This window comes from Salvia splendens, chromosome 15, assembly GCF_004379255.2.
Source record: "Salvia splendens isolate huo1 chromosome 15, SspV2, whole genome shotgun sequence".
Taxonomy (NCBI): Eukaryota; Viridiplantae; Streptophyta; class Magnoliopsida; order Lamiales; family Lamiaceae; genus Salvia; species Salvia splendens.
In genome coordinates, this window is record NC_056046.1 from 30,034,336 (window position 1) to 30,106,424 (window position 72,089).

At 36.7% G+C, this 72,089-nt stretch overlaps 4 protein-coding genes, 2 long non-coding RNA genes and 2 pseudogenes across 6 annotated transcripts; 4 read left to right on the top strand and 4 right to left on the bottom strand.

Moving 5' to 3' along the window:
• Positions 1 to 4,942: 4,942 nt before the first annotated feature.
• On the top strand, positions 4,943 to 5,551 carry LOC121766999 (phenylalanine N-monooxygenase-like). Its single transcript, XM_042163217.1, has one exon. It carries the CDS (start codon positions 4,943 to 4,945, stop codon positions 5,549 to 5,551), a length of 609 nt encoding a protein of 202 aa, XP_042019151.1.
• Positions 5,552 to 14,822: 9,271 nt separating this feature from the next.
• On the bottom strand, positions 14,823 to 15,137 carry LOC121767000 (phenylalanine N-monooxygenase-like). The gene has a single exon (XM_042163218.1). It carries the CDS (start codon positions 15,135 to 15,137, stop codon positions 14,823 to 14,825), a length of 315 nt encoding a protein of 104 aa, XP_042019152.1.
• Positions 15,138 to 16,054: 917 nt separating this feature from the next.
• Positions 16,055 to 17,678, top strand: LOC121768193. The gene is made up of 3 exons (XR_006043305.1): positions 16,055 to 16,211; positions 17,080 to 17,144; positions 17,644 to 17,678. It is a non-coding gene; the product is annotated as an uncharacterized LOC121768193 (long non-coding RNA).
• Positions 17,679 to 25,886: 8,208 nt separating this feature from the next.
• On the top strand, positions 25,887 to 27,528 carry LOC121768191 (annotated as a pseudogene).
• A 9,025-nt stretch (positions 27,529 to 36,553) lies between these two features.
• On the bottom strand, positions 36,554 to 47,467 carry LOC121767001 (annotated as a pseudogene).
• LOC121767823 lies at positions 44,594 to 46,057 on the top strand. The gene is made up of 3 exons (XR_006043211.1): positions 44,594 to 44,733; positions 45,454 to 45,518; positions 46,018 to 46,057. It is a non-coding gene; the product is annotated as an uncharacterized LOC121767823 (long non-coding RNA).
• Positions 47,468 to 59,963: 12,496 nt separating the features above from the next.
• LOC121767151 ((+)-pulegone reductase-like) lies at positions 59,964 to 62,334 on the bottom strand. The gene is made up of 5 exons (XM_042163355.1): positions 62,018 to 62,334; positions 61,440 to 61,617; positions 60,986 to 61,152; positions 60,769 to 60,851; positions 59,964 to 60,454 (listed from the first exon to the last, which is right to left on the bottom strand). Exons 1-5 carry the CDS (start codon positions 62,240 to 62,242, stop codon positions 60,151 to 60,153), a joined length of 957 nt encoding a protein of 318 aa, XP_042019289.1. The 5' UTR covers positions 62,243 to 62,334; the 3' UTR covers positions 59,964 to 60,150.
• A 7,955-nt stretch (positions 62,335 to 70,289) lies between these two features.
• On the bottom strand, positions 70,290 to 71,021 carry LOC121767873 (norbelladine synthase-like). Its single transcript, XM_042164205.1, has 2 exons — positions 70,780 to 71,021; positions 70,290 to 70,706 (listed from the first exon to the last, which is right to left on the bottom strand). Exons 1-2 carry the CDS (start codon positions 70,961 to 70,963, stop codon positions 70,408 to 70,410), a joined length of 483 nt encoding a protein of 160 aa, XP_042020139.1. The 5' UTR covers positions 70,964 to 71,021; the 3' UTR covers positions 70,290 to 70,407.
• Between the last annotated feature and the right edge of the window lie 1,068 nt (positions 71,022 to 72,089).

Consider the following 72,089-nt stretch of genomic DNA (forward strand, 5'->3'; position numbering starts at 1 on the left):
GAAAGTAGTCAATCCTTCTCCCGGATGTTGTGGCAAAATTCGTCGTTCCTTGCAGAGTATCGCCGTATAGTTCTTTTCGAGCCAATCCATTCCCAATATTATGTCGATATTCATCATCGCAATAACATACAAATCATGAGCTACTAGCTTAAGTTCTCCCATCACAAACTCCGCGTTCGAGCAAGTTCGTGAAATATCTATGAGGCCTCATACTAGTGATGATACATTCATTCTAGGTTCAATCGCATCAGTAGGGAGTTATAGGGTCTCTACACATGACACTAATATAAAAGAGTGCGATGCACCCGTATGAAATAAAATGTCGATAGGTATATTATGAAGTGTTCTCATACCTGCCAAATTATCTTGCCCGTGGTTCCCTTGCCCCATTTTTGGCTGCCTTGGTCGCAGTGCATACGCCCTTGCCTGCAGGGACTGTCGGCTTTTCCGTGGTTGTGCCTGCGGCTGCTGCGGAGGGTAGAACTTAATCTCCCCTCGGTTCAGCATGAAGTGCCCGCAGTTGCGGCTGTTGTCCCTATGGGTTTGGCCGAAGAGTCACCCCAGTCTTCGTACTTGGGCACTCACGGGAGAAATGTCCGTTTGATGCACTATTTATTAGCACTAAAACTACTTGCAAGTATACAAGGTAGAAATAGTATAGCTAAAGGTCAGTATTGGGATATCGAACACGGGGAATATAATTGCAACTGACTATTATATACTAAGCGTCAAATACTATCTAGAGAAACAAGAGTTTTGGGAAATTTTGAGAATGAAAACAATTAAAAACAAGTAAACACCTAATTGCAAATAAATCACAAAGATAAAAGATAAGAGATAAGAGAATTCCGGGGATGTGCTTTCACACTTATGGTTATACAAATTCCAACTACAACACCCTAGCACAGTTTATACTTCGATAGAACGAGTCACACAAGTTTTGCCCATGCGGCACAAGCGTAGATTACTAACACTAGGGTTGTCAATCCTAGTCCGTAACTCCTAAAAGCTCCTAAGACCCTTGAAAAGTCTTCACTCTCAATTAACAGTGTCGTTTTAAGGGAAGCTAATTGTAGTGTCTATTAAGTGGATCTAACTCGCCAACCTCCTCTCACGATTATGTAGCAAGTTATATTGAATCAACACCGAATGTGTCACTCAAACATGTAGTATTACGGAACAACTTAAGGAAGAAACGAAATAAAAACAAAACGGATATTAAATAGCAAAAGGAATTGTATAAACCAAAAAGAGTTACTAACACATCCCTAGAATCCTATGAGTTTAGTTACACATGATAGAATAAACTAAAAACATAGATTGAAGGGAAGACAATGAAAACATAAGAACTAAAGCAAATAAAACCCGGAGGTTGAATCCTTGTAGCTTTAATGATCTTCTTGAATCCTTCTCCATCCCCTTGCACAATGAAGCACTCTTAACTTTTGAACCTTGGATGAAAGATGAAAGATTAGGGTTGGAGGAGGAGCCTTGAGGGCTCCCCAATTTTGGAGGCTATGAGTTGGTGAATATTATGAATGAGGTTATGGGGTATATATAGGCTTGAAAAAGGTTTAAACATGGTAAAAGGTGTCCCCCAAGCAATAGGAAATATGTAATTTTTGTGCCCCGTAGTAGAAGGAAAAGATTTGGCTTAACAAGGCAAAAGGTTCTTTCCTTCCTTAAATTTCCGCCTAAGTATGGCAGCTTTGCGCGACTTTGGTAGAAATGCCATAACTTTCTCCACAGAACTCCGATTGAAGTGATCTTGGTACCATCTTGAAACTATTTTCAAGATGAAGAGAATGGTTTGTAGAACGCTCTGATCGGACTTCAGGAACGCCGGAAAATCGAGTTTGAAGTGACGCTGTCGCGCGTGAATAGGTCCAGCGGCCACGGGAAAGAGTCAGACCTCTTTGGAGTGCTTGAAGCGACCGCTGCGTTGAGTGCAGCGGCCCGCTGGGCGTCCCTTCAGTTCCAGCTTCTGGAAATTCACCTTTTTATGCCCTTTTTCTGCTCTATTTTGCACATTTCTCACAAAACACTTCAATATACCAAAATAGATAAAATATACAAAATATGGACATGTAATGCAACTTTGACACTCAAAACGAACCAAATAATGACCTTAAAATAGTGCAAAATCCGAGCGTATCAACTCCCCCAAACTTACATTTTTGTTTGTCCTCGAACAAAACAATAAAGACACGAGAATAGACGCACGGAATGCACAAGGACTAGACGTCATAATTGCCTCAAATTTTGGAAAAGGTAGATTAAGCATGTATTAACGCAATCAAATCAAGTAGGGTTTATTAGTGCACTTTCATTACTAGCTCGTGGAACACCTTGAATTTAAGCACTCACATGTGGCAAACTTCCAAAGATGGGAAGTGTTCTCTCACTCTCAAAGTGTATAAGGTAAAGTATTTAAAAGCACTGAAATCATGCATCATGCAAAGTATACCATAGGCTTGCTCAAAGTCTAATCCCTCCGTTACTAGATCTTATTAAGCATCAAAAGTCCGAAAGGTCTTTATTTTTGGTTGTAATGTGAGGAATATTTGGCGAAAAAGTGACTAAACCCAATTGAAGGGAAGGGTCGTGATTATCGATCTCGGAGTAAGCAAGTGTGCATAGAGAAAATTAATGCAAGTGCTTGGTCAAGACACCACGCTCCTTAAATCCACTGGATCACCAGGTCTAGGAACTCAAGAGAACATAGAGTGTTTGTGTCGTTGAACACACTCGACTCCCCTTCAAAAATAAATCCCTCAACCCATAAATTAGTATAGGGAAGTGGGGTCGATCCCACGAAGATGGATTCGTGAAGTAGTGCTAAGAGACTCTGGAAACAAGCGGCTGCTGCCACGCAAAAAGGGTTGAGAATTTTAACTACCTCTAGACCTAGGACACAGAGAATGTAATAGAATCAGACTTCAATACTGAGAGACACATTTTACTTCCTAGATTGAGTAAACGACTAACTAATTAAGACTAGACAAGGAGAATAAAACAGCGGGGACCATGATTCCAAATATAGCAAGTACGGCTAAAGCTGCAAGTAACAAACTCATGCTCCAACTAACAACGACATGCAATTTTCTAACCAGTTCAAACACGCAAATGGAGAAAACAGAGCATATATCTAGATTCGAGCATAATATAGAGATTGGAATACCGGAAACTTAAATTGTTTCTTCACCCCACAGAAGGGCGGTGTTACCCTTCAACTCCGAGGCTTCCTCCGTCAAGCAATTTTCCGCATAATGTCCACTCATTCGCCTATTTCCTAGGTCCACGCAACTGTCCTCCTCCTTTCCCGGACCTGGCAAAAATCTTCACACACCTGGCTTAAAACGTGCGTTAGACCCAGAAATTTCACAAATTAAAACCCTAGACCTATGCATGAAATTAGCCTTATCAAACTGCTCACACTTAAACCATGCTTGTCCTCAAGTATGAAAGACAAGAAAAAGAAATAAGGCAAATTTCAATGCACGGTTCCCAAGAACGACTCTACAAACAAGACACTAACACAAAACAGACTCCTAAACCTAGACAACTACAGACTCAGAAAAGAAAATAACACATAAAGAACACAAAACACAACAAATAAGCATGCACTAGTTTCAACTTTTAGGCGACTGTCCCCACAAGCTTAAGTTCTCTCTGATCGTCTACAGTCTTCAAATCCTCCTTCTTCCTTCGTCGACCTAAACGGTCCGTCAGTTTGTCAAGAAGCCTATGGATTTCCTAGCGGTTAGGTTCGCTCGATCACTCATTCCTCACCAGGGATGTTAGGATCAAAACGCTCCAAAGTTAAAGTTACACCACTGATGCGTTGGGTTATGAGAGTTTCTCCTTTCTATCATCCCCCTTTTTTTTATTCCTGGGTCAGGTAATTTTTACTTCCTGCCCTTAGGTAATTAAATTTTTTTTATTTTTTTTCCCTTTTCCCCTGGACTTCGTCCAGCTTGAAGTCAGCTTATACCTCCGAATTTTATTTTATTTCTCCTCTGGACTTCGTCCAGCTTATACCTCCTTTTTCTGGACTTCGTCCAGCTTATACCACCAGTTCCTGGACTTCGTCCAGCTTATACCTCCATAACCCATTTTTTCTCCTTTATACTCTACTCCCTAAGCATCAAGTGGTTGCCCATTTTTCACATGTTAGCTCAAAGCGTTTAGGCTTATAACTCACTTTTATAGTAGGGCTACACAGCTAGGTTATCTAAGGCATTTTCCATCGTCCTTACTTCATTCAGACCGCTTTTAGTTTATTAAGGAAAAATACATCAAAGTTGACGTGTATCCTTTCTTCAATTGCTCTTACTAAGTGAATTTTTGCCTTATTGTATCCACTAGCTCATGCAACACGCAACACACAAAATAAAAAAAAACGGAAGACTCTAAGACTCTCATTCATAGAAAAAGAAAAAAAAAAAAAAACAAATACTCCACCTATTCCCTCCCCCTCCCACTTCACTCAAGCTTTTCCCCAAGCTATCCTAGTGAAGAGGGGAAATAGGGAAGTATAAACAACACAAAACAGACCATAAAACAAACAACATGGTAAAACCAAAACAAACTTCTCACACTTAGACCGTACACCGGGCTAAGTGGGAGAAATCTCAACAACCAAAACCGAACATGCAAAAACAGCACAACCCCTTCTCACGAATGCGATTAAGAATGTGAGAAGGTATCAAGATCCGGAAATCAAAAAGAGAATAGAGATGTGGGAGAAGGGCCTCAAGAGTGAGGAAGATGATATTCTTGATCTTTTGATTAACCTCAAGAAGTCAGGAAATGAGTCGCTTCTGTCCATTTGAGAGATCAAAGCATTAATTGTTGTAAGTTTTTAGTATCTAAAAGATTGTGTACTCAACCATTTTTATAAAAGCATAATAATCAGGAACGATTGATTTTACAGGAAATAATGATTGAGACGGTTGATAATCCATCAAATGCAGTTGAGTGGGCGTTGGCAGAAATCGATATTCTTGCTAAGGCATCTGAAGAATTGGATCGAGTGGTAGGTAAAGATAGGCTTGTTCAAGAATTTGATTTGCCTAAATTAAATTATGTGATGACTTGTTTGAAAGAGTCATTTCGGATACATCCATTAGCACCTTTCAATGTCCCACATGTTTCAAGCAAAGATACAGTGGTGTGTGGGTACTTTATCCCAAAGGGGAGCCAAGTGTTGCTTAGTCGTCCTGGCCTAGGGCGGAACCCTAGGGTTTGGGATGAGCCTCTCCGCTTTAGGCCTGAGAGACACGTTCATGATGAAGACTCAGTAGACGTGCTTACGGATCCGGAGTTGCACATGTTGTCGTTTAGTACTGGAAGACGAGGATGCCCTGGAGTCGTTCTTGGTTCTACCCTGAGCACGATGCTTTTGGCTAGACTTATTCAATGTTTTGCATGGAGACCCCCACTTTCTACGAATACTATTGACTTGGCTGAGTCAGAAAATGACTTGGCATTGGCTAAGCCTCTAATTGCTCATGCAGTGCCGCGCTTGAACTCACAAATTTACCTTTAACTCAAACAAAATTAGGATCATATATTTGTATTGCATCATATTTATAAGTGTGTGTTATCAATTGTTGTCTTTTCATATTAACTTGTATTTTATCATCTCATGTACTTATCAGCTGTGTGCTGGAAAGTTGAAAGTTTAGTAAGACTACGTTAATTATTGGAAAAATAATTTTGTCATTGCCAATGTAGAAGGTTTCAACTCTTTAAGAAATTTGTAAAAATAAAGTTAATTGGAACATACTACTAAATTAGCTGATTTGTTTTCGTATAGTATGCACCTTCCATAATGCAAATTAGCATTTCTAACAGATTTATATTTATATATCAATCCAAATTTAAGTTGACATGGCAACATAGGTACAAGGCTTAGAAAATTCTCATCGTAGTCATTGCCATTCTAGATGAAATTGGTCGAATTTTAAAGCTTAGCAAAACAAAATGTCATAAACCAAATGCCTCATCAATGAGTCATTCTAGCAATTTATTCACATAATGCGCAATACCAGTAACATTATATTTCATCTTCTCATTTAAGTAACATATTTTTTAGAATGTCTAACTATAAATGATACAATTTTTTCATATAAAAACATAACTCTCTCCATTCTCTCTCCACTTTAACTCACAATGCAAAACTACGAAAAATTTTGTGCCGAATGAAAAATACTCAACTTAGAATGAAACAAATACTTTATAGGACAGGTTTGAGACGCAATTAGTTACTATGGAAACTTAAATGATTTAATTTTAATTGTGAGACCAAGATTGAAGACATTTTGTATAGTATAGGTGATGTCTGTAGAAACATTTATTAACGTCAATAATTGACTAAAAATGTGTAATTAGACAATATCTTTTGTGGTGTCTAAATTTATTTTATTTACTCTATTTATTACTACTATAATTTAAGAATTATTACCATGAATTCTACGAGGGGCGAATCTAATTAGCGCTAATTTTGCAACCTAGCAACTGATTAGGCTAGACTTCCCAGTATTGATTTTGTAGCAGTCATTCATTTCTTTTGTTTGCTCGATTCTAATAAAAGAAATAGTACTTTCACTCATTTTTGTGTGTGTACACAACCACACACAATTGTTCTATCTAATAATATGTGGTGTGAATGGTTAACCTTGGTTGAACTGTCTTATTCGTTCACGAGAAACCATGCACAATTGTTCTAAATGAAAAACGTTACACATGCATCTTCCACAAAATGATCATATTTCTTTTATTTTAGATCGACCATCAAAATTATTCTCATATTCATTTTTTTCCTTTTCCTCTTCTAATTTATCTGTAGATTCTCTTTTTCTTCTACTTTTAAATCACTCTTTATCTTTTCTTATCATACTTTATTAACTTTATATTCCCTCCATTCCATGTTAATAAAGTCATTATTCTATTTTGGGAAATTCCAAGTTAATTGAATCATTTCTATTTTTAGCAAAGAGTAATTCTCATTTTTACTTTATTTTTTCATCTCTGAAACATGCAGTAGGGACCATTTTCCCAAAACAGCAAGGTACGGATGAAAAGCTGCACATAACTAACTCTGAAATTTAACCAACAACGACCTTCATATCTTCAAATGATTCAAGCATAAACATGGAGAAAATAGAGCATAAACCCAGATCAAAACAGAGCATGATGATTCGAACGTCGGAAATAGCGATTAACCGGAAATTGAACAGATCTACATCTACTAGACGAAGCAACGGGAAAACAGAAACCAAACATCAGCAACCATGCAGAATTCAACAACTCTGCTCCAGATTCATACGTCGAATGCTTAATCCAATCCGGATCCAAGCAATCTGAACCCAACAACGATCAATCCCAACTCCATCAACTCCGATTCAACAAATTCACTCCGATCGACAACAAATTAAACCACAATTCAACTCCAAACCAACAAATCAAGTGCGAAATGCATCCAAACGAGTAAATCAACTTCGAACTCAGAAATCGACATCAAGCTCAGAATCAAACATAGCCATAACAGAAAATGAAACTTTCATAACCACGCGAATTAAACTTCACAAAAGCAAGAGGGTCGAGCTTCGAATCGCGAAGTCTCGGACGAAATTCCAAAAGAAATTAACTAGAAAGCGGTAAATTGTTTCTTCGCCCTTCGTGAGGATGGTGTTACACATCAACTAACTCAAAAACTCCTGATGAACCCCATGAATTGCCTATTGAGTGTGTGGAGAAGTGTGTGGAAAGTGAGCTAAAAGCGAAAATGTGATGCGAGTGTTGATATCATGTGTGTCGCGTGCTCTCTATTTATAGATGAGGAGTCGATCTTCTAGAATCTCCTTTTGAATTCTCCACTTTGCCCTCCATCTGGCAATTTATTAATTTTCTGCTCACTTTTCTGTTGAATTCCTTCGCCAGACGATTATCTTCTTCCCCTCCTGGGTCTGGCGATTTTCTCCACACACCTGGCTTAAAACATGTGTTAGACCCTGGAAATCATTGAATTTAACCCCATAACCGATGCATGAAATTAGCCTTATCAAACTGCTCACACTTAAATCATACTTGTCCTCTAGTATAAAGACAAGAAGAATAAATAAGGTGAATTTCAATGCATGGTTATCCTATGACCGACCCTAAAGACACGAACAAAACACAAACTCCTAGACCTAGACACATAAACTGACTCAACAAAGAAAAACAAACACTTAAAGAAAACAACATATTTGCATGAACTAGCTTCAACTTTTAGGCAGCCATCCCCACAAGCTTAAGGTCAATCTGATTGTCTACAGTCTCCAAATCCTCCCCTTCCCTTCTTCCACCTAGTCGGTCTGTCAGTTCGTCAAGATAGGCTACAACCTCACCCATTGTTGGATTCGCTCGATCACTCATTCCTCACCAGGGATGTTAGGATCTATCACTCTGCAATTTTTGCCACACCACTGATGCTTCGGGTTATGAAAATTCCCCTTTTACAGCTTCCTACTCCCCTTAATTCCCGGGTCAGGTTACTATTGCTTCCTGGCCTTGGATTTCTTTTTGCTCCTTCTGGACTTCGGCCAGCTTATACCTCCTAATTTTCCTTGACTTCGTCCAGCTTATACCTCCAAAATTTATTATATATATATATATATATATATATATAGAGGTGTGATCAAATACAAACTCTCTAAAATACAAACTATACAAACTATGTCACCGGAGTGTACAAATTATGTCACCGGGGGTCGATGTCAACGGAATGTACAAATTATGTCACCAGGGGGGATGTACGGAGTGTACAAATTCTGTCGACGGGGGTGTCCAAATTCTGATTTTTCGATGTCAAAATGTTGACATTAGAAAAATCTCTTATATTAACCGTTGATTAATTGTATTAAGTGCGTATGATTAAAGTTTGTATAGTTTGTATTTTAGAGAGTTTATACTGTATCACACCCCTATATATATATATATATATATATATATATATTAATTCCTCCCGTGGACTTCGTCCAGCTTATACCTCATTTTTCCTGGACTTCTTCTAGCTTATACCTCCAGTACCCTTTTCCCAGGCCCACGAGGTTTTGCTTTTCACCACTATTTTCCTCCTTTCTATATTCTCTCCCTAAGCATCAGATGGCAGCCCCTCTTTTTACATGTTAGAGTAAAGTGTTTAAGCTTATAACTCACTTTTATGGTGGGGACTCACAACTAGGTCAGCTAAGGCATTCTCTATCGTCCTCACTTCATCCAAACCGATTTCAGTTTATTAAGGATAAAGGCCTCAAAGTTGACGTGCATCCTCTCTTCAATTACTCTCACTAAGGGAATCTTGCCTTATTATATTCACCAACTCATGCTAAAAACACATAATTCCTAAAAAAATGACTCATAGACCTAACAACTTCTACTCATGCTGGACACAGACTGCACTAACTCCCTCCCCCCTCCCACTTCACTCAAGCTTGTCTCCAAGCCATCCTAGTGAAGGGGGGAAACATGGTAGTTGGTGCGCACATAAACCAAATCACAGAATTAAACAAACATGCTACACGAAACATATATGTACAAAACAAACTTCTCACACTTAGACCGGGTACAGGGCTAAGTGGGAGAAGACACTATTGCTTAACAGAAACCAAACATGCTATATAAACCCAAACTTCTCACAATTAGACCAAGGATTGGGCTAAGTGGGAGATAACACATGTATACATAACAAAACATACTAAACACAAAAACACACATTCACAGACTCAAAAACACAAACATGCAAAATATACAAAAGACAAAATAAAATAAAATTACTGAAATGTAAATTTACTTGGTCGTTGGGGGGTATCAATTCTGAGTCTGGCCCCCACAGGAGCCAGACTTGGGTGGTACATTGGGGCGGTTCATCTTTACTTTCTTCTTAACCAGCGACAACGGTTCCTCTTCCTCGATCTCGGGTTGCTTAGACATGGGCTTTCTCTCGGACAGGGGCGCTACAGGCTTGGACGTGGATGTGGGCTTCTGGAGGGATGAGCTTCCTTGACCAGGTTACCTGGTCATACTGCTGGCTCAAGGAGGTAGCCTTTTCTGGGTCAAGGGAAATTTTTTCTCAAGCCAGTCAGCCATCTTCATCATTATTCTGACCGCATCAGCCATCCGATCGTTCTGCAGGGACGATTTCTCTGCCCAGTCAGCAATGCTTCCTTTCAGCGCTTGTATCTCTCCACGGACTTCAGTAAGTTCTTTACGAACTTCTAGCATCTCTTTCCTCAGCTCTTCACCATCCATACTTGTCGACGCCTCTGCTCCTTCCACCTCGCGCTTCACCACGGGCTCTGCCTTCCCTACTTCATAAAAGCACACATCCGAGCCATCCATGTACAGGAGACCTTTGTTAAAGAAGTACTCCACGCTGAATAGCTCTAGAGCTTCACACATGATCACCTCGGGTGCAGACTTGGCAATTTTCATCACAACATTACACTGGAGGTAGGCACCGAGGATATGGCAGGTGTATATGTGACGAGAAGGGTTTGCGGTCATCTGGTAGCACGCTTGGGCCAACCAGTAGCCTAGGTGAACCTTGATCTTCTTCCCCATACACTAAGTGGAGTAGAGGTCGGGGGTGGTGAGGGCAGAGCTTGCTGTTCCCATCAAATTATACCCGATGAAGACTTGAGCAAATCGGAAGACGCGGTTGATAAGCTGGACGAAGTCCAGAAGAGGGGATGGAAATAGACGGAGTAAGACCTTAAGGAACTAGCCTGCGCCCATGAACTCAAGGCATCAGTGGTATGGCAAAATGAATGAGAGAATGGTCCTAACATCTCTGGTGAGAAATGAGTGACCGAGTGAATCCAACAGTTGGCTGGAGTAGGGGCTGTCTTGACGAATGGACAAGCTGATTAGACTAAGTAATAGGGGGAGGGAAGAATTTGAGACTGCAGAGTATCTAGAACGACCTTAAGCTTGTGGGGGATGCAGCCTGAAAACAAACCAGTGTCATTCGTGAAAATTCATAGATAAGTGTTAATCTTAGGAGTCTGTTTAAGTCAGTGTTGTGAATAGTCGCTAGTCCGTAGAAATTGGTCAGGAATCCATGCATGCATCTTGCCCTTTAATTCTTTTTGATATTTCATACTTAAGGACAAGCATGATTTAAGTGTGACCAGTTTGATGGGGCGCAATACAAGCATGGCTTTATAGGGTTTATTTCACTAATGTTGCTGGTAATGGGCGAAAAGTGTGTTAGATTTGAGTGTGCAGGGCAGCAGCACGGGAAAGCACCAGGTTGAGCAGCAACTTGATCACCTCGGCGAAATAGAGCAGAAAAGAGAAGAATGAGGTCAAGTTGATCCACTGCGCTTGCGAGCTGATCAGTTGAGACCCCAGCACTTAGAAGGATGAGTCACAGGAGAGAGAAAAGACAAAAAGCATCTCAGAAGGGCATAGCGGTAAAAGTGTCATGTGGGCTTGCCCTAGGGATTTGGGCCCAAGAAGTTGTCCTATAAATATAGATGAGACACATTGAAGAACAGACACGTACACTCCTCACTTCAGTTACCTCAAGTCACCACTTTCCTTAGTATGGAGTAGAAGCCATTCGGGAGAGAAAGAGCCACATCTCAGCATGCTGTCCTTGCTAGAGGAGGAGTCAAATTCAAGCCACCATCATTTACATCGTTTGCTTTCTTTGTTTCTCGAGGGGTTCAAACACTTAGTTTCTATTTTCGTGCTTAACATTAGTAGTTAGCTACTTATTTCAGTTTGTTCTGTTTTTAAGCTACTCAGGTTTCATTTCTAGTCTACTAGATCGTGCCATTTGAGTTATGAACTTCTGTTTGCTTATTTCCTTTGCCGATCTTGAATGAAATAGAATTTTTAGTTGTAGTCGTGTTGGATCTGTTGATTTCTTTCTTGAAAATCTTGATGCATTTGGTTTCAGCTCTTTTTCTATTCCTTGCCTAGGTAGATGGTGTTTAGTTTTGTTTATTTGCAAGAAGAAGTAGTCAATTCTCTAGATCTGTCTCTGTTGCTTAAGAATTCATATGATCAGTTTTGAATCGGTGTTGTTTTATGTTTAATGCTTATGCTCTGTTCAGATCTGTCTATTTGTCGTTCAATTTTCATTTCTTAGAGAAGAAGACAATGGTAGTTAGTTATACTGCATGTCCCTGTCACCTTTTCCTAGTTTTCGCAGTTTTTGTAGTTCGCAGGTAGTGTCAGTGGTCCCAAGACGCTTTATGCTTTTCGCTTTCTTAGTTTAGTTGATCAGTTGGTGGTTTACGTTTATAATGTTCACGTTTGATTTGATCAATTTAATTTACCCGTTGAGCAGTTTAAATTCTTAGTTAATCTTAACCCCCTTTTAAAGCGTGGCAGCAGCTAAGACCGCCCAAAATGTCTCAACCCCAACTCCATTCGCAACCATCTCTGTGGGATTCGACCCTTACTTCCCTCTACTAAGACGATAGTAGTGCGGGTTAAGGCTTTGAAAGGCATCCCATGTTTCAATCTGGAACATAAAAGCTACGAGGGGCTGTTGCTCTCTGTTTTTACTTGTGTTTGTGTTTCCGGAAAGTTATAAGGAATTCGCTTATATGACAGCTTTTCATGAATCCACAAGGTTTTGTATGGTCTCAAGCAAAGCTCAAGACAGTGGTATTTGAGATTTGATGAGTGCATTCAGGAATTTGGTTTTGAAAAACCAAGATATGAAAGTTGTATATTCATAAAGAGAAAGGAGAGCATACCAGTAGCCTACCTGCTACTTTGTGTAGATGATATGCTCATTGCAACTCCTGCTACTTTGTGTAGATGATATGTTTCTTCCTTCCTTCTTTCGTTCTTATTCCTTGTAACCCTAGTATCCAATTCCCTCTCCCTCTTTAAATTCTATTTTCTCCACATTATTCACACACCCACATTTCAAATTCACATTTACTCAAAATTCTTAGGATTCTACCAATTGTTCTTTTGCATAACTGTCAATCAACACAAGGAACGTTCTTCTTTTAATTTCTGAGCATTGATCTTGAATTCTTTCATTGGATGACTTTGTTGTTGATATATATTTTGGTAGTTTGGATTGGAGTTTGATGGGGGATGATTTGCACAATGGTTTGCACAAGACCAAATGTGAGCCATGGTGTTGCCACAAATTGGATTTTGAGATATCTAGGAGGGACATCTAATTACAGTATTCTATTCTCAGACACTAAGGGCAGTGATCAAGATCCATTAGTGGGGTTCTGTGACTCTAATTTTGCTGTAAGTTTTGACACGAGAGAGTCACACACCTGACACATCTTTCGTTTATGAAGGAGAATTTTTGGTTGAAGAATCCCCTCTGATTTTGGGATAAACTAAGAAGTCGTGATTGTTTCCAGTGACTATAGTAGTGCTATCTGCCTCACCAAACACCAGACCTTCCATGAGAGAAGTAAACATGTGGATGTAAAGTTGCATTTCATTGGATATGAAGTGAAAAGGGGTTCTGAAAGTGATGAAAGTGTCCATAAAAGAGAATGCATGAGATATACTGACAAAGACTTTACCATGTTCCAAGCTCAAGCATTGCTTGAATTTGGTGGTCAGATTATTCAATCATGACCTAGGTGGAGAATTTGTAAGATATGTGGATGCATATTGAATAAGTCATAAACCGAGGACCAAGTTGAAAATGGGAATAAGTTTGAAAATTTGTTTCCAACGGCTACTGTAGGCATTTGCAACCGAAGGGTTTGCGAGCTTAGATTGAGCTCAATCTTGTTGGGCGATATGTGTGCTCTCTCAGTTCACATACATATACAGATTCAGTTAGTGATAAGAAAGAGAACAATAATCATTTCTATGTGAGGAGATTAATATTGTAGTTAAGAGCTCACAAGTTTAAGCGATTGTTTTCTTGAATGATTCTCGAGCGATTCTGACGAGCTTTTTTTTATTGTCATTGAGTGTTGAATAAATTGGTTGATAGCTTCTCTGTGGATGTAGGTCATACGACCGAACCACGGAACTATGTATTTTGCATTAATTCGTTTCTTTGATTTTATTTATTTTTTTCGTCGATTACTAACATTTCTCGTGCTAAATTTACAGAACCAACAATAGGTGAGTGTGTGGGAATAGGTATATGTAAAGAACAATTTATTGGAGCTTGACGATAAACTTGCAAAAAACATATTTCATTACGTAAACCATGCACTGTTGATGAAACACAACATTCTCGAGTTATGGGCATGTATCATATGTCCGAGTTATATACTACAACAATCCAATCCTCCTTTCTTAAAAATAGCTATATCACTCAATATGAACTATAAAACCAATTATGTACGACATATTTCTAAACCACCATCATCATGCATGATCATGTGTCATAATATTTCACAGTCTAATGACTTAATTTAGTGTACAAATTATTTCACAACAAATACCTCAAATAAATACATACAACAATATAATACAAATACAAGCATATATTATTATTATTATTTTCACACATGTTGAAGATAAATTTGTGAGTCTAACCGAGGCACTGCATGAGCAATCAATTAGCCAACGATAAGTCATGTTTAGACTCAGCCAAGTCAATAGTACTGGTATCAAGTGGTTGCTTCCAGCTAAAACCTTGAATAAGTCTAGCCAAAAGCATGGTTGTTGTGGTAGAACCAAGCTCAAGGGTGGGGCATCCTTGTCTTCCGGTACTAAATGACAAAATACGCAAATCGTGATCCACAAGCGAGACATTTGAGACTTCATCAACAATGTGTCGTTCTGGCTTGAACCGGAGAGGCTCATCCCAAATCCTAGTTCCGACCTAGGCCAGGGCGGCTAAGCACCACATGACTACCCTTTGGGATGAAATAGCCACCCATGACAATGTTTTTGCTTGAAATGTGAGGCAAAGTAAATGGTGATACCGGGTTGATTCTAAATGACTCTTTTAGACAAGCCTTCACGTAATTTAGTTTCGACAAATCTGATTCTTGAACGAGCTTGTTCTTACCTATAACTCGGTCCAACTCCTCACATGCTTTAGCAAGAATGTCGGGTTGATTGATCATCTCTGCCATAGTCCACTTAACTGCATTTGAAGGATTATCAATTGTTGCCAACATCATTTCCTATAAAATCAACATCATATTTGTAACGCCCCACTTTTTGAACCCTAATTTTTCGAACCCTAAAATTTTGCATTAAATGTTTTAATGCCGTGAAGTATGTGGATTAATTGACGAGTGAATTAATTGCTTGATTTCTGTGCGACCTAATTTTGTTTTGGAGTTGAGAGGTGGAATAGTCAATCTTGTCGAATTGATGACGTGGCCTTAATTAATCGATGCGGAATGAAATATAGCCACAATTTATATTTTTATTTTGGGGAGTGAGATTTTAATAGGATCATCAATAACTACCTTACCCATTTTATTGGAATTTTCGACCACTATAAATTTATGGAGAGGAATTCTATTTTCTTGGATTTAATTATTTGCTTGGGATAATTATCCAATTAAATCCAAAGCCAATTATTACCTCCATGGAAATTTCGACCCCTATGGTTTATTCATGGAGATTTTCGAAAATCTCCTAATTATGGAGAGGTGGAATTATTCATTATATTAATTGATCCCTTATTTATTTCTTTCTATGATTTAATTGGAATATCCTAGCAAATCTTACCTTACCTTAATTTATTCAAGATTTGGAAATTATTCCTTGTGGAAGGAATATTTCACACGCCTATTTCCATTTATTGTGGGAGGATTTTTATTGATTTTCTTGCTCCGTATTATTTTATTATGCTCCGTGAAAATACTAAATTAAATCAATGGCTAAATAAATAGCCATGATTTTCGAAATATTCTCCCTTATTCTCCCTCATCTTCCACGCCAATCATCCCCCAAATCTTCTTCAAATATCTTTTAATTAATCCTCCATATCTCATGAAATTAATTAGAGATTCTTTCCTAACTCTATAAAATATGAGAAACCCTACACCTAGAGATCAAAAATCACGCTCCCACCCCCCCCCCTTGAAACTCACGCCACTTTTCTCTCCCACTCTCTCCCAATCTTCTCCAATTTTTCTCCATGAATTCTTCTTCCTTTGAAAAGAATTTAAGTTGAAGCCTCTAGAGTTGTTGAAGAATCAAGATCATGTTTTGTTTCTACCAATCGTTTCTATCAAGAAGAGGTATTTTGATCTATCTTTTCTCATCTAACCTATTAATCGGTATTCTTGAACCCTCATGCATATAGTGAGTGTAGGGATTTCAAATCTAAGGGATTTAATCGGTGGGAATTTGTGTTTGGATGTGTGATTTGCGTTTTGAATGAATTGTTTGATGATTTAATGAATCTATAATGAATGATATATGATGTTACGAAAACGTGAGTATAAGGACTCTCTCGAGCATGTGTGTGTGTTAAAACCATGAAAAAGTTGATTTTGAATAAATAGGGATAAACCCTAATTCGAATTTTTAAAGGCATGAAAAGCTGTAAGTTCGGACAGTATGTTCCGACATGTATTTGACCGACCAAATGAACTCCGATTTGATCGATTGTTTTTCCTGAGTAAACCTCATGATGTCTTCTGTATTGTGTGCGAATTTCAACTCATTTGGAAGAAATATGAATTTATGGTGAATTTTTAAATTTGACTGCGCAATTCTGCCAGAAACATGTTTTCTCGACCAGTGGGTTACGTCTTTGATTTGACCGACTAAAAAGGGGTATTTTGACATGAAATTTAAACTGGAAGTTATTTTATGAGTCTACTGATTTTTTGTAAAGTTTTAGCCCCAACGGAAGTCGGATGAATTTTAAATGATTTTTATAAAATGGTTGCGCAGTGCTGCCAGATTTCTACCTTTGCAAAATAACTATATCTTTATGTTTTGAATGACATACATGAATTATATATGTGACGAGAGGATGTGATATGCAAAGATGTTATGCTATGATGTGATTTCCATTTGTTGTTGGGAAAAGGGAAAAATTAAGGACATGCATAATATTAAGTCCATGTTGGTGACTAATTGAGAATACCTTATCTAAAGGTGATAATTCATGCGCTAAACGTGATATCAAAGGAAAAGCGATACTTGAAATCTAAACGGTCGAGGTGGGCTTCTTTTCTACCCTACACTATGTGTGGGCTTTCTTTTACTAAACTCTTTTACGTATGATTGTGGAGCTATAAGGGTGGTTTAAAGTATTTATCATGCCGTGATTTGTTTTAACGTGCCTATCTGATGTGGCTGTTGCCACTGTTATATAAATCGAATTCGGGTCCTCGTAGAGCCGCAAACTCTACTTGGATTAGTGTACACCTATGGTAGATCGTGTGCTAGCGTACGGGCTGGCCGGTCTAGTGACCTGGTTTGCGGCCGCATTCCTTGTCATGTATTGGCAGATATGGCTATTGTCTATGTGAAAATGACTGATCAGTCGAATTTTACAATGGAAAATGATTTGAGTGCCTCGGGCCTTTCTAAAGCTAAACCCCGATGGTTACTTACGTATGGCATGATAAACTATATCTTTATTAAAAATGTTTTCGGCATAAGTCCACTGAGTATTTTATAAGTACTCAGCCCTGCATATGTTTTCCTTATGTGCAGGTTGAGCGGCGACGAGCGGTTGGCGGTGTTGAGCAAATTAAACGAAATGATAATATTGTCTTGAAACTCCGAGTGTCGTCGTGTCTTCACACATGACTTCACTCTTTCTCTTGGTCGTTTTCCGCTACGATATTTCTTTTACTTATTAGCAATTGGGCTTGAACTTGAATTTGTTCCGTTATTGGATATTTTAAAGTCTTGCTGGATAATGTCAAACTCTTAATCTTTTTCATTAATATTAATGTCTGGCCCAACTCATTATTTAAACCCGAGCCCTCATCTTGTTTTATACTTAATTGCTCGTTTAATATGTTGGTCAAGCCTTATTGATGAAACCTTAGCCTATTTTCCTTGTTATATTTAAGTCTGTTTAAGTCGCGATCGCCCGCATTTATTATACCCTAGAATGGCGGTCGTGACAGTTTGGTATCAGAGCCTCAGTTCTTTCCGCTATGAACCCAAGAGTCTTGTTGAGTCAAAGTCTATTCATGTGTAATTTGACTAAATGATAATCGTCGAAGGCTCAACACCACGACTCGTCTCCGCCCAACCACGAAGAATGAGGTAACAAGTATCTCAATTTATATTGATCCGAACCTGTGAAATGTTGGAAATTTCGATGGGAATATTACTCTTGTGAGAATGAAATTATTTCGATGGAAATCGAAGATAATATGACGTCTTCGAAAATGTTGTTTGAAGTGTGGGATGATGAAAATACATGTATATGAAATTGTTTAATACTACTATGCCAAAAAAATGATGAATATTGTTGTGCACACCCCGATGAGGAAAATCGGCAAATATGTGATTGGACTTGTATGAGTTTGGGTAGATGAAATTCTAAATGATTGAAATCACATGAATTGTGAAACGTAAAGTATGCGTGTGATTACTCGATTATACTATGAAACAACACCTATGGAAAATAAGTAAATACTATGGCTTTTGGAAAATGTTGTGAAGATATGAACCGTGAGACACTATGAGATTATACAATTGCTTTTGTTTAACAGTGAGGCATGATGGCTTTGAATGTGTTGGATATTGAAGTGTGATTGTGAACTTGTATTAATTGACGATGAGATTTGCTATTACGTCCACGAAACTGCAAATTTTTTACATGAAGAAAATACATGTTACTTCCATGAACGACAAAACTTTTATGCTTAGGCGGTTAAAATTTCATGACTATGAAACTGTGAAATGCAAAGCATGATACGCGCGTAGTTGCGAATTGTGATTGTGATACAGATGAGCATGAACTGCATGATTTATGAAATGCGATTCCATGGATGATTGATTGACTAAGTGTTGCTATTCACACATATTAATGTACGATGTTTGTTATGCTATGGAATACCAAATGATTATACGAATAAATGTGTTGATTGTGAAATATATGCATGACGTTTATGTGGTGGAAATTCATGACCGGTGAAGTACGAGGTATCGTATAGAACCACTATTAAAGTGGAATGTGGAACTTTTGAACTTAGCTGCAACGTAGGAGCCAGATGAAGCTTAAGTTAGGTAATGATCAGATAGACGTTGAAGTACGAGGCTTCAAGCTATGCTTGAAATTATAACTGTAAGTTGACACTGCAATATCACTTTTCCTGAGTGATAAAACCAACGAAAATATATATTTCACAAACTTTGGTGGTATCCTCATAATGGCGAGATCATACCTAAGATATAATAAAACTATGCAGTCTTGCATACCATGCCAAAATGGCGATGCGACACAAATACGATGACGTTTACCACACCTTAAGACCACGTGTGCAATGGCAAGGCATTTCCGAAAATCTACGTGGCATGGCAAGAAGACTTGTAGATGCGGCCATAAATAAAAAAAATGTGTTATTAATTTTCGACATACGATGAACCTCAACTTGAATCCACCGATTTCATAGAACGATGTTACCCACGTTCAGGCTCGCGAAAAATGTGCGAGGGAGTGCAAACCCTCGTAGCTAGAATGAACGATATTTAAATCAACAGTACGTACTTGGATTCTAAATTCCTTTCGGGACGTTTTGAATAAACGTGAGCCCTTGTCTATTTAAACTCCTTGGTTGACTCCCAATTTGCAAGTAATGCCCATTATACTTTCTTCATCGAGTTATGACTCGCTTTCAGTTCTTCAAAATTTGTACTTGCCTTCGTAACCTTGGACATCTTGATTAATCGTCTTCTTTGATTCATCTTTCGTAAGGACAATATTTTGACCTTGTGAACTTCCGTCATTGAACTTCATTCCTAAGGTCGTTTGCAGTTATGACCTTCAGTATGATCACACCTCCAGACCTGTTTTCTTCAAATAATGGAATATTCTTATTGGAACTATTGGTTCACCTCTTTATTTTGTAACCATGTATGTGGCAAGTTCTTTCTTGCAGAAGTGAAATTCTTTTTAGCTCGGTTTCACTACATATATTGCTTCATACTCAATGATTTTTCTTTCTGCAACAGCAAGTTAAGACTATCTTGTTCTCTCCTTCCTTAATGGTTGATCTTGTTAAATTTCTGAAAAATTCCATTCACATTGAGTTGTCTTTAACAACCCCCGCGAACCCAATTGATGTGAGTTCATCTTTTTCCAATACCATGATGTTGTTGAACCATTATTTGTACTACTTCATGACATTTGTCTATGTTTCTAAATCCTGCCGCGACTGATTATTTAGGCCTTGACCCGTTTGAACGATATCATTCATTGCTGTCCGGAATTTTTGCAAATTGTGATCTAGCAGTCGGCTATGGAATTTGAGAATTTTGCAGTTTCATCCTGTTTCCATGACCTATCTCATGTTCTTTCGAGCTCTCATCAGAAGTAAATTCTCAAATCTCTATGGGTTTTATTTGATACCTCTAAACCATTTGATTCTCAGAATGGACGGGTTGAGTCCAATGGAACTCAATCATTGCATTGTTGTTCTTGTTTCCTTGATTAATTTTGGAGCCTTCCCGACTAAAAACATCCTCAGCAATGTTGCAACAATTTGAAATCTGTTCATATCCAAGTAAGACTGTTGGGAGATGATAAAACCTTTGCCTGTTCGGGACCTAAAGATTGCAGTGAAGATGTGCATGCCATATACTTTAACTAATTGTGAAGATGGTTTTTGAAAGACTGAAATCTTCAAGTAAGCCTATAAGCGCAAAGAGTTTTGTTCTATCAATTCTTCGCTGCGAACGGATTGAACAAATTTAGGGAGTTTGCTATACTAAGTTTTGACAGTCACAACCGTTCCCGGATGTTGTGACCAAACTTAGGACCGCGCAGCAAATTCTACCTATAAAATGCTTGATATTGCTTAAAGAAGTATAGAATTGTGTTTGAGAGAATGGCTGAAGAATGTGTTCCTTTCATAAAATACTTCCGTGAGAATGATGAAAAGGGTAGGGCGATGATGCTTCCAAGTTAAGAAGATTGGGATAATGCAAAAGCATTTGTACACTTCCTCAAAAGTTTCTATGACCTGACTTTATAGCTAAGTGCTTCTAAAACTCCTACGTCCCATTTGATTGCACTTTCAATGTTTGCTTTACAAATTGAGATTGAGAAAAAGTGTGGTGATTGAGATTTCACTGAAATTTGAAAAATATGGGGAGGATTGGAGTAAAATGAATCCACTGATTTTTATTTCTAATGTCTTGGATCCGAGGAACAAGCTTCAAATGCTTAAAGTTAGTGTCAAAAAACTGAAAGTCAGGAGCTTAACAAATGTTGATCAAGACCAACAGCTTCAACACTTGTGTGATCGATTTAAAAATGACTTGGTCAATTTGTGGGGAGAATATAAGGGAGTAAATGATACCGTGTTGAATCAGAGGCCACTTCTAGAATGTGAGGATGTTGGAGACAATATTGGCCAAGGTGGATTGTATCTCTTTGATGAATGTATAATGGAGTGCAAGAGGAAATTGAACAAGACCAACTGAATCAAATATCAAATGAAGTGGATAAGTACCTAGCTGATGAGATGGAGAAGAGGTCTAATCATACTTTTGATCTTTGGAGTGGTGGAAATTAAATGCATCTAGGTATCCAATCCTTTCACTATTGCGAAGGATATCTTTGCAATTCCAAGCTCAAAGGTTGCAAGTGATTCTGCTTTTAGCTTAGGTAAAAGGGTTGTGGATTCTTTTAGAACGTGTTGAGTCCAAAAATGGTAGAGGCATTGGTGTGCACTAGTGATTGGCTTAGAACTGAAAATTTAGCTTATATAAGGATCCCATTGATGACGACTTGAATTTTATAGAGAAATTGAAGAAATAGAAAAGAGTATGTTGCTTTACTCTTTAGTATCAATTATTAGCTTATATCTTTAGATGTTAATATCCTTTTGTGTTTCTTTTGTAGATCAAAACATGGGCCAAGATGCTTCTCAAGTAACACCTCCTACTTGAGCTAATCCTTTGCCTATCATAATTCACAAGCACAAGAATTGCAATTCACAATCCTTTGCCTAATCCTTTGTCAGTTGTTACAGTCTGAAATCAGCTTGCAATTAGATGGGTGATGATCTTTGTGAGTAGTTACAGTCTTAGCACAAGAATGAAAACCATAGCTGTATTAATCTGTTCATAGGTCTTTGCAATGTTTTCATTTTTGTGTTATTTAGAGTTTATTTTCGTTTGTTATTCCAATGAGATTGTTTACATTTTATTCATTTTAATTCTAGTATTATTCTAAAGTATGTGCTTTTTAAACATTATCTACTCTCTGTTGACTGTTGAGAAACATTATCTATTTAGTCGCATCTTTTTACAATAATTCAACACTTGACCTGATTGGTAGTTTGGCATGTGGTTTATGAGAATCATTGCTTATTGTTTTGAACAGAGTATATTTTGCTTCTAAGTTGGTCTTGAATGAGCTTGAGAAAAGCCAATTTATCTTTCTGAAATGAGCTTGAGAAGAGTAGTATGTTATGCTTCATGTTTTCTATCAATGCTTGGTATTTATCTTTCTGATATGAGCTTTCCATGTTTGTTGTTAATCTCGAACAGGTGTTGATGATGAATTGATGATTGATGCATAATGGAATGCCATCTTCTTTGAAGCTCAAGCATCACTTTCTCTACCCAAACCATGTTATTTAAACCTTTTGGAAGTTGTGTGAATATTGATGAACTATGTTTTGAATGTATGAAACTATGTTTTGATTTTTGAATGACATGAATTATGTTTGATTGTGATGAATTTTATATTTTGGACATTTTCTAGTACATAAACTGTTATTTTCAATATTTTATAAATCAAACAGGTATGATTTGCGGTATACCGCAACACGGTATGATAATACAGAAATGTCGGTAAGGTAAAGGTTTTCAAAGATTGACATACCGAATTTTTGGTATACCGCAATGCGGTATTATACCGAAAGATTCTGTAAGGTATAGGTATGACATTTTCTCATACCACAATTTGCGGTACGATATGCGGTATGACATTTTCGGTGCGGTATACCGTACCGTGCCACCCCTAATTTTATCTATCCATTCCATGTTTGTTCATGTCTTTATTCCCTAATCAAATTCTAAGTTACTATTTCCACTAGTTACTTTATACTCCGTAATTACTAATCTTACTTAGTAAATCCTCAAATTTAGTTTAACATCCATAGTCATTCTAAATCATATTTCTTTTACCAAATCTTATAAATAAAACTCATTAACCTTATCAACTAAATTTCTTTAATCTCAATTATTTGCAATCGTTAGAATATGCTTCAATCATCAATTCTAGTCTCATTTCTATGGTTAATCCACTCACATAATCACACTTAGTTATTAGTCATTACCATATTCAATTCCTTACTCAAAAAAAGATCTTTCACTTCAATATTCCAATCAATTTTCCAAAATATGTCAAATGACCATTATAAATTCTAATAAATTTATTTTAGTCACTAAATAAGATATATTATTCATTTTCAACAATTATTTGACCAATTAAGATTCATGGATTATTGCACTAAGATAGTCAGTTCATACCCAAAATCATACATAAGTTCAACTCAATTAGTTCAATGGAAAAACTTATGTTTCCGACGTCTACGGACAAGGATTGATAGATAAACTCAAAAAGTAACACACACTTATTTGACAACCAACGAGGTCAGAAAATTTTTACCTCATAACCAATCATAAGTTTCAATAAAAGAAAAATAGGATAAAAGAGAGCCCTACCTTGATAACCATACGTTGGTTCGACTGGTTCAAAGCCTCAACACAAATTAAGTGAAACTTTCATAGATTGCAACTTCTTCTTCCTCCTTTGATTACTAATCGGTTGATTCTCCAAAGTGGGGTGAATAGTAGGCTAGTAGCTATATTTGATTTTATAGCAAGAGTCGCATTATTTAATTAATTATGAATAGTAAATGACAAATGGCACTATTTTGATCATTCATATTCTTTCTAGATGATTCCATGTATAATTGTCTTGATTGTAGTAAAAAAAATATTAGAAACCTAAAAAAACCGTGCCTCTCGTTGTTTTTTGGAGATAAAATAAAATATAGCATCTTTTATGCAAAATGACAATTTCTCCCTTCTATTATATACGCTATATAATTTCCGATTTAATTCTATTTTCTTGCTCAATCTTACTGACGCGATACTTGTCTTACCCCAATACTATATAAAATAACATTCAGTGTTGTGCACAAATTATAAGAATTTCACCGTAAATTGACAAAATTTGTGTAGAAAGGAATTTTCCAACTAAACCCTGATTTGGGGTGTTACAATTATGTCTTGAACTAGTCTTTTCAGCACAACTTTCTCGAAGCGGACTGCTATTTGTTCAACAATCGTTGGCCGCCAGCGGTCCGCTGGGCGGATCGAATGCTCCACATTTTCATCTTCGAGTTTTAGCTATCTTTTTAGGCTCAAATTTGCACATTTTAAACAAAACACGTCAAAATACGAAAACAGATAAAATATGTAATTATTGGACATGTATTGCAACATTGATACTCAAAATGGACCAAATAAATGCCCTAAAATAGTGCAAAAAGGCCCTAAAATAGTGCAAAAACCGATCGTATCAAAGAGTATGACTCCCATTTCATTAATATTTTCTATTCACTTTCTATTAACATTTTTTAAAATTCGTGGCGGATAAAGTGTGACTTTAAATAGCTAACGTAGGGAGTAGGATTTTCTTGTGGCGGCTTTTTCAAAATTTCATAGTTATGAGTTGATAAAATATGTAGATATTAAAAGCATGGAAAAAGAGAAAATGAAATACCGAGATATATAGTAGGAGGATAGAAATTTATTTTAGTAACATGAAAGTAAAACATGCATTCCCAAGTTAATAGTAGATCAATTGTCATTATTGCGGCTATATAGTTGATCAATTGTCATTGTTGCGGAGCAAATACTTAGCACAGAGTAGCATAAGGCCAGTGAATGGTTTAATGGAAGCGATTTCAACATTCGTTGCAGCTTCCTCTTTGAGCTCGTACTCGATCGTAGATCGAGTTATACACTGCTTCTCGTTTCCCTCCACCTCGGTTCATTTTTACTATAAATGATAACAGGGTCCCACATTCTACCAACTTATTCCACCAACATTTCAATTAAAACTAATATATACAAATGAGACTTATATTCCCCTAACTTTTTTCCACCCACTTTTCTTAACATTTTCCGTAAAGTATTATTTCAATTTTCTTTACAAATGATCCATGCAAACTCAAGTTTTGTTTTCTTAGTGAATTTAAACCACATGTTAAATATTTTTTTTCTTTTCAATTTCTATGCGCATATCTTTTGTATTTTTATGAATATTTATCTCTTTTTATATTCGATGTCATTTGTATTAATGGAAACTTTTCACCCTTTTTTCTTTTTCCTTCCCTCTTGTTATTTACAGTTATCCTTTGTTTCTCTCTCTTTGTTACATTAACAATACACTTTAAAACTTGTTTCGCTTACAAATGACACTATTTTTCGTTGACAATGCTAATATACATAGTAGAGCTCCTTACCAAGAAAAACTCCTGTAGTAATTAAGTATGCCTTGACCTTCGTGTTGATCGTATTTGATGGTAATTTATAGTGTTAGCTTTTATATATACCGGTATCACACTCGTGCAATGCACAAAAGATAGTATTTTCAATTCGATTAGTAGAGGAACTTCCCTCTATAAAAGGCAAGGCCAAGATGCAAGGTATCAACTCAAGCTACAAACAATTTGAAACTCAGAAAAACAACCATGAAAATCGAAACAAGCCTCACCAACAATCTCCCACCATTGCTACTAGCATTGTGCTTAATTTCACTACTCATCTACAAACTTAAATCCACCGAGAAAAGTCCCACGTCCCCGCCTCTTCCTCTGGGCACCACCGCCTACCCGATCGTCGGCAGCCTCCCGGAAATGCTGTCGAACAAGCCAGCATTCCGATGGATACACAACCTCATGCAAGACCTCAACACCGAAATCTCCTGCATCAAGCACGGCAGAGTCCACGTCATCACTGTCACTTCTCCCGAACTTTCCAGAGAGTTCTTGAAGAAGCAGGAGCCGTATTTGACTCCCGGCCCGACGCCATATCAGCCCAGATCACCAGCGACGGCTACCTGACGCTGGCTCTGTCGCCTTCGGGCGACCAGTGGGCTAAAATGAGGAGGGTTATGAGGTCGGGCGTGCTATCAAATGCAGTGTTCAATGGCTACATGATAAGAGACGCGAGGAAGCCGATCACCTCGTCAGATATGTGTACAAACAGTGCAAGAATCCGGACAGCAACGAAAGTGTGAATGTGAGAGATGCGGCGCGCCATTACTGTGGCAATGTGATAAGAAAAATGGGTGTTTGGTGAGATGTTTTTTGGGTCCGGAATGGCGGATGGGGGGGCGGGGGTTGAAGAGAGAGAGCATGTGGATGGATTGTTCGCGATTCTTTCGTGCCTCTATGGATTCGCCATTGCTGATTTTTTGCCGTGGCTGGAGGTTTTGGATTGGATGGGCATAAAAAGAAGATAACGAATGCGATTAAGAATGTGAGAAGGTATCAAGATCCGGAAATCAAAAAGAGAATAGAGATGTGGGAGAAGGGCCTCAAGAGTGAGGACGATGATATTCTTGATCTTTTGATTAACCTCAAGAAGTCAGGAAATGAGCCGATTCTGTCCATTTGAGAGATCAAAGCATTAATTGTTGTAAGTTTTTAGTATCTAAAAGATTGTGTACTCAACCGTTTTATAAAAGCATAATAATCAGAACGATTGATTTTACAGGAAATAATGATTGAGACGGTTGATAATCCATCAAATGCAGTTGAGTGGGCGTTGGCAGAAATCGATATTCTTGCTAAGGCATCTGAAGAATTGGATCGAGTGGTAGGTAAAGATAGGCTTGTTCAAGAATTTGATTTGCCTAAATTAAATTATGTGATGACTTGTTTGAAAGAGTCATTTCGGATACATCCATTAGCACCTTTCAATGTCCCACATGTTTCAAGCAAAGATACAGTGGTGTGTGGGTACTTTATCCCAAAGGGGAGCCAAGTGTTGCTTAGTCGTCCTGGCCTAGGGCGGAACCCTAGGGTTTGGGATGAGCCTCTCCGCTTTAGGCCTGAGAGACACGTTCATGATGAAGACTCAGTAGACGTGCTTACGGATCCGGAGTTGCACATGTTGTCGTTTAGTACTGGAAGACGAGGATGCCCTGGAGTCGTTCTTGGTTCTACCCTGAGCACGATGCTTTTGGCTAGACTTATTCAATGTTTTGCATGGAGACCCCCACTTTCTACGAATACTATTAACTTGGCTGAGTCAGAAAATGACTTGGCATTGGCTAAGCCTCTAATTGCTCATGCAGTGCCGCGCTTGAACTCACAAATTTACCTTTAACTCAAACAAAATTAGGATCATATATATGTATTGCATCATATTTATAAGTGTGTGTTATCAATTGTTGTCTTTTCATATTAACTTGTATTTTATCATCTCATTGTACTTATCAGCTGTGTGCTGGAAAGTTGAAAGTTTAGTAAGACTACGTTAATTATTGGAAAAATAATTTTGTCATTGCCAATGTAGAAGGTTTCAACTCTTTAAGAAATTTGTAAAAATAAAGTTAATTGGAACATACTACTAAATTAGCTGATTTGTTTTCGTATAGTATGCACCTTCCATAATGCAAATTAGCATTTCTAACAAATTTATATTTATATATCAATCCAAATTTAAGTTGACATGGCAACATAGGTACAAGGCTTAGAAAATTCTCATCGTAGTCATTGCCATTCTAGATGAATTTGGTCGAATTTTAAAGCTTAGCAAAACAAAATGTCATAAACCAAATGCCTCATCAATGAGTCATTCTAGCAATTTATTCACATAATGCGCAATACCAGTAACATTATATTTCATCTTCTCATTTAAGTAACATATTTTTTAGAATGTCTAACTATAAATGATACAATTTTTTCATATAAAAACATAACTCTCTCCATTCTCTCTCCACTTAAACTCACAATGCAAAACTACGAAAAATTTTGTGCCGAATGAAAAATACTCAACTTAGAATGAAACAAATACTTTGTAGGACAGGTTTGAGACGCAATTAGTTACTATGGAAACTTAAATGATTTAATTTTAATTGTGAGACCAAGATTGAAGACATTTTGTATAGTATAGGTGATGTCTGTAGAAACATTTATTAACGTCAATAATTGACTAAAAATGTGTAATTAGACAATATCTTTTGTGGTGTCTAAATTTATTTTATTTACTCTATTTATTACTACTATAATTTAAGAATTATTACCATGAATTCTACGAGGGGCGAATCTAATTAGCGCTAATTTTGCAACCTAGCAACTGATTAGGCTAGACTTTCCAGTATTGATTTTGTAGTAGTCATTCATTTCTTTTGTTTGCTCGATTCTAATAAAAGAAATAGTACTTTCACTCATTTTTGTGTGTGTACACAACCACACACAATTGTTCTATCTAATAATATGTGGTGTGAATGGTTAACCTTGGTTGAACTGTCTTATTCGTTCACGAGAAACCATGCACAATTGTTCTAAATGAAAACGTTACACATGCATCTTCCACAAAATGATCATATTTCTTTTATTTTAGATCGACCATCAAAATTATTCTCATATTCATTTTTTTCCTTTTCCTCTTCTAATTTATCTGTAGATTCTCTTTTTCTTCTACTTTTAAATCACTCTTTATCTTTTCTTATCATACTTTATTAACTTTATATTCCCTCCATTCCATGTTAATAAAGTCATTATTCTATTTTGGGAAATTCCAAGTTAATTGAATCATTTCTATTTTTAGCAAAGAGTAATTCTCATTTTTACTTTATTTTTTCATCTCTGAAACATGCAGTAGGGACCATTTTCCCAAAACAGCAAGGTACGGATGAAAAGCTGCACATAACTAACTCTGAAATTTAACCAACAACGACCTTCATATCTTCAAATGATTCAAGCATAAACATGGAGAAAATAGAGCATAAACCCAGATCAAAACAGAGCATGATGATTCGAACGTCGGAAATAGCGATTAACCGGAAATTGAACAGATCTACATCTACTAGACGAAGCAACGGGAAAACAGAAACCAAACATCAGCAACCATGCAGAATTCAACAACTCTGCTCCAGATTCATACGTCGAACGCTTAATCCAATCCGGATCCAAGCAATCTGAACCCAACAACGATCAATCCCAACTCCATCAACTCCGATTCAACAAATTCACTCCGATCGACAACAAATTAAACCACAATTCAACTCCAAACCAACAAATCAAGTGCAAAATGCATCCAAACGAGTAAATCAACTTCGAACTCAGAAATCGACATCAAACTCAGAATCAAACATAGCCATAACAGAAAATGAAACTTTCATAACCACGCGAATTAAACTTCACAAAAGCAAGAGGGTCGAGCTTCGAATCGCGAAGTCTCGGACGAAATTCCAAAAGAAATTAACTAGAAAGCGGTAAATTGTTTCTTCGCCCTTCGTGAGGATGGTGTTACACATCAACTAACTCAAAAACTCCTGATGAACCCCATGAATTGCCTATTGAGTGTGTGGAGAAGTGTGTGGAAAGTGAGCTAAAAGCGAAAATGTGATGCGAGTGATGATATCATGTGTGTCGCGTGCTCTCTATTTATAGATGAGGAGTCGATCTTCTAGAATCTCCTTTTGAATTCTCCACTTTGCCCTCCATCTGGCAATTTATTCATTTTCTGCTCACTTTTCTGCTGAATTCCTTCGCCAGACGATTATCTTCTTCCCCTCCTGGGTCTGGCGATTTTCTCCACACACCTGGCTTAAAACATGTGTTAGACCCTGGAAATCATTGAATTTAACCCCATAACCGATGCATGAAATTAGCCTTATCAAACTGCTCACACTTAAATCATACTTGTCCTCTAGTATAAAGACAAGAAGAATAAATAAGGTGAATTTCAATGCATGGTTATCCTATGACCGACCCTAAAGACACGTACAAAACACAAACTCCTAGACCTAGACACATAAACTGACTCGACAAAGAAAAACAAACACTTAAAGAAAACAACATATTTGCATGAACTAGCTTCAACTTTTAGGCAGCCATCCCCACAAGCTTAAGATCAATCTGATTGTCTACAGTCTCCAAATCCTCCCCTTCCCTTCTTCCACCTAGTCGGTCTGTCAGTTCGTCAAGATAGCCTACAACCTCACCCATTGTTGGATTCGCTTGATCACTCATTCCTCACCAGGGATGTTAGGATCTATCACTCTGCAATTTTGGCCACACCACTGATGCTTCGGGTTATGAGAATTCCCCTTTTACAGCTTCCTACTCCCCTTAATTCCCGGGTCAGGTTACTATTGCTTCCTGGCCTTGGATTTCTTTTTGCTCCTTCTGGACTTCGGCCAGCTTATACCTCCTAATTTTCCTTGACTTCGTCCAGCTTATACCTCCAAAATTTATTATATATATATATATATATATATATATATATATAGAGGTGTGATCAAATACAAACTCTCTAAAATACAAACTATACAAACTATGTCACCGGAGTGTACAAATTATGTCACCGGGGGTCGATGTCAACGGAATGTACAAATTATGTCACCAGGGGGGATGTACGGAGTGTACAAATTCTGTCGACGGGGGTGTCCAAATTCTGATTTTTCGATGTCAAAATGTTGACATTAGAAAAATCTCTTATATTAACCGTTGATCAATTGTATTAAGTGCGTATGATTAAAGTTTGTATAGTTTGTATTTTAGAGAGTTTATATTGTATCACACCCCTATATATACATATATATATATATATATATATATATATATATATATATATATATATATATATATATATATATATATATATATATATTAATTCCTCCCGTGGACTTCGTCCAGCTTATACCTCATTTTTCCTGGACTTCTTCTAGCTTATACCTCCAGTACCCTTTTCCCAGGCCCACGAGGTTTTGCTTTTCACCACTATTTTCCTCCTTTCTATATTCTCTCCCTAAGCATCAGATGGCAGCCCCTCTTTTTACATGTTAGAGTAAAGTGTTTAAGCTTATAACTCACTTTTATGGTGGGGACTCACAACTAGGTCAGCTAAGGCATTCTCTATCATCCTCACTTCATCCAAACCGATTTCAGTTTATTAAGGATAAAGGCCTCAAAGTTGACGTGCATCCTCTCTTCAATTACTCTCACTAAGGGAATCTTGCCTTATTATATTCACCAACTCATGTTAAAAACACATAATTCGGGAGAGAAAAATGACTCATAGACCTAACAACTTCTACTCATGCTGGACACAGACTGCACTAACTCCCTCCCCCCTCCCACTTCACTCAAGCTTGTCTCCAAGCCATCCTAGTGAAGGGGGGAAACATGGTAGTTGGTGCGCACATAAACCAAATCACAGAATTAAACAAACATGCTACACGAAACATATATGTACAAAACAAACTTCTCACACTTAGACCGGGTACAGGGCTAAGTGGGAGAAGACACTATTGCTTAACAGAAACCAAACATGCTATATAAACCCAAACATCTTACAATTAGACCAAGGATTGGGCTAAGTGGGAGATAACACATGTATACATAACAAAACATACTAAACACAAAAACACACATTCACAGACTCAAAAACACAAACATGCAAAATATACAAAAGACAAAATAAAATAAAATTACTGAAATGTAAATTTACTTGGTCGTTGGGGGGTATCAATTCTGAGTCTGGCCCCCACAGGAGCCAGACTTGGGTGGTACATTGGGGCGGTTCATCTTTACTTTCTTCTTAACCAGCGACAACGGTTCCTCTTCCTCGATCTCGGGTTGCTTAGACATGGGCTTTCTCTCGGACAGGGGCGCTACAGGCTTGGACGTGGATGTGGGCTTCTGGAGGGATGAGCTTCCTTGACCAGGTTACCTGGTCATACTGCTGGCTCCAGGAGGTAGCCTTTTCTGGGTCAAGGGAAATTTTTTCTCAAGCCAGACAGCCATCTTCATCATTATTCTGACCGCATCAGCCATCCGATCGTTCTACAGGGACGATTTCTCTGCCCAGTCAGCAATGCTTCCTTTCAGCGCTTGTATCTCTCCACGGACTTCAGTAAGTTCTTTACGAACTTCTAGCATCTCTTTCCTCAGCTCTTCACCATCCATACTTGTCGACGCCTCTGCTCCTTCCACCTCGCGCTTCACCACGGGCTCTGCCTTCCCTACTTCATAAAAGCACACATCCGAGCCATCCATGTACAGGAGATCTTTGTTAAAGAATTACTCCACGCTGAATAGCTCTAGAGCTTCACACATGATCACCTCGGGTGCAGACTTGGCAATTTTCATCACAACATTACACTGGAGGTAGGCACCGAGGATATGGCAGGTGTACATGTGACGAGAAGGGTTTGCGGTCATCTGGTGGCACGCTTGGGCCAACCAGTAGCCTAGGTGAACCTTGATCTTCTTCCCCATACACTAAGTGAAGTAGAGGTCGGGGGTGGTGAGGGCAGAGCTTGTTGTTCCCATCAAATTATACCCGATGAAGACTTGAGCAAATCGGAAGACGCGGTTGATAAGCTGGACGAAGTCCAGAAGAGGGGATGGAAATAGACGGAGTAAGACCTTAAGGAACTAGCCTGCGCCCATGAACTCAAGGCATCAGTGGTATGGCAAAATGAATGAGAGAATGGTCCTAACATCTCTGGTGAGAAATGAGTGACCGAGTGAATCCAACAGTTGGCTGGAGTAGGGGCTGTCTTGACGAATGGACAGGCTGATTAGACTAAGTAATAGGGGGAGGGAAGAATTTGAGACTGCAGAGTATCTAGAACGACCTTAAGCTTGTGGGGGATGCGGCCTGAAAACAAACCAGTGTCATTCATGAAAATTCATAGATAAGTGTTAATCTTAGGAGTCTGTTTAAGTCAGTGTTGTGAATAGTCGATAGTCCGTAGAAATTGGTCAGGAATCCATGCATGCATCTTGCCCTTTAATTCTTTTTGATATTTCATACTTGAGGACAAGCATGATTTAAGTGTGAGCAGTTTGATGGGGCGCAATACAAGCATGGCTTTATAGGGTTTATTTCACTAATGTTGCTGGTAATGGGCGAAAAGTGTGTTAGATTTGAGTGTGCAGGGCAGCAGCACGGGAAAGCACCAGGTTGAGCAGCAACTTGATCACCTCGGCAAAATAGAGCAGAAAAGAGAAGAATGAGGTCAAGTTGATCCACTGCGCTTGCGAGCTGATCAGTTGAGACCCCAGCACTTAGAAGGATGAGTCACAGGAGAGAGAAAAGACAAAAAGCATCTCAGAAGGGCATAGCGGTCAAAGTGTCATGTGGGCTTGCCCTAGGGATTTGGGCCCAAGAAGTTGTCCTATAAATATGGATGAGACGCATTGAAGAACAGACACGTACACTCCTCACTTCAGTTACCTCAAGTCACCACTTTCCTTAGTATGGAGTAGAAGCCATTCGGGAGAGAAAGAGCCACATCTCAGCATGCTGTCCTTGCTAGAGGAGGAGTCAAATTCAAGCCACCATCATTTACATCGTTTGCTTTCTTTGTTTCTCGAGGGGTTCAAACACTTAGTTTCTATTTTCGTGCTTAACATTAGTAGTTAGCTACTTATTTCAGTTTGTTCTGTTTTTAAGCTACTCAGGTTTCATTTCTAGTCTACTAGATCGTGCCATTTGAGTTATGAACTTCTGTTTGCTTATTTCCTTTGCCGATCTTGATTGAAATAGAATTTTTAGTTGTAGTCGTGTTGGATCTGTTGATTTCTTTCTTGAAAATCTTGATGCATTTGGTTTCAGCTCTTTTTCTATTCCTTGCCTAGGTAGATGGTGTTTAGTTTTGTTTATTTGCAAGAAGAAGTAGTCAATTCTCTAGATCTGTCTCTATTGCTTAAGAATTCATATGATCAGTTTCGAATCGGTGTTGTTTTATGTTTAATGCTTATGCTCTGTTCAGATCTGTCTATTTGTCGTTCAATTTTCATTTCTTAGAGAAGAAGACAATGGTAGTTAGTTATACTGCATGTCCCTGTCACCTTTTCCTAGTTTTCGCAGTTTTTGTAGTTCGCAGGTAGTGTCAGTGGTCCCAAGACACTTTATGCTTTTCGCTTTCTTAGTTTAGTTGATCAGTTGGTGGTTTACGTTTATAATGTTCACGTTTGATTTGATCAATTTAATTTACCCGTTGAGCAGTTTAAATTCTTAGTTAATCTTAACCCCCTTTTAAAGCGTGGCAGCAGCTAAGACCGCCCAAAATGTCTCAACCCCAACTCCATTCGCAACCATCTCTGTGGGATTCGACCCTTACTTCCCTCTACTAAGACGATAGTAGTGCGGGTTAAGGCTTTGAAAGGCATCCCATGTTTCAATCTGGAACATAAAAGCTACGAGGGGCTGTTGCTCTCTGTTTTTACTTGTGTTTGTGTTTCCGGAAAGTTATAAGGAATTCGCTTATATGACAGCTTTTCATGAATCCACAAGGTTTTGTATGGTCTCAAGCAAAGCTCAAGACAGTGGTATTTGAGATTTGATGAGTGCATTCAGGAATTTGGTTTTGAAAAACCAAGATATGAAAGTTGTATATTCATAAAGAGAAAGGAGAGCATACCAGTAGCCTACCTGCTACTTTGTGTAGATGATATGCTCATTGCAACTCCTGCTACTTTGTGTAGATGATATGTTTCTTCCTTCCTTCTTTCGTTCTTATTCCTTGTAACCCTAGTATCCAATTCCCTCTCCCTCTTTAAATTCTATTTTCTCCACATTATTCACACACCCACATTTCAAATTCACATTTACTCAAAATTCTTAGGATTCTACCAATTGTTCTTTTGCATAACTGTCAATCAACACAAGGAACGTTCTTCTTTTAATTTCTGAGCATTGATCTTGAATTCTTTCATTGGATGACTTTGTTGTTGATATATATTTTGGTAGTTTGTTTTGGAGTTTGATGGGGGATGATTTGCACAATGGTTTGCACAAGACCAAATGTGAGCCATGGTGTTGCCACAAATTGGATTTTGAGATATCTAGGAGGGACATCTAATTACAGTATTCTATTCTCAGACACTAAGGGCAGTGATCAAGATCCATTAGTGGGGTTCTGTGACTCTAATTTTGCTGTAAGTTTTGACACGAGAGAGTCACACACCTGACACATCTTTCGTTTATGAAGGAGAATTTTTGGTTGAAGAATCCCCTCTGATTTTGGGATAAACTAAGAAGTCGTGATTGTTTCCAGTGACTATAGTAGTGCTATCTGCCTCACCAAACACCAGACCTTCCATGAGAGAAGTAAACATGTGGATGTAAAGTTGCATTTCATTGGATATGAAGTGAAAAGGGGTTCTGAAAGTGATGAAAGTGTCCATAAAAGAGAATGCATGAGATATACTGACTAAGACTTTACCATGTTCCAAGCTCAAGCATTGCTTGAATTTGGTGGTCAGATTATTCAATCATGACCTAGGTGGAGAATTTGTAAGATATGTGGATGCATATTGAATAAGTCATAAACCGAGGACCAAGTTGAAAATGGGAATAAGTTTGAAAATTTGTTTCCAACGGCTACTGTAGGCATTTGCAACCGAAGGGTTTGCGAGCTTAGATTGAGCTCAATCTTGTTGGGCGATATGTGTGCTCTCTCAGTTCACATACATATACAGATTCAGTTAGTGATAAGAAAGAGAACAATAATCATTTCTATGTGAGGAGATTAATATTGTAGTTAAGAGCTCACAAGTTTAAGCGATTGTTTTCTTGAATGATTCTCGAGCGATTCTGACGAGCTTTTTTTTATTGTCATTGAGTGTTGAATAAATTGGTTGATAGCTTCTCTGTGGATGTAGGTCATACGACCGAACCACGGAACTATGTATTTTGCATTAATTCGTTTCTTTGATTTTATTTATTTTTTTCATCGATTACTAACATTTCTCGTGCTAAATTTACAGAACCAACAATAGGTGAGTGTGTGGGAATAGGTATATGTAAAGAACAATTTATTGGAGCTTGACGATAAACTTGCAAAAAACATATTTCATTACGTAAACCATGCACTGTTGATGAAACACAACATTCTCGAGTTATGGGCATGTATCATATGTCCGAGTTATATACTACAACAATCCAATCCTCCTTTCTTAAAAATAGCTATATCACTCAATATGAACTATAAAACCAATTATGTACGACATATTTCTAAACCACCATCATCATGCATGATCATGTGTCATAATATTTCACAGTCTAATGACTTAATTTAGTGTACAAATTATTTCACAACAAATACCTCAAATAAATACATACAACAATATAATACAAATACAAGCATATATTATTATTATTATTATTTTCACACATGTTGAAGATAAATTTGTGAGTCTAACCGAGGCACTGCATGAGCAATCAAGGGTTTAGCCAACGATAAGTCATGTTTAGACTCAGCCAAGTCAATAGTACTGGTATCAAGTGGTTGCTTCCAGCTAAAACCTTGAATAAGTCTAGCCAAAAGCATGGTTGTTGTGGTAGAACCAAGCTCAAGGGTGGGGCATCCTTGTCTTCCGGTACTAAATGACAAAATACGCAAATCGTGATCCACAAGCGAGACATTTGAGACTTCATCAACAATGTGTCGTTCTGGCTTGAACCGGAGAGGCTCATCCCAAATCCTAGGGTTCCGACCTAGGCCAGGGCGGCTAAGCACCACATGACTACCCTTTGGGATGAAATAGCCACCCATGACAATGTTTTTGCTTGAAATGTGAGGCAAAGTAAATGGTGATACCGGGTGGATTCTAAATGACTCTTTTAGACAAGCCTTCACGTAATTTAGTTTCGACAAATCTGATTCTTGAACGAGCCTGTTCTTACCTATAACTCGGTCCAACTCCTCACATGCTTTAGCAAGAATGTCGGGTTGATTGATCATCTCTGCCATAGTCCACTTAACTGCATTTGAAGGATTATCAATTGTTGCCAACATCATTTCCTATAAAATCAACATCATATTTGTAACGCCCCACTTTTTGAACCCTAATTTTTTGAACCCTAAAATTTTGCATTAAATGTTTTAATGCCGTGAAGTATGTGGATTAATTGACGAGTGAATTAATTGCTTGATTTCTGTGCGACCTAATTTTGTTTTGGAGTTGAGAGGTGGAATAGTCAATCTTGTCGAATTGATGACGTGGCCTTAATTAATCGATGCGGAATGAAATATAGCCACAATTTATATTTTTATTTTGGGGAGTGAGATTTTAATAGGATCATCAATAACTACCTTACCCATTTTATTAGAATTTTCGACCACTATGAATTTATGGAGAGGAATTCTATTTTCTTGGATTTAATTATTTGCTTGGGATAATTATCCAATTAAATCCAAAGCCAATTATTACCTCCATGGAAATTTCGACCCCTATGGTTTATTCATGGAGATTTTCGAAAATCTCCTAATTATGGAGAGGTGGAATTATTCATTATATTAATTGATCCCTTATTTATTTCTTTCTATGATTTAATTGGAATATCCTAGCAAATCTTACCTTACCTTAATTTATTCAAGATTTGGAAATTATTCCTTGTGGAAGGAATATTTCACACGCCTATTTCCATTTATTGTGGGAGGATTTTTATTGATTTTCTTGCTCCGTATTATTTTATTATGCTCCGTGAAAATACTAAATTAAATCAATGGCTAAATAAATAGCCATGATTTTCGAAATATTCTCCCTTATTCTCCCTCATCTTCCACGCCAATCATCCCCCAAATCTTCTTCAAATATCTTTTAATTAATCCTCCATATCTCATGAAATTAATTGGAGATTCTTTCCTAACTCTATAAAATATGAGAAACCCTACACCTAGAGATCAAAAATCGCGCTCCCACCCCCCCCCCCCTTGAAACTCACGCCACTTTTCTCTCCCACTCTCTCCCAATCTTCTCCAATTTTTCTCCATGAATTCTTCTTCCTTTGAAAAGAATTTAAGTTGAAGCCTCTAGAGTTGTTGAAGAATCAAGATCATGTTTTGTTTCTACCAATCGTTTCTATCAAGAAGAGGTATTTTGATCTATCTTTTCTCATCTAACCGATTAATCGGTATTCTTGAACCCTCATGCATATAGTGAGTGTAGGGATTTCAAATCTAAGGGATTTAATCGGTGGGAATTTGTGTTTGGATGTGTGATTTGCGTTTTGAATGAATTGTTTGATGATTTAATGAATCTATGATGAATGATATATGATGTTACGAAAACATGAGTATAAGGACTCTCTCGAGCATGTGTGTGTGTTAAAACCATGAAAAAGTTGATTTTGAATAAATAGGGATAAACCCTAATTCGAATTTTTAAAGGCATGAAAAGCTGTAAGTTCGGACAGTATGTTCCGACATGTATTTGACCGACCAAATGAACTCCGATTTGATCGATTGTTTTTCCTGAATAAACCTCATGATGTCTTCTGTATTGTGTACGAATTTCAACTCATTTGGACGAAATATGAATTTATGGTGAATTTTTAAAGTTGACTGCGCAATTCTGCCAGAAACATGTTTTCTCGACCAGTGGGTTACGTCTTTGATTTGACCGACTAAAAAGGGGTATTTTGACATGAAATTTAAACTGGAAGTTATTTTATGAGTCTACTGCTTTTTTTTAAAGTTTTAGCCCCAACGGAAGTCAGATGAATTTTAAATGATTTTTATAAAATGGTTGCGCAGTGCTGCCAGATTTCTACCTTTGCAAAATAACTATATCTTTATGTTTTGAATGGCATACATGAATTATATATGTGACGAGAGGATGTGATATGCAAAGATGTTATGCTATGATGTGATTTCCATTTGTTGTTGGGAAAAGGGAAAAATTAAGGACATGCATAATATTAAGTCCATGTTGGTGACTAATTGAGAATACCTTATCTAAAGGTGATAATTCATGCACTAAACGTGATATCAAAGGAAAAGCGATACTTGAAATCTAAACGGTCGAGGTGGGCTTCTTTTCTACCCTACACTATGTGTGGGCTTTCTTTTACTAAACTCTTTTACGTATGATTGTGGAGCTATAAGGGTGGTTTAAAGTATTTATCATGCCGTGATTTGTTTTAACGTGCCTATCTGATGTGGCTGTTGCCACTGTTATATAAATCGAATTCGGGTCCTCGTAGAGCCGCAAACTCTACTTGGATTAGTGTACACCTATGGTAGATCGTGTGCTAGCGTACGGGCTGGCCGGTCTAGTGACCTGGTTTGCGGCCGCATTCCTTGTCATGTATTGGCAGATATGGCTATTGTCTATGGGAAAATGACTGATCAGTCGAATTTTACAATGGGAAATGATTTGAGTGCCTCGGGCCTTTCTAAAGCTAAACCCCGATGGTTACTTACGTATGGCATGATAAACTATATCTTTATTAAAAATGTTTTCGGCATAAGTCCACTGAGTATTTTATAAGTACTCAGCCCTGCATATGTTTTCCTTATGTGCAGGTTGAGCGGCGACGAGCGGTTGGCGGTGTTGAGCAAATTAAACGAAATGATAATATTGTCTTGAAACTCCGAGTGTCGTCGTGTCTTCACACATGACTTCACTCTTTCTCTTGGTCGTTTTCCGCTACGATATTTCTTTTACTTATTAGCAATTGGGCTTGAACTTGAATTTGTTCCGTTATTGGATATTTTAAAGTCTTGCTGGATAATGTCAAACTCTTAATCTTTTTCATTAATATTAATGTCTGGCCCAACTCATTATTTAAACCCGAGCCCTCATCTTGTTTTATACTTAATTGCTCGTTTAATATGTTGGTCAAGCCTTATTGATGAAACCTTAGCCTATTTTCCTTGTTATATTTAAGTCTGTTTAAGTCGCGATCGCCCGCATTTATTATACCCTAGAATGGCGGTCGTGACAGTTTGGTATCAGAGCCTCAGTTCTTTCCGCTCTGGACCCAAGAGTCTTGTTGAGTCAAAGTCTATTCATGTGTAATTTGACTAAATGATAATCGTCGAAGGCTCAACACCACGACTCGTCTCCGCCCAACCACGAAGAATGAGGTAACAAGTATCTCAATTTATATTGATCCGAACCTGTGAAATGTTGGAAATTTCGATGGGAATATTACTCTTGTGAGAATGAAATTATTTCGATGGAAATCGAAGATAATATGACGTCTTCGAAAATGTTGTTTGAAGTGTGGGATGATGAAAATACATGTATATGAAATTGTTTAATACTACTATGCCAAAAAAATGATGAATATTGTTGTGCACACCCCGATGAGGAAAATCGGCAAATATGTGATTGGACTTGTATGAGTTTGGGTAGATGAAATTCTAAATGATTGAAATCACATGAATTGTGAAACGTAAAGTATGCGTGTGATTACTCGATTATACTATGAAACAACACCTATGGAAAATAAGTAAATACTATGGCTTTTGGAAAATGTTGTGAAGATATGAACCGTGAGACACTATGAGATTATACAATTGCTTTTGTTTAACAGTGAGGCATGATGGCTTTGAATGTGTTGGATATTGAAGTGTGATTGTGAACTTGTATTAATTGACGATGAGATTTGCTATTACGTCCACGAAACTGCAAATTTTTTACATGAAGAAAATACATGTTACTTCCATGAACGACAAAACTTTTATGCCTAGGCGGTTAAAATTTCATGACTATGAACTGTGAAATGCAAAGCATGATACGCGCGTAGTTGCGAATTGTGATTGTGATACAGATGAGCATGAACTGCATGATTTATGAAATGCGATTCCATGGATGATTGATTGACTAAGTGTTGCTATTCACACATATTAATGTACGATGTTTGTTATGCTATGGAATACCAAATGATTATACGAATAAATGTGTTGATTGTGAAATATATGCATGACGTTTATGTGGTGGAAATTCATGACCGGTGAAGTACGAGGTATCGTATAGAACCACTATTAAAGTGGAATGTGGAACTTTTGAACTTAGCTGCAAACGTAGGAGCCAGATGAAGCTTAAGTTAGGTAATGATCAGATAGACGTTGAAGTACGAGGCTTCAAGCTATGCTTGAAATTATAACTGTAAGTTGACAACTGCAATATCACTTTCCTGAGTGATAAAACCAACGAAAATATATATTTCAAACTTTGGTGTATCCTCATAATGGCGAGATCATACCTAAGATATAATAAAACTATGCAGTCTTGCATACCATGCCAAAATGGCGATGCGACACAAATACGATGACGTTTACCACACCTTAAGACCACGTGTGCAATGGCAATGCATTTCGAAAACTACGTGGCATGGCAAGAAGACTTTGGAGATGCGACCATAAAAAAAAATGTGTTATTAATTTCGACAATACGATGAACCTCAACTTGGAATCCACGATTTCATAGAACGATGTTACCACGTTCAGGCTCGCGAAAAATGTGCGAGGGAGTGCAACCCTCGTAGCTAGAATGAACGATATTTAAATCAACAGTACTTACTTGGATTCTAAATTCCTTTCGGGACGTTTTGAATAAACGTGAGCCCTTGTCTATTTAAACTCCTTGGTTGACTCCCAATTTGCAAGTAATGCCCATTATACTTTCTTCATCGAGTTATGACTCGCTTTCAGTCCTTGAAAATTTGTACTTGCCTTCGTAACCTTGGACATCTTGATTAATCGTCTTCTTTGATTCATCTTTCGTAAGGACAATATTTTGACCTTGTGAACTTCCGTCATTGAACTTCATTCCTAAGGTTGTTTGCAGTTATGACCTTCAGTATGATCACACCTCCAGACCTGTTTTCTTCAAATAATGGAATATTCTTATTGGAACTATTGGTTCACCTCTTTATTTTGTAACCATGTATGTGGCAAGTTCTTTCTTGCAGAAGTGAAATTCTTTTTAGCTCGGTTTCACTACATATATTGCTTCATACTCAATGATTTTTCTTTCTGCAACAGCAAGTTAAGACTATCTTGTTCTCTCCTTCCTTAATGGTTGATCTTGTTAAATTTCTGAAAAATTCCATTCACATTGAGTTGTCTTTAACAAACCCGCGAACCCATTGATGTGAGTTCATCTTTTTCCAATACCATGATGTTGTTGAACCATTATTTGTACTACTTCATGACATTTGTCTATGTTTCTAAATCCTGCCGCGACTGATTATTTTAGGCCTTGACCCGTTTGAACGATATCATTCATTGCTGTCCGGAATTTTTGCAAATTGTGATCTAGCAGTCGGCTATGGAATTTGAGAATTTTTGCAGTTTCATCCTGTTTCCATGACCTATCTCATGTTCTTTCGAGCTCTCATCAGAAGTAAATTCTCAAATCTCTATGGGTTTTATTTGATACCTCTAAACCATTTGATTCTCAGAATGGACGGGTTGAGTCCAATGGAACTCAATCATTGCATTGTTGTTCTTGTTTCCTTGATTAATTTTGGAGCCTTCCCGACTAAAAACATCCTCAGCAATATTGCAACAATTTGAAATCTGTTCATATCCAAGTAAGACTGTTGGGTCAAATTTTGAATCCTTGTTACTAGACAGTAGGGAAATGCAGTAGTCGACTCGGATATATGCAAGGAATAAGTTTCTATAGTCGGACAGGCACAAAAATGACACACCCACCAGAAGCATCGACATACCGACGAGATACATATATGAGTGAACGATCGATCGAACGATAAGCGAATAAAGAATATGAGAAGATGTATTTACGGTCACCATCGTGCGAGGAAATTGTAGAGGAAGTTGGGAATCAATGCTACCGCTGATCGAATTAGCTTACAACAACAGTTTCTAAAAAACAGTAAACATGGCGCCGTACGAAGCCTTGTATAGAAGAAAGTGTAGATCGCCGCTCTCTTGGGACGAAGTTGACGAACGAGGAGTACTTGGACCTGATGCAGTTAAAGAAATGATTAAAATTGTTCGACAAGTTCGTGAAAAGATCAAAGAAGCTCAGGACAGACAAAAGTCATACGCGGATGTCCAACGAACCGACTTGCATTTTCAAACCGGCAACAAAGCTTTCCTCAAATTATCCTCGTCAAGAGAGATAACGCGTTTTGGTGTAAAGGGAAAGTTGAAGCCACGATTTATCGGGTCTTATGAAATTCTAGAAGGAGTAGGACCCGTTGTGTACCGTTTGGCGCTACCCCCAAGCCTTGGAAACGTGCACAACGTCTTTCAAGTATCACAATTGCGAAAACACGTATTTGGCCTAAAGCATGTGATTCACTACGAAGAAGTCGCGTTGAACCCGGACTTGAGCTACGAGGAGAAACCCCAAATGACTTTAGACCGAAAGGTCCAGAACGTGACAAAATAAACCGGTTGCTTACGTAAAAGTACTTGGGAGAAACCACGGACACGAGGAAGCCACGTGGGAGCTTGAGGACAAGGTGATGGAACTGTACCCAGAACTCTTCCCTTGAGAGTACCAAATTTCGGGACGAAATTTCTTTTAAGAGTGGTAGGATGTAACGCCCCACTTTTTGAATCCTAATTTTTCGAACCCTAAAATTTTGCATTAAATGTTTTAATGCCGTCAAGTATGTGGATTAATTGACGAGTGAATTAATTGCTTGATTTCTATGCGACCTAATTTTGTTTTGGAGTTGAGAGGTGGAATAGTCAATCTTGTCGAATTGATGACGTGGCCTTAATTAATCGATGCGGAATGAAATATAGCCGCAATTTATATTTTTATTTTGGGGAGTGAGATTTTAATAGAATCATCAATAACTACCTTACCCATTTTATTGGAATTTTCGACCACTATGAATTTATGGAGAGGAATTCTATTTTCTTGGATTTAATTATTTGCTTGGGATAATTATCCAATTAAATCCAAAGCCAATTATTACCTCCATGGAAATTTCGTCCCCTATTGTTTATTCATGGAGATTTTCGAAAATCTCCTAATTATGGAGAGGTGGAATTATTCATTATATTAATTGATCCCTTATTTATTTCTTTCTATGATTTAATTGGAATATCCTAGCAAATCTTACCTTACCTTAATTTATTCAAGATTTGGAATTTATTCCTTGTGGAAGGAATATTTCACACGCCTATTTCCATTTATTGTGGGAGGATTTTTATTGATTTTCTTGCTTCGTATTATTTTATTATGCTCCGTGAAAATACTAAATTAAATCAATAGCTAAATAAATAGTCATGATTTTCGAAATATTCTCCCTTATTCTCCCTCATCTTCCACGCCAATCATCCCCCAAATCTTCTTCAAATATCTTTTAATTAATCCTCCATATCTCATGAAATTAATTGGAGATTCTTTCCTAACTCTATAAAATATGAGAAACCCTACACCTAGAGATCAAAAATCACGCTCCCCCCTTGAAACTCACGCCACTTTTCTCTCCCACTCTCTCCCAATCTTCTCCAATTTTTCTCCATGAATTCTTCTTCCATTGAAAAGAATTTAAGTTGAAGCCTCTAGAGTTGTTGAAGAATCAAGATCATGTTTTGTTTCTACCAATCGTTTCTATCAAGAAGAGGTATTTTGATCTATCTTTTCTCATCTAACCGATTAATCGGTATTCTTGAACCCTCATGCATATAGTGAGTGTAGGGATTTCAAATCTAAGGGATTTAATCGGTGGGAATTTTTAAATAGGGATAAACCCTAATTCGAATTTTTAAAGGCATGAAAAGCTGTAAGTTCGGACAGTAAGTTCCGACATGTATTTGACCGATCAAATGAACTCCGATTTGATCGATTCTTTTTCCTGAGTAAACCTCATGATGTCTTCTGTATTGTGTGCGAATTTTAACTCATTTGGACGAAAGATGAATTTATGGTGAATTTTTAAAGTTGACTGCGCAATTCTGCCAGAAACATGTTTTCTCGACCAGTGGGTTACGTCTTTGATTTGACCGACTAAAAAGGGGTATTTTGACATGAAATTTAAACTGGAAGTTATTTTATGAGTCTACTGCTTTTTTGTAAAGTTTTAGCCCCAACGGAAGTCGGATGAATTTTAAATGATTTTTATAAAATGGTTGTGCAGTGCTGCCAGATTTCTACCTTTGCAAAATAACTATATCTTTATGTTTTGAATGGCATACATGAATTATATATGTGACGAGAGGATGTGATATGCAAAGATGTTATGCTATGATGTGATTTCCATTTGTTGTTGGGAAAAGGGAAAAATTAAGGACATGCATAATATTAAGTCCATGTTGGTGACTAATTGAGAATACCTTATCTAAAGGTGATAATTCATGCGCTAAACGTGATATCAAAGGAAAAGCGATACTTGAAATCTAAACGGTCGAGGTGGGCTTCTTTTCTACCCTACACTATGTGTGGGCTTTCTTTTACTAAACTCTTTTACGTATGATTGTGGAGCTATAAAGGTGGTTTAAAGTATTTATCATGCCGTGATTTGTTTTAACGTGTCTATCTGATGTGGCTGTTGCCACTGTTATATAAATCGAATTCGGGTCCTCGTAGAGCCGCAAACTCTACTTGGATTAGTGTACACCTATGGTAGATCGTGTGCTAGCGTACGGGCTGGCCGGTCTAGTGACCTGGTTTGCGGCCGCATTCCTTGTCATGTATTGGCAGATATGGCTATTGTCTATGGGAAAATGACTGATCAGTCGAATTTTACAATGGGAAATGATTTGAGTGCCTCGGGCCTTTCTAAAGCTAAACCCCGATGGTTACTTACGTATGGCATGATAAACTAAATCTTTATTAAAAATGTTTTCGGCATAAGTCCACTGAGTATTTTATAAGTACTCAGCCCTGCATATGTGTTCCTTATGTGCAGGTTGAGCGGCGACGAGCGGTTGGCGGTATTGAGCAAATTAAACGAAATGATAATATTGTCTTGAAACTCCGAGTGTCGTCGTGTCTTCACACATGACTTCACTCTTTCTCTTGGTCGTTTTCCGCTGCGAAATTTTTTTACTTATTAGCAATTGGGCTTGAACTTGAATTTGTTCCGTTATTGGATATTTTAAAGTCTTGCTGGATAATGTCAAACTCTTAATCTTTTTCATTAATATTAATGTCTGGCCCAACTCATTATTTAAACCCGAGCCATCATCTTGTTTTATACTTAATTGCTCGTTTAATATGTTGGTCAAGCCTTATTGATGAAACCCTAGCCTATTTTCCTTGTTATATTTAAGTCTATTTAAGTCGCGATCGCCCGCATTTATTATACCCTAGAAGGGCGGTCGTGAAAATATTATTCCCATGATGAAGTCATAATAATATATTACAAGATTTTAATCAACAACTTTGGCCAAATAAATACTTACAAGAATGACTGCTTTTATCTCTCGAATTGACAATAGGGGCCTATTTTGTGAGTTCTTGAGGTTTATCAAAATACCAAGAATATCATTATCCTCGCTCTTAAGTCCTAGCTTCCACATTTCCATTCTCTTTTCGATTGCTTGATCGTGGTATTTTCTTACATTCTTGATGGCATCTGTGATCATCTTTTTATTTCCATCCAAATCAAAAACCTCCAACCACGGCAAAAAATCAGCAATAGAGAATCCGTAGAGACATGAAAGAATGGTGAACAATCCATCTACATGTTCTCTCTATTCAATTCCCGGGCCTCCGTCATCCATTCCCGACCCGAAAAACCTTTCGCTGAACACCATCTTCCTTATCACATTGCCACAGTAATGCATAGTTACATCTCTCACGTTCACAACTTCACTTTTATGTGGATTGATGCATTCATTATATACAAATCTCACGAGATGATCGGCTTCCTCTAATCGTTTTGCATGGAGCCGTCTGAACACATCATTTGTGAGCACCTCCGACACCAGCACCCTCCTCATTTTCGTCCACTGGTTACCGGAGGGAGAGAGGGAAGGTGAAAGGTATCCATTGCTGACGAGGCGGGCCGAAGAGACGTATGGCCGGGAGGCAATGACGCTGTCATGCTTCTTCAAGAACTCGATAGAGAGTTCCGGAGAAGAGACGGTGATGACGTTGACGCGGCCTAGCTTGATGCTGACAATCTCCGTGTTGAGTTGCTTCATGACATTGTGTATCCACTGGAATACGGGCTTCTTCCGAAGCATTTCCGGCAGGCTGCCGACGATCGGGTAGGAGGTGGTGCCCGGTGGAAGTGGCGGCACCGTCGAACTTTTGTTAATTGATTTGAGTATAAAAAATCTTAGTGAAACTAAACATAAAGCTGTTGCTATTAACGAGGGAAGTTCATTGCTAAATCTTGTTTCTACTTTCATGTTAGAGTTTACCATGTTTGAATCTATTATGAGCTAATGTGTATGTATGCTCTAAGATTGGGCTTGCAACTTTATAGAGGGAAGTGAGGAATTGGATGCAAATAGCCTTGAGAATAATTTAGACTTGTATTAGGTTTACGTATATTGGTTGAGGCATACGACGAGTAATGAGTTATTATTGAGTTCGGGGTGTGATATTGTAATGCTCTGTGTTGACATTGATATTTAAAATGTCAACAAAAATTTGTGTTGACATTGATATGCGATCGTATCGACATTTTTAATATACTGCATCGATGAGTTAACAATTTTAGAAAACGCGCCCCAAGTTTCTGAATATGAATGAAAATTTAAACTATTGTATTGGTGAGTATTTTTATTTAATTCGATACTCATAAATCATAATCCAATTGTGAAAAAATAGGACCGTACATTTATAGCTTCAATTTCAAGTACTTGAATTTGTTGGATGAAATTATAAAATTTAATACTCTTATTAAGCTTGTAAATATCGCAAACAATTTAGTAGTGCTGGTTGTGAACGCAATACGAAAATTATTATTTCTCTGTCATGTTTTTATTTCTCACTTTTTTTCGGCGTCAGGCCACAACTCACACAATAATAACGTCTTTCATACTACCTCCGTCCCCCAAATATTGTTCCACTTTGACCCGACACGGGTTTTAAGAAAATGTAATGGAAAGTGAGTTGAAAAAGTTAGTGGATTGTGGGTCCTACTTTAATGTTAGTAGAAATGAGTAAGTGAAATATGAGGTCCACTACCAAAAATGGTAAAAAGTGAAATGTGACAAACTTTATGGGACGGACGGAAATGGAAAAATGGGATAAACTTTCTAGGACGGAGGTAGTATTAATAAACATCATTACTTGTTTGTTTTTGTTGTAAAATTGAAATACGAGAAATAATAAAAAAATTAATTCATTAATAACAGGAAGAAAGTAATCCGTTGCTCATTGCTCGTTAAATGAATGGAAATTGACGAGGAAAAAACGAACGACGGAATCATTTATTCACATCCTTATTTATCAATCGTTATAATTGGTTTGTCCGAGACCAATAAGCATTTAATTGATTGCTTAGTTTTACAAAAGAAACCAACAGAGTGTGGCAAGATTCTATAGGAAAGTCTTCAAAAATAGTTCGAATTAAAAAATAGTTGCTATTTCATTTATTAATTCAATTTTTAAAAATTCCGGCGATGTTTTTCGACCCTCTCCAAATAGTTGCTCTAGAATTATGTTTCCTTTATTAATTGGAATTTTTAAATTTTGGGGAGTGTTTTTCGACCTATTCCTAATAGTCGCTATACAATTATATTGATACCTTATATAGGAAGCTAGAAGTTAGGCCATCGGTCTTCATTCTATAAATATTGTGGCTATATATCAAAATACCATAACAAACGAAACTAGATGTAATTATACCAAACATTTAGAGATATTTTCTGTTACCTAATCTAGTAACGGAGCCTTGATTCTCATTCTATATAAATTATTCTACCACAAAATACTTTAGTAAGAGCCATCATTCCTCACTACGTACCGAGAAGCGCTCCATTTTATCAAGCATTTAGAGCATAAACGACTGGGTCGAAAGAGAGCACAAGTTTGAGAACTTTCCAAGCAGGCCTATGCTCGGGTTTCTCCACAAATATCGAGAATGTACCAACCACAATATCATCTTTCAGTAGGGATGTCAATGCACCCTGAAACCTATAGATCGAATAGCCTGCTAAATTTATGCATTAAATTTTAGGATGTTACCCTCCGTTCAATAAAAATAGAGACTTTGTAGACAGCACGAGTTTTAATGCAAAATTCGTAAAGTATGAGAAATGTAGAAATAAAAGGTGATTAGAGTATTGTTATTGGAGACTGCGTCAGCCATAAAATGACTTTTTTATGGGATGGCCAAAAAAAAATGGCATGGAGTTCAAGAAATAGATGTTTAATGTATTAAATAGATAGATAAAAAAGTAAAAGCGAGAAAAAAATATAGAAAATAGAGTAGAAAGTGAATAAAGTAGAGAGGATAAAGTAAGAGAGGGTAAAGTAAGAGTGGGAAAAAGTGTTATATATAGATAGAACTCAACCAACTATGAGAGAACATCCTAAAATGGAAAAATGACTCAACTATGAGGGAACATAAGAAGTTGAGACGTGTTACTTTTTGGGTTGTCCCAACTAAATGACACATTTCATTTTGCAATAATTATCTGACTTCTCTCTCATACTTTGTCTTTTGTCCTCATCTCTTATACTTTATTATCTCTTCTATTTCTTAATTTATTATTTGTTTTACTTTACTATTTATAATTTAATTCACTAAACATAACTACTTGTATTCATGTGCCAAAATAAATGCCTCACTTAGGCTGGAATGGAGGGATTATTAGTTAAAAAACATTCAAAAAATGTAATACCCCAAATTTTTCTACCGTTTTAATTATTCTTCAGGACGTCGTTTGGGTACCTGAAAATTTTTCACCTTTGTCTTTTTATTGTCGTGAGAATAATTTTACGTTTGGACCTATTACAATTATTCTCTAACAAGTCCAATTATTTTTCTTGAGTAAGCCCACTTAGTTTTTGAGCCCAAGTCAATTTCATTATTTTTACAAATCAGTTACGGAAGGGAGATATGATAGTAGTATTTCAAGTGACAGATATATATGAAACTGCTGTAGATAGTCTTTCCACCAATAATTCCACCAATAATCAAGATCCATTGCGGCTGCTCATGACGGACAGCAGTTATGATGACGGAGAATTGCGCTGAGGCGGCGGCGGCGGCGGCGATCCCGGCAGTGGCAACAGGCTATCGGCAACAGCGGCCGTGACTCACGGTGGCGCTGCAATGTGAGAGAGAGAAGAGGAGCGGCGAGTGACAGAGACAGCGGGAGTTTGGGGATGATACGGCAGCGACGGAGGTTGGACAGGGTGCCATTTTTCGGGGCTGCCGAGCCGAGAAAAAAACGAGGAGCCCGGCAACCTTTGCGGCGTCGAGAAGCCTGAGAGAGAAAGAATGAGTAAAGCTGATCGGGGCATGATAGCAGCGGCGTCAAGGGAAAGAGAGAGAGGAGATGACGGAGTCGGAGACGGAGGGATAGAGAGAGAGAGAGAGAGAGAGAGAGGTCTTGTGAGAGTGAATTAGATGGAGAAAAATAGTTGTAGATCGATGCGAATTGCGTGAGACAAAAGGGGAATTGGAGCTCTCTGATTTTGGGAGTTCATTCATAACGTAAGGTGAGAAAAGTTGAAGAAGTTTTGGGCTTTATTATATTTAAATGTTGTGTGCAATGTGAATTAAATTATATATTTGGGCCTATTGTTTTTAGTAAACGAGATGGATTGGAATTTATCTAGTCTTTGGGCCAGAGTACATTAAATCAATGGGTGTCTTCATTGAATATTTGTCATGCCATGTTTTTCAAGAACGGAAAGGAATTCAAGTTCAGAAAATTTAAATTTACAAGGTGGGCTTTCTTTATAAATAAGGGCTATGCCCTAAGTATATTTTTATGCGAAAATGATGTTGTGAATATTTGTCATGCCATGTTTTTTTTATATATATGGAACCTATCTGATGTGACTTTTGCCATCAATGGATAATCAAATTCGGGTCTGATTAGGGAGTGAGTCCCTACTCAGGCTAGTGTACACCTATGGAGATCTTGCGCCATCTTTCGAGTTGGCTGGTCTAGTGACTTGGGATGTGGCCGCATTCCTTGTCATCGATGGATCAGATATGGTAGACATCTATGGGAAAATGGTTGATCAACCGAATTTTACAATGGCAGTGACTTTAGTGTCTTGGGCATTTTCAAATTTAAAACCCCGAGTTCACGCTTATCCCGTGGGCTAAGTCAGGCCTTGTACATATCATACAGTACATAATGCTTCCTATAATGTTGACATAAGGGATATCTTGCACTTCTAATCTTTCGGCCTCTTTCTTCGGGATCTGCTCGAGTGATAGCTTAAAATGTTGTCCCAATGGAATTGACACTCTTAGAATTCTTCAAAACTTCTGAATCAACATTGTCAAGTAATCAGTCTAAGTCAGCCACAATTCCCCTTTACTTCTATCTCTATGAATGTCCATTCCTAGTATCCTTCGGGCTTCCCCCAAATCCTTCATTTCAAAGTCCTTTTGGAGTTCTTGCTTTATAGTGCTAATTTCTGTAAGATTCTCAGCTCCCACCAACATATCATCAACATACAAGACCAAGTATGCCACTGCCTTTCCATGCCTTTATAGTGACTTGATGTAAACGCAACTATCATAGGCAGACTTGACAAAACCAACATTCATCAGATGTGCATCAAAAGTTTTATACCACTGGCGGCTACTTTGCTTCAACCCATACAAGCTTTACTTTAGCAAACAAACTTTACTTTCTTTCCCAGGAACTTGAAACCCGAGAGGCTGCTCCATGTATATGGTTTTTCCAAATCACCATGTAGAAAGGCTATCTTTACATCCAACTGATGCAACTCCCAATTTCTTTGGGTGATCACAGACAATAAGATCTTGATGGATGTGTGTTTCACCACAGGGGAGAAAACTTATAAGATCCTGGTGGATGTGTGTTTTACTACAGACTGCAAGTGTTGTGAGCAATCGCTCTCCATTGATGGTGGAGGCCCTTTACACAATGAACAAGGTAAATTTGGTTTTGATTTATGTTGCCTACAATGATTAATACACTGCATATCCTTTGACATTGTTATTTGCATATGCAAACTCCCCCTGGTGTTCAACTCCCGATCTAAGGATATCTCCAAACCTTCCCATAGGTGGTGGGGCTTCATTTTACTCATTCTCAGCCATCGATTCTGCTTCTGTCTCACTCAAACTTTCTGAACTTGAACTAAAAATAGGGTTCTCTCCGATTGGACTTTGGTAACCCGGATAGTTCTCTATCCCCAAGCCTCTCGGTACTCTTCTATGATATGTGAGCTGATTAAAAACCGGTGTACCCCTTGATCTAGTGTGCGTTCACAATGGTTTTTTTTATGATATAAAAATCTGCACAACAGAAAAGAAACCAAGCACAAATACAAAGGTGGAGTTCGGTTACCATGACTAATGCCATGAGACTATCCATCTATGATTAAGTTGTGAGATTATTTTACTTGGAAGGGAGAGGCTATGACTAATTATCATGAGACTATCCATCTAGGATTAAGTTGTAGGGGTCAATCTTATGAACCAAACATACATTTTTAATCATGAGATTTTATCTTGGCAATCGAAACCCCCCGTAGCATTCAATTTTGAAGGGGGCAGATCTATTGGATAGAAATATTGATAAGGCTAATTTCACGCATTGGTTATGGGGGTAAATTCAGTAATTTCCAGGGTCTAACACATGTTTTAAGCCAGGTGTGTAGAGAAATTCGCCAGGGCCAGGAAGTGGAGGAAAATAATTGCCGGGCGAAGGAATCAAGCAGTAAAGAGAGCAAAAGAACATTATTTACCAGACGGAGGAAATCCCCAGAAGGGGGAAAATTGGAGATTTCAAAGAAGAATCTAGAAAATCAACTCCCCGTCTATAAATAGAGGAGCACGCAGCAGAAAAATCATCATCACACCTTCTCACTTAGCTCACGCTTTCGCACACACACTTCTCTACGCACTGCACAGAAACAATTTACTGTTTTTTAGTTAAATTTTTATTTGAATTCCGACCGAGACTTTGCTGTTCAGAGCTCGGCTTTTCTTACTTTTGTTGAAACTTGATTCTGATGGTTATGGAAGTGTTATTTTTTGTTATCGTTGAGTTGATTCTGATGTTGGATGTTGATTTCTGATGTTTGGAGTTAATTTACTTGTTTTGGATGCTTTTCGCACCTGATCTGTTGGATTGGGGTTGAATTGTAGTTGATTGGAGTGAATCTTTTGAATCGGCGTTGATGGAGTTAGGTTAACTGTAGTTGGATTCAGATTGCTTGGATCTGGAGTGGATTGAGCTTCCGACCTGTGGATCTGGAGCAGATTGATTGAATTCTGCGTGGTTGTGGATGTTTAGCTTCCGATGTTTGCTTCGTCTAGTAGTTGTAGATCTGCTTATTTTCTGGCTAATCGTAAATTTCGACGTTCAAATCGTCATGCTCTGTTCTGATCTGGTTTAATGCTCTGTTTTCTGCATGTTTGTTTGGAATGTTGAAAGATATGAAGATCGTTGTTAGTTAGAGAGTCAGAGTTTCGTTGTTGCAATTTTTCCTTCGTACCTTTCTGTTTTGGGAAAATGGTCCCCACTGCATACTTTGTTGCTGTTTAGCTAGTTTAGGAAATCTGTTTGCCAGGCCGAGGAATTGTCATCGCTGTTTTCTTTGAGTTATTTGAGAAAGTTTAGTCCTACTGTATGCATGTGTATTTTCCGTTTCCTAGGTCTAGCTGTTAGGTAAATTTCGTTTCCCAGTCTAGTAGCTAATTTCTCAACCCCAAGTTCCGTGGCGGCAGCCAAACCCCTTCCAAAGTCTCCAAATGCATGCAAACACATCCATCTTCGTGGGATCGATCCCTACTTCCCTGTACTAGCCAATAGTATAGCGGGTTGAGGGTTTTGAAACAGGAAATTGTGTGTCTGACGACCTGGATTTTGAAGGATCTCTGAGTTCCTAGACCCTGTGATCTAGCGAATCCTCTGGACCCGATAAACTTGACATAACAAAGTACACACAGTCCTTGAATCCCGTAGTTTCAAATGGCGCTTGTCGGGGATGGATGGCGTTGTTTATGTTTGTGTTTAGAGGTTTTGGCGTATGTAGTTTCATTTTATATTGTCTGTTTTCTTTCCGGTTCAGTTTATGAGCAAGGGCTCAAGGTTCGGACACTGGAATTACACACCTAGTTGGAGAAGCGCCCAGTCTAGTTGGTAGTTCAAGGAAACAACATTCCCAGTTACTACCAGATCAGGGCTAACAATAGGAGATCCAGAACCGTTGAGTTCAGATAGTGACGAGGATCATAAATCATCAGTCAAAGAGGAGTTTGAGTCATATTCAGATACAGAGGAAGAAAAGATCGGTGACATGGCACACGTAGTCGATCCCGATCCTGAGATCGGTTCGCTCACTGCCCATCTAGATGGTGAGCCAGCCTAGGCTATTTTTACAAATCAGCGTCAGAGGTCCATCGACATCAAGACGAATGTGCTAGGCGTTCTACCAATGTTCTATTGGCGAAGGAACGAGTGTCCATATGAGTTCCTGAACGAGTTTAGCAAGCTGTGCAGTATTCAGAAAAGGCCCAACTATGCAACGGAAGAGGACTATCGCCTACGCGAAATACCATTCTCTTTGAAGGGAGAAGCCAACACATGGCTGTTAGGTTGCCACAGGATTCTATCCGTACTTGGGGAGATTTCACATTGGTCTTCTTAGACTATTTTTTCCCTTCGAACAAAATCAATGCCCTCAAGAAGGATATTCTGGAGTGTAAGCAGGATTATGATGAGTCCTTGAGTCACTATTGGTCACATTTTAAAAGGTTGCTCGATGCTTGTCCAAATCACAGGATGATAGAGGCTGAAACCTTTTATCTGTTCTACGAGGGAGCAAACCCTGAGTCAAAGGATCCGATGAATTCCTCGAGTGGGGGAAATTTTACAAAGAAGAAAGTAAGTGAAGCTAGAGAAACTTTGGGAAGGTTGATTGATGCAAAGAAGGCATATGATAACCCATGCAGCATTATGAGGAGAGGCTAAGCCAATGCGGTGATGGAACAGGGATGAGAGAGTGGAGGTCAGGATTGACAGGTTGGAAAAAACACTTCTGAATGCGATCGAGAAAAGCAACCCCCCTGCCTCACAAGAAAAAGAGAAAACTCCAGGCCCAGAAGAAACTCCACCCCAGCAGTACTATGGCCCTCGAGAGGGAGAATACCAGGCCCAGGTGAATTCGATGGGAAGCTGGAATCCAGATGGGAGTTGGAACTAAGGGAAACAGAAGGAGGCTCCATGGAGAACTCATCCAAACTTTAGATGGTCCGACAACGATCCAACCCAGCCACCTCCACAGCAGAATACCAATTATGCACACCCACCAGAGAGGCAGTCTAACTGGTCAGGGAGAAACCAGGAGGGGCAGAACAACTGGGGCAATCGGAATCAAGGAAACCACCTAGAGGCGTACTTATTTTGATTTTCACGGTTGTGAGATACAAAAATTGTTTTATGGTTGTTTGCGATTATGTATTAAGTATAGTATGTGATAAATAGTTTTTTTTCTTCTCATCCAAATTCTTAATAATGTCTGCGAACCTTAAAGAAATCAAACTCGAAGGCCAAAATTATGTAGACTGGAAATATTAAATGGATAAGATTCTCATTGCTGAAAACTTAAAGTTTGTACTCACTAATTCATGTCCTCCATTTCCTCGACAAAATTCTACAAAGAAAGTTTGAGAATGCATTTTATGCATGTACTCGATAAGTTCTTTGAGGAAGAAGGTCAAACTACTTTTCTTTTAAGTAGTGAGACAAGTCTTGGTTTATACCGATGATAAAGGAATATCCAATGAGGACGTTGTCCAGATTCTATTGGAACATCCAAAAGAGATAGAAAGTTTTGATGAATCTTCTGATTCAGTTACTCAAATAGTTTCTACACTCAGTTCATCGCCAAATGTAATAGGAAGTGATTATATGAAGGTTGTTACTGAAAAGTTGGAAACCTTTGGCATTTTATTCACTTTATTACTATTGGAGGAAGATAACATGATACTTGACGAATTCATTAAGGTTGTATCTTTCCTATGTCTTAGTTCAATCGAACAGAAGACTAGCAATGGAAAGAGGGAAGAGCTAAATTGTCATCAATGCCTGCTGAAAGCAAGAAAGCAAGAAAATTTGGTGAAAAAGGCAAAGAGAAGATGCATTGTAAGTCGGATTGACCTCTTATATAGAAGGACAATGGCTTAGATAACAATGCAACTTCTAAAGGAGAGATCTACATCCAGCTGGGCAGTTGTTGCACTTGGAGCTATTTATTTATGCTCACTTTATTGTTTTGTTTTGATGTATAAGACTTTGTTTCATTGGTACAATTTAGTTTGGAAAGAATTCAGTTTCAGTTTCTAAACTTGTTAATGATTAAATGATGTTCGATGTCATTTGATAATGCGTGCATTATTGAGAAATGTTGATCGAATATCTATCATAGTACCATAGAAAAACAAAGTATACATCATAGTATCTAAACAATATAATTGCAAAAAGATTGAGTTTAACACCACAGTTCAACTTCTTAAACAATGAATGATAAAGTATTTATGGTACTTAATCATAAGGCCAAGAAAGTACTTAGTAATTGTTCAAACTGATTTTGTCTAACTCAAGTGACTGTCGAGATTTTAACAGCTTACTTGTTAAATAGCTTGAAAGTCAGGTAAGTCTGGTTGATGCACAATAAGTTAGAATCTTTTGGTGGTTCAAGGAATTCAGAATATTTATAGAGGTGCGACATAGAAAGACTAGCAAGTCTTAATGGTTTATACCATAGGAGACGAGCAATGAGTTAAGATCAGTAGTGGGAGTTAAATCCTAGTTGACTACTCCAAGCATTCTTCTAAAGAATGGGATAGTCATATAAGAAGATATCGAAGTATCTCGAAGATAAGTTCGATAAGTGAACAGCTTTACTCAATAACACCTTATCATTGATGGGATATACGTTGGAAACAACGAGTTATACCTTAAAGAAACTACCATAACATCAGTACCTTCTACAACACACGAGTTGTGGACTAGAGGTAAGTTTAGTCCAGCACATCTCAAGGTGTGGAGTTATTCCAAGACATGTTTTGGAAAAGGTATCCAAGTAATTGGAGTTGTGTACTGAGGTATGTTTTAAGGTTGTCCCAAATGATTGGAAAGGTACATGTTTTATAATCTTCACGACAAGATATGTGTTTGTTTACACGACTACTAGATTCATTGACGAAGATTATGTGAAGAACTACAGGCCTAACAAGTATGATAATTCTCAAGAAAATGAGAATATCTATTTTCCATCTTAACCAAGAAATCATACCATTAGAAACTTATGTCGTAGTGGGAGGGTTCTTTGCGAACATAATAAGTTCATGGGTCTAAAAGAGTCTTAAGACTCAGTCTTAGATCAACTTGAACATAATCCCTGTAACTACAAGGAAGCAATGACTTATTCAGATAATCATTCTTGATAAGATGATAGATTCTGAATAACAATCTTAAATAGACAAGAATGTTTGCAAGACTTGCGATACCACCCATAGACTATTTCAGTCAGTGGGAGCTAGTGGACCTGCAAGTGTAAGCATGGATCTCAAAAGGCTAGAATAATGGCAAAGGGTTATACCCAGAGAGAATTATATTCTCGCCTGCCATTTTTGCCTAAGTCGATCTGTATATTGTCTATTGTAGCCTACATAAATTAGGAATTTATGTACTATGATTGTCAAGACAGTTTTCTTTAAGTAGAAGTCTTGAGGAGATCATCTGCATGGAACATCTTAATGGTTATGTAATACATGTCAAGAAAGTTGAAAGTGCACTATATTTGGTATTCTTGGTACTCTACGAAGATGACATCTATAAAAGTTGATAAACAACTAAGAGGGTTATCTAGCGTAGGAAACTGGTCGTCTACCCAGTTTAAGGATGATGGATTTAAGATAATTTAGTTACATTCTAAGCATCTGTGTCATTAGATTGCTAGAAAAAGAATGTATATTTTCTTAAAGAATCCTACATCTACACAATACTTAGACACTTTAGCATTGAAAATTCCAAGAAAAGGTTTTTCTTTTTTTAGACGGAATTATTTTATCTCTAGTCAAGTGTTTTTCGACATTGAATGAGATCAAGAAGAATGAGACAAGTTCGATAATTGGAAGTCTCATATATGCTATGATGTGTATTAAGTTAGATATTAGCTTTGCCGTTGGCATAGAAGCATGATATCATTTTAACATTGACCAAGGACGTTGGATTGGGTAAAGAATATACTATAGTACTTGAAGAAGACTAAACGGTATGCTCTAGTTTACCAGACATCCATGCTATGTCCTTTAGGTTACATCGACTCAATTTTATAGTTGATTGATGGTCGAGTTATCCTCTGACTATGTGTTAACGTTAGGAGTTGAAAACTGAGTCATGAAGGAGTGTGATTACATCACAGACTCTATCATGAAAATTACAAGTGTGGTTTCATAATAAACTACTAAGGTAGTTGTTAATCTCAGTAACTTCCTAATAGCTTTGACCGTGATTCCGAGTATGTGTATGAGTATTATATTTTGTTATAATTACTCTAGTCATATGTCTAACTCAAGGGAAACACGAGCTGATGAAGCTTAAGCAATCACATAGAGATGAAGTATGAAATTAATTAAGGATTAAGTGCGTAGCAAGACGTTATGGTTTCCAAGATATCATCAGAGAACAACCTGGCAGAACTTTTCACAAAATGCCTATATGGCAACATGTTTTACACATGAGGTGAAAAGTAACACAATATTAGACTTATTATTTATTTAGTTTGACTAAAGTTTAAATTTTGTCTCGCATATTTATTTAAAAAGATATTTTGATCCACTGTTTAAAGATTTTGTCCATTAGGTCGAGTACTTGTATTTTAAAGTCTAAAATTAGGCTTGTATATTAAAAAAACATATTTTGTCCTATACATTAATAATTAGTAGAGTACTTGTATTTTAAAGTCCAAAATTAGGCTCGTATATTAAAAAAACATATTTTGTCCTATACATTAATAGATTTTGTCAATTAGGTAGAGTACTTTTATTTTAAAGTCTAAAATTAGGCTCGTTTATTAAAAAACATATTTTATCCTATACATTAATAATTAGTAGAGTACTTGTATTTTAAAGTCCAAAATTAGGCTCGTATATTAAAAAAAACATATTTTGTCCTATACAATAATAATCAATTAAGTGTCTTCGCTTCTGGTCCTAACCTATATATTTCAATTCATATTTAACATGTTAATCAAGTCAATCCATATTTAACTCATTCATCAAGTCAAAATGAGATTAATTAACCATTAGTTATTTACAAAATTAGTATTTTAATATGGCCAAGACATATAACCATATCTAGGAATGAACGGCGATTGGGGTCGAGGGGGGCCGACCGACCCCACCGCCGGCCCATGAATACCGCCAGAATCAAGCTTACGTCGTTGTGCTTCAAGTCTTCGACCCAATGATGTAGAAGGAATAGCAGATATGCAACGGCTAATGAAAAGGAGAGTGTTAATCAAGGATCAATTGAGAATTTATACTATATTTATTGGAGGCTATGAAGAAACTACACGTTTTGGCTTAATAAAGTGTTTATTTAGGCGCTATAAAGTTATTTATGAAGGTATTAAGACACTAAATGTTCTACTGTATTTTTTTTTCATAGTCATAACATAATTACATCACTTTATCTGTGTTCATGGATTAATGTGAAAATCACATTTTATGTGAGAATCGAGAATAATATTTTGAATGTATAAACTTGGATAATTCACGGTAAAAATTAACCGTATGAAAATAATATATTTATTCGTGACTAGTGGGATTTTAAAGCATATCTTTCACTCGGATATATGCAAGGAATAAGTTTCTATACTCGGATATAGGGATCGAGTATTCCACCTATACTTAGATAATTTCGTCTTGATCTTCGACGTATGTGATCTTCTCTTCCTTGATTAGAGGCACAACCATCTCCAGGAACTTGGGGTAGAGATGGTAGTGGTCGCTAGTGAAAAATCCTTCCATACGGACCCGTTTTACTAATGCGTTAATCAAGTTGTGGATGCCTTCGGGCTGCTCAAGGCTGTTGTATTGGGAGATCATCCCACAAAGCGCAACATGGCCGTTGAGTCTCATGTTGTTTAGCACCGCTTCGAGCATCTTCCCTCCCACGTTGTCAAAGTAGATGTCGATGCCATCGGGGAAGTACCTAATTAACAACAACACAAATTTGTTAGTATTATCTATATAACGATAAATTGCCGGAAAAACTATAAAATTTGGTCAAATTCTTTCAAAAAACTAACCCAAAAAATTATATATTTGGATTTGCTATCCACAGTCGTGGGATGATTGTGAACTGATCCATACTTGGTGGTTTTTTGCTAGTTTTTATGAAATTTGTGTTGAATACAAAAGGATTCTTTTGTTATATAAGAACATAAATATGTGTATTGTGTGTTAAATTACTAACTATTCTTCAATGTTAAATAAGTATACACATTTTTATAGCAATGATAGAACCTCTTCAACGCTGCATTATAGTCTTGCTCTTCTTTGTAGTTGAATGCTTCGTCAAACCTGAATTTGTTCTTCAAGAGATCGACCTTCATCAATGCAAAACCCCACTTGTTCATCAAATGTGAAACATAAACTTGCCACAGAAGAAAAATATCACATAAATCGACAACCAATCTAGCCAACAATCTAATAAGTTTTCGATAAGCCATTAGATTCTGACCTTTTCTTTGCTCCCCGCACTCCCAACAACGTAACACCCTGCGATCTTTGCAAACTGACCAACGAGCTGACCAACAGCTCCGGATGCAGCAGAGACATACACAGTTTCCCCCTTTTTGGGAGAGCAAAATTTGAAAAAACCAACATAAGCTGTCATGCCAGGCATGCCTAAAATGATAACGCGAAACACGTTGATTTTCAGTCTCAAGTTAGTACATCTCCTACTGTTGTTTTTCAGAAACTATCAAGATAAACGCTACAAATCCAGCATTTCCCAATCTATTAATTCAAGCATATATAGTTCATCAACAACTCGTTTTCGTTAACAGTTTAACTGCATACATAATTCTGCAGAATCACAAACAACTAGTTCTAGATCAGACAAATAGCACTAGGAAGCAGGAATCAAGCGTGAAATTTGAAGTCGATAATCACAAGGGGCTCAAGAAACTCACCAAGAATCCCTATATAATAAGAGAGGGGCAAATCTTTATCTTGAACCTTAAACAATTGGTCTGGATCTTTAATAAGGCTATACTCCTCCCAGCCAGTAAACCCCCAAACTAGCTCGCCCGTCTTGAAATTTGGATGAGACGAATCCAGTACTTTCGACACTCCAAATCCATAAATAGGCTGTCACCAGAAAAAGGTCAACAAACACAAAAAAGATGCAACCAACATTGCATCAATGGAAAGATAACATTTTTTATTTCCTTCCCCAAAATCTCAAACTATTCATCAAACAAGACCTCTGCAGAAACATCAAAAAGACATAACAAACATTTTATCAATAGAAAGATACAGTTTATATTTTTCTCCCCGAAATCTCAAACTATTCATCAAACGAAAAAAAGACTACTGTTATATTCCAATGAGATCATCTACACAATATTGTATTATAAGTCTATTTTTTTAATAAAATAAAAAATTAAGGGCCCGAATTTAAATCAAGACATGTATAACAAATTCTATTCCAACCAGAAGAAAAATTAATTTCAACAAGAAAAATTTCACTTAAAAAAACTATACTTACAGAATCCAGCGTGAAAGAAGGTAATTCGAGCTCCTGATTCTTCATGAGGGCAAGAATAAAAGGATCGATGGATAAGTAGAGATTCTTCACCAAAACGGCGCCGTCGCAACCGCTGGGAATTTTGAGCTGAATTTTGGAAGTTCTCAGCGACATATCGGATTCTTTCAAAGATGTTTTGACATAGTTGCTGAGTATCACTTGCTTGTTGCTAATTTCCTCACCCATTTTGCCGTTGATTCTGGTGGAATTCTGGTGTTCAGCTTCATTGTTTTATATCTGAAAATCCCTAGAAAAGCTCTTGGCTAATGGAGTAGAAGTTTTGGGTTGTGTGTAGTAGCGGGGCCTCTGCTAGGTGAGAATCATAGGGAGCTCTAATTTTCTATGGAGGGACTTCTTTTTTTTTATATTATTTTAGATCCGTGAACTTTAAAAATATAACTTGAGGTCCGTCAATCGTGAGTTAATATCAATCGAAGTACTTTTTTACTATTTTCAAGTTTTTTGGATGAAAATACCCTCAATCATATTTTTAATTAACTTATCACATACTCATATGGTTTTTGTAAATGATAATAAATAGCTAAAGTGGACATATGATAAAGTAAGAGAGAGAATAACGTAGAAGAGAGTCTTATCTACATTATTCTCTATCTTATTTATTCATTAATTATTTATTACTCCCTCCGTCCATGAAACGTTTTCCAGTTTTTCCATTTTGGTCCGTCCGTGAAATGTTGTCCACTTTGCTATTATTTTACTTTTTTGGTAAATGGTTCTCATATTCCACTAACTCATTACACTCACATTCTTTTATAAATTCAATATATAAATATGGGACCTACATTCCACTAACTTATTTCACTCACTTTTCTTTACATTTCTCAAAACACGTGCCGAATCAAACATGGACAACATTTTGCGGAAGGAGGAAGTATCATTTGTTCAAAATGAGTGCAGAAAATGAAATGTGACAAAATTTCAGGGACGGAGGGAGTAGTAAAAATATGTATAAAAAAATATGGGTAGGTGATAAGTTTATTAAAAATATGTACCCGGTATTGAGGGTATTTTCATTAAAAAAACTTGAAAATAGTAAAAAAATATTTCGATTGATATTAACTCATAGTTGACAGACTTCAAATGATATTTTTAAAGTTCACGGATCTAAAATGATACATTGACAAAGTTCGTGGACTAAAAAAAAAATTCCTTCTACTCTATAATAGGCGGGGGTATTTTCTTCAGCAACCATTTAATTAAAAAACAAATATTAACACCTAAAGCCCCTAACCAGTCGCAATTCTCCAACACTGAACACTTGAAAAAAGATCCAATTACGTGGGCCCACCAGGCCATATAAGGGAAACTGAACGAGTCTCAGTTTGTATTTTATTTTATGACTTTAGGTTATGACTGGCAAAATTTATTGTATTTATAGGTCATTAGGTATTAAGTTCACTACATTTGACTAATTCACGCACAACATTTGTAAAGTTGTTTTCAATACTTTCAATTTTTCGTAAAAATGCAACACAATATTAGACTTATTATTTATTTAGTTTGACTAAAGTTTAAATTTTGTCTCGCATATTTATTTAAAAAGATATTTTGATCCAGTGTTTAAAGATTTTGTCAATTAGGTAGAGTACTTGTATTTTAAAGTCTAAAATTAGGCTTGTATATTAAAAAAACATATTTTGTCCTATACATTAATAAATTTTGTCAATTAGATAGAGTACTTGTATTTTAAAGTCTAAAATTAGGCTCCAATATTAAAAAAACATTTTTATCCTATACATTAATAATTAGTAGGCTCGTATATTAAAAAAACATATTTTGTCCTATACATTAATAGATTTTGTCAATTAGGTAGAGTAATTTTATTTTAAAGTCTAAAATTAGGCTCTTATATTAAAAAAACATTTTTATCATATACATTAATAATTAGTAGAGTACTTGTAGTTTAAAGTCCAAAATTAGGCTCGTATATTAAAAAAACATATTTTGTCCTATATATTAATAGATTTTGTCAATTAGGTAGAGTACTTTTATTTTAAAGTCTAAAATTAGGCTCGTATATTAAAAAACATATTTTATCTTATACATTAATAATTAGTAGAGTACTTGTATTTTAAAGTCCAAAATTAGGCTCGTATATTAAAAAAACATATTTTGTCCTATACAATAATATTCAATTAAGTGTCCTCGCTTCTGGTCCTAACCTATATAGTTCAATTCATATTTAACATGTTAATCAAGTCAATCCATATTTAACTCATTCATAAAGTCAAAATGAGATTAATTAACCATTAATTATTAACAAAATTAGTATTTTAATATGGCCAAGACATATAACCAGATCTAGGAATGAACGGCGATTGGGGTCGAGGGATTATTAACATAAATTATTAACAAAATTAGTGTTAGGAAAATTAGTTGGGTAGGTGGAGGAATGTGAAGTTAGGTCGGATTAGTTTGGTTGTGCTTCAAGTCTTCGACCCAAAGATGTAGAAAGAATAGCAGATATGCAACGGCTAATGAAAAGGAGAGTGTTAATCAAGGATCAATTGAGAATTTATACTATATTTATTGGAGGCTATGAAGAAACTACACGTTATGGCTTAATAAAGTGTTAATTTAGGCGCTATAAAGTTATTTATGAAGGTATTAAGACACTAAATGTTCTAGTGTATTTTTTTTCGTAGTCATAACATAATTACATCACTTTATCTGTGTTCATGGATTAATGTGAAAATCACATTTTATGTGAGAATCGAGAATAATATTTTGAATGTATAAACTTAGATAATTCACGGTAAAAATTAACCGTATGAAAATAATATATTTATTCGTGACTAGTGGGATTTTAATTCATATCTTTCACTTAATTTAATATATAAAAACGGCAAACTATAAACAAAGTTCAAGAAACAAAAGAAAAATATAAGTAGGGTTGAATTTATAATACATTACATTTATTAAAAATCCCTTCTATGGATGTGCCTCTTTCCTATTACACTGGAATTCTTGGTAAATTTGTTTGTCAAATTAGCCGCTGTATGTATCGTGTCAGTGCATATTATTGTAGGATAATTTGCCTATAAATTTATAAATTTTCATCAAAACATAGTTTTTGCATACAGACTTTACAATTCATATGTAAATTATCAAACTATTATTTTGTTCTATTTTGCAACCAAACTATTAAATTCACATGTAAACGATCAAACTATTAATTTGTTCTGATTTTGCAACCAAATTACTGATTCGATTTGATTTTGCATTTTAACTATTAAATGTGACATCAACCAAAATAATGTTAAATTTTATAGTTAAATAATTCATTGGTTGAATTATGGTTATAGAATTATATCAAACCATTTTAAACTCAAAATCTTAATCGAAAGCAAAATCAGAATAAATCAATTGTGAAATACGTGTTTTAAAATGTTAACAATAATAACACATAACCACATCATACACGCATCGCTAACAAAAGTATTAGACTTAAGTAATAATCTTTAAATGAAATTTTCTGCGTCTATCACTGCATTTTTTGACGATCATTTTGTGAAGGTATGGCCGGTATCACTGCATATGTTGGATTTTACGAGATTTGCTCTCTAAAAAAGGGTGAACTCGTCTTTATATCGGCTGCATTAGGAGTTGTAAGTTAGCTTGTTGGCCAATTTGCTAAGCTATTTAGGTGTTATGTCGTTGGAAGCGCAGGATCACAACATAATGTCTTTTAATTACTCTTTTAAATTAATTTATAAAAATCCATTCACCAACTTCTTTTTTCAATTTGAATTTGCATAATTTGTTGGTGATTAAATGAATATGGAACATAATAGTAATAATTAACATAAATAACCATATAGTCAAAAGTCAACTCTAATTCAAGGTTTAAAATATTCAATAAGCATTATCTTTAATAAAAAATATTAATAAAAATAACCTCAGCAATTATCTTCATACTGAAGCAGCTATTTTCTTTTTGGGGCTGTAATTACTTTATATTTTTTAGAGTTAATTTATTTATATATATTACTTTGTTCAAGGTTGACCTTTTGAAGAACATATTGGGGTTTGATGATGCATTCAACTACAATGAAGAATCGTACCTGAATGAAGCCATAAAGAGGTATATATATAAAGTGACAAAATTAATTAATTTCTTTTACATATATAATTAACTGATCTGATCATATAGATTATGGGCCAACAAGATATTGGGTCGGGTCGGGCCGGTCCAATCCAAAGATATATATATACATATAGCCCATATGGCCCTGGCTAGCCACAAAAATAAACAAAATATAGCCCTCGGCCGTAGAAATATAAAAATCATCTTTATTAGTTTTGAAACATCACTTGAAAAGACTAGTTGAAGACATAATTGATTTATGTTTCATAGGTGAAATAATTATGCGACAAATTCAACCATCACACTAATAAAAATATGAAACATCTATGTTACTAATAATTCCGCTGGTGGATAACTTCGACCTAAGGTCGATCAGGATGGTTATGCTAGGGGCGGCGCCGCTGGGGAAAGAGCTGGAAGCGGCTCTGCTCAGCCGCGTGTCGCATGCGGTTTTTGGACAGGTGAAAAGTGAAAAATAACTGATATACCTAACTTCATTTTTCATGTCCTTCAAATGATCATTTAATACCAGAAACACTAAATTCAATTTAATTACTCCCTATATTTGTGTTGAGATTATAAGAATTATACTACTAATTGATTTACTTTGTTTTACTCTAAATTCAGTGTTAGGAAAATTAGTTGGGTAGGTGGAGGAATGTTAAGTTAGGTCGAATTAATTTGTCATTACTCCTCATTGATGTGATGCATATATATCTAATCGATTCGAATCTTTATCATGGTACCACTTGCATCTAATACTTTGACAATTTTGGATTATAATATAACTAAATATTACTTACGAAAAAATATAGTATGGACAAATAGGCTAGGAAATTTATTTTTATTATTCAGCCCATGAATTTATTATTTTTTTCCAATAACATGAATTCCCTGTGGTCTATCTAACCCACCTATAATAATGGACAAACGGCCTAGGAAGTTTATGTTTATTAGTCGGCCCATGAATTTATTATTTTTGTCTAATATCTTTGAATTCCTCGTGGTCTATCTAACCCACCTAGAATAAAAAAGGATATAAATTATATATGCAAATAGTTATATATGCAATACATCAATAGGGAGTAATGACAAGTTAATCCGACTTAACTTCACATTCCTCCACCTACCCAACCAATTTTCCTAACACTGAATTTAGAGTAAAATAAAGTTAATCAATTAGTAGTATAATTCTTATAATCTCTACACAAATATAGGGACTAATTAAATTGAATTTAGTGTTTCCGGTATTAAGTGATCATTTAAAGGACATGAAAAATGAAGTAAGGAATATAAGTTATTTTTCACTTTTCACCTGTCCAAAACCGTCTGCGACTTCCATCTCGTTCCCTAGCAGCACCGCCCCTGACAGAACCATCCTAATCAGGTCGAAGTTATCCACCAACGGAATTATTATTGACATAGATGTTTCACATTTTTATTAGTGTGATGGTAGAACGTGTCGCAGAATTATTTCACCTACTGACATAGATCAATTGTTGTAACACCCCATATTTTGTATTTACATTTACATATATATATATATTTAGGGAGATGATCAAAATAAGTATGTGTTTAAATCCAGAAATGCAGCCCAAATCTTAGCCCTGCGATTAGATGATCTAATGGTCAATAATTAACCAAAAACACGGAAGGTCATAATTAAGCATTTTTAGGTCATATTATAAGATTTGAGTTTAATGTCATGTTAAGATCATTTTAGGTCATACTTGGTTAGTATGACCTAAAAATACACTAACCATGACCTAAAAATGCCCTACGCATGATATTATTCTGCGTTTCTGTATTTAAATATGGTTTTGCATAGATCAAAACCCTATATATATATATATTATAGGGATGTATTCATATCCTAATGCTAAGTATAAGTGAAACACAAAACACATGCAATCCATTGGTTTTGTGATCTAACGGTTAGATTAATGCCACGTGTCATCTAATAATGTAGATTTTTAGCCTAATAATGTACCTCGGCTAATAATGTAGCATTTAAAAATGTACAGTTTTAGTCTAATAATGTAAATTTCTAGTCTAATATACCTCGGCTAATAATGTAGATTTTTAATATGATAATATAACTAATCACAATCATCCAATCTAATGATCCAAGGGTTGTGATTTGTGTTGTGTTTTGCACTAAGATGCTGTAAGGACCCTAGCACACCCCATTATATATATGTATATATATATATATAGATTGCAGTAATTACTCCTATTTAAATCCTCCAATAAAAAAAATCACCAAATATTCTATTACCATTCACAGTTTTATTTTCGTCACCTTAATACTAATTTAAAAATATTAATAATCACAGATAAATTTCAAGATCAATTAAATGCATTCTATATACTACGCATTTTATCTATCCATTCAATGTGTGTTTCATGTCTTTTATTCCCTTAATCAAATTCTAAGTTACTATTTCCACTAGTTACTTTATACTCCGTAATTACTAATCTTACTTAGTAAATCCTAAAATTTAGTTTAACATCCATAGTCATTCTAAATCATATTTCTTTTACCAAATCTTATAAATAAAACTCATTAACCTTATCAACTAAATTTCTTTAATCTCAATTATTTGCAATCGTTAGAATATGCTTCAATCATCAATTCTAGTCTCATTTCTATGGTTAATCCACTTACATAATCACACTTAGTTATTAGTCATTACCATATTCAATTCCTTACTCAAAAAACATCTTTCACTTCAATATTCCAATCAATTTTCCAAAATATATCAAATGACCATTATAAATTCTACTAAATTTATTTTAGTCACTAAATAGATATATTATTCATTTTCAACAACAATTTGACCAATTAAGATTCATGGATTAAAGCACTAAGATAGTCAGTTCATACCCAAAATCATACATAGGTTCAACTCAATTTAGTTCAATGGAAAAACTTATGTTTCCGACGTCTACGGACAAGGATTGATAGATAAACTCAAAACGTAACACACACCTTATTTGACAACCAACGAGGTCAGAAATGTTTTACCTCATAACCTATAATAAGTTTCAAATAAAAGAAAAATAGGATAAAAGAGAGCCCTACCTTGATAACCATACGTTGGTTCGACTGGTTCAAAGCGTCAACAAAAATTAAATGAAATTTTCATAGATTGCAACTTCTTCTTCCTCCTTTGATTACTAATCGGTTGATTCTCCAAAGTGGAGTGAATAGTAGGCTAGTAGCTATATTTGATTTTATAGCAAGAGCCACATTATTTAATTAATTATGAATAGTAAATGACAAATGACACTATTTTGATCATTCATATTCTTTCTAAATGATTCCATGTATAATTGTCTTCATTGTAGTAAAAAAAAATTACAAACCTAAAAAAATCGTGCCTCTCGAAGAGTTTTGGAGATAAAAATATACATAGCATCTTTTATGCAAAATGACCATTTCTCCCTTCTATTGTATATGCTATATAATTTCCGATTTAATTCTATTTTCTTGCTCAATCTTAGTGACGTGATACTTGTGTAACCCCAATTCTATATAAAATAACATTCAGTGTTGTGCACAGATTATAAAAATTTCAGCCTAAATTGACAAATTTGTGTAGAAAGGAATTTTCCGACTAAACCCTGATTTGGGGTGTTACAATTATGTCTTGAACTAGTCTTTTCAGCACAACTTTTTCGAAGCGGACTGCTATTTGTTCAACAATCGTTGGCCGCCAGCGGTCCGCTGGGCTGGTCTAATGCTCTAGATTTTCATCTTCGAGTTTTAGCTATCTTTTTAGGCTCAAATTTGCACATTTTTCACAAAACACGTCAAAATACCAAAATAGATAAAATATGTAATTATTGGACATGTAATGCAACATTGATACTCAAAATGGACCAAATAAAGGCCCTAAAATAGTGCAAAAACCGAGGATATCAAAGAGTATGACTCCCATTTCGTTAATATTTTCAATTCACTTTCTATTAACATTTTTAAAAATTCGTGGTGGATAAAGTGTGACTTTTAATAGCTAACGTAGGGAGTAGGTGGCAGCTTTTTCAAGATTTCATAGTTATGAGTTGATAAAATATGTAGATTCATATTGATTGTTGTTATTAAAAGCATGGAAAAAGAGAAAATGAAATACAGAGATATATAGTAGGAGGATAGAAATTTATTTTAGCAAACATGAAAGTAAAACACGCAGTCCCAAGTTAATAGTAGATCAATTGTCGTTGTTGCGGCTATAGTTGATCAATTGTCATTGTTGCGGACCAAATACTTAGCACAGAGCAGCATGAGGCCAATGTATGGTTTAATGGAAGCGATTTCAACATTAGCTGCAGCTTCTTCTTTGAGCTCGTACTCGATCGTAGATCGAGTTATACACTGCTTCTCGTTTCCCTCCACCTCCATCACATTGAATCTCATACGATACAGCGTGAACCCTAGATCCAGAAATCCACCTTCCACAACCTCTGCCTCCTTCACACGCTTCTCGTTATCCACCACCACGAATTTCTCCTTGAACGACTTCATCCCCCCTCCCATCCCTGCTCAATTAATCAATTAATTAATAATTACATAAATCTAGCGGAAGTTGATTGAACTGAATGTGGGTGGTACCTGGACGGAAAACGACCTCGAGAATGGTTCCGGCGCCGCCGTCCCCTTGGATGACGTCGACCCGGCTGATAAAGTCGGAGTTGGCTTTCTCCGCCACTTTGGGGAGCTGTAGAGTACCGTAGAGCTTCCACGCTTCGGATGCCGGTACATCAACCGTCATCTCAGCGGACATTGTTCTGTACATCTTCGATTTCCGGTTGCGGCAGATGTGATGTCTATGCACTACAAAGAGGAGTTGAGATTGAGAGGGTTATTATTTATAAAATAAGGGTGTGGTTGAATTGGTAAATAGGGGCATTCATAGAGCATTTGATGACCCAATATAGTGTTTGATTTGTTGGTTAAATTTTCTGTGTGACTCGTTTAATGGGAAATGACCCGTTGAATTATGGCTGAAAATGACTGTTTCATTATCATGAAAAATTCAGTGATAATAATATGTGCAACACTATTTCAATCTTAAATTACATAGAATTTACTAATATAGCCTCGGCCGTAGAAATATAAAAATCATCTTTATTAGTTTTGAAACATCACTTGAAAAGACTAGTTGAAGACATAATTGATTTATGTTTCATAGGTGAAATAATTCTGCGACAAATTCAACCATCACACTAATAAAAATATGAAACATCTATGTTACTAATAATTCCGCTGGTGGATAACTTCGACCTAAGGTCGATCAGGATGGTTATGCTAGGGGCGGCGCCGCTGGGGAAGGAGCTGGAAGCGGCTCTGCTCAGCCGCGTGTCGCATGCGGTTTTTGGACAGGTGAAAAGTGAAAAATAACTGACATACCTAACTTCCCAGAAACACTAAATTCAATTTAATTACTCCCTATATTTATGTTGAGATTATAAGAATTATACTACTAATTGATTTACTTTGTTTTACTCTAAATTCAGTGTTAGGAAAATTAGTTGGGTACGTGAAGGAATGTGAAGTTAGGTCGGATTAATTTGTCATTACTCCTCATTGATGTGATGCATATATATCTAATCGATTCGAATCTTTATCATGGTACCACTTGCATCTAATACTTTGACAATTTTGGATTATAATATAACTAAATATTACTTACGAAAAAATATAGTATGGACAAACAGGCTAGGAAATTTATGTTTATTAGTCAGCCCATGAATTTATTATTTTTTTCCAATAACATGAATTCCTCGTGGTCTATCTATCCCACCTAGAATAAAAAAAGATATAAATTATGATAATATTATTATTATCATACATGGCTAAGTACATAACTTCATGTACAAATTTTTAACATGCATGTTACGTGGTAGCAACTGCAGAGATTG

Excerpts from the sequence above, each read along its gene's own strand:
- LOC121766999 (XM_042163217.1), top strand. The coding sequence starts at position 4,943 with ATGATTGAGACGGTTGATAATCCATCAAATGCAGTTGAGTGGGCGTTG.
- LOC121767000 (XM_042163218.1), bottom strand. The coding sequence starts at position 15,137 with ATGATGTTGGCAACAATTGATAATCCTTCAAATGCAGTTAAGTGGACT.
- LOC121767151 (XM_042163355.1), bottom strand. The coding sequence starts at position 62,242 with ATGGGTGAGGAAATTAGCAACAAGCAAGTGATACTCAGCAACTATGTC. Across the intron at positions 61,153-61,439 it reads TTATTATATAGGGATTCTTG|GCATGCCTGGCATGACAGCT; the intron begins GTGAGTTTCTTG and ends TTATCATTTTAG. Across the intron at positions 60,852-60,985 it reads GTGCGGGGAGCAAAGAAAAG|GTCGATCTCTTGAAGAACAA; the intron begins GTCAGAATCTAA and ends GCATTGATGAAG.
- LOC121767873 (XM_042164205.1), bottom strand. The coding sequence starts at position 70,963 with ATGTACAGAACAATGTCCGCTGAGATGACGGTTGATGTACCGGCATCC. Across the intron at positions 70,707-70,779 it reads CGAGGTCGTTTTCCGTCCAG|GGATGGGAGGGGGGATGAAG; the intron begins GTACCACCCACA and ends TTAATTGAGCAG.